The sequence below is a fragment of the Hylobates moloch genome, unplaced genomic scaffold (genome assembly GCF_009828535.3).
Source record: "Hylobates moloch isolate HMO894 unplaced genomic scaffold, HMol_V3 SCAFFOLD_13, whole genome shotgun sequence".
Lineage (NCBI taxonomy): Eukaryota > Metazoa > Chordata > Mammalia > Primates > Hylobatidae > Hylobates > Hylobates moloch.
Window position 1 is genome coordinate 51,791,225 of NW_026652288.1, and position 69,838 is coordinate 51,861,062.

The following is a 69,838-nucleotide window of genomic DNA, read 5'->3' on the forward strand; positions in this document are numbered from 1 at the left end:
ATTCATGGAATTCTCCTGCTTTAGCCTCCCGAGTAGCTGGGATTACAGGAACACCTGGCTAATTTTTTGTATTTTTAATAAAGATGGGGTTTCACTATGTTGGCCAGACTGGTCTTGAACTCCTGACCTCTTGATCTGCCCTCCTCGGCCTCCCAAAGTGCTAGGATTACAGGTGTGAGCCACCGCGCCAGGCCTAGAGATGGGGCTTCACCATGTTGGCCAGGCTGAACTCCTGACCTTAGGTAATCTGCCCACTTAGGCCTCCCAAAGTGCTGGAATTGCAGCCATAAGCCAACATCTCCCTTAATGTGTAACTCACATCATATCCAGGTGCTATTCCCTTGCCCATTCCCAGGGTCCTCGTCCCCCATGCCTCCTTGAAGACTCCTTGAGTTCCTGCCCTGCTGTCTTTTAGATCTGCTCCCAGGATGAAATCAGACTTGCTTGGTAAATTGGCAAATGCTCTGCAAACCCAAAGCTGTTCTTGAGGTTGAGTTTATGGACTTGTGGAGGGAGATGACTATGTGGCCCCCCACTCTGACTCTCTACCTAATTTACAAACCCCAGGCTGCTGCACTGGGTTGAGGAGGAGGTGGCCTTCTGAGTGCAGGAGAGCACCTCAGAAAGTCCTTCATCTCAGCAAGCCTGCCTCCTTTGGCTTCCACACTTCTGTCTGGTTGTACCCCTGGGAATCACAGAGAGCAGGTATAATTTATCTTCTCCTAAATGACAGACCTTCGATATCTGGCATCATGGAAGGGAGGCCAAGTTCTGTGGCTCATGCCTGCAATCCCAGCATTTTGAGAGGCCAAGGCAGGAGGATCGCTTGAGCTCAAGAGTTTGAGATCAGCCTGGGCAACACGGTAAGACCTAGTCTCCACTAAAAATAAAAAAAAATTAGCTGGGCGTGGTGGTGCGTGTCTGTAGTCCCAGCTATTTGGGAAGTTGAACCAGGAGATTGCGTGAGCATGGGAGGTCAAGGTTGCAGTGAGCTGTGATCAAGCAAGACTCTGTCTCAAAAAAAAAAAAAAAAAAAAAAAAAAAGTGCCGGGCACAGTGGCTCACCCCTGTAATCCCAGCACTTTGGGAGGCCAAGGCAGGTGGATCACCTGAGGTCAGGAGTTTGAGACTAACCTGACCAACATGGAGAAACCCCGTCTCTACTAAAAATACAAAAATTAGCTGGGCGTGGTGGTGTGCGCCTGTAATCCCAGCTACTCGGGAGGCTGAGGCAGGAGAATCACTTAAACCTGGGAGGCAGAGATTTCGGTGAGCCTAGATTGTGCCACTTCACTCCAGCCTGGGCAACAAGAGCGAAACTCTGTCTCAAAAAAAAAAAAAAAAAGAAAGAAAGAAAATGGAAGGAATCTTAAAGAAGATCTAAGGCTAAATCTATATTTTGCTGATGAGGAAAACTGAGCCCAGAGAAGAAGAACCTTGTGAAAGTCACCGAAATGAGTCAGCCTGACCTAACCCAGGGCTCCTGACGCTCCAGGCAGCATTCTTTCCTCCCAAGCTTCTTTTCTCCAGGCCAAACTCTCTTCTGAAATCTCACTTTAATCTGCTTTTAATTATTTGTGTACTTTCTGTCCGTCCTTGAGTTAACATGATAATTTATACATTGTCTTGCCCACAGGGGTCTACCATGGTACAAGGTGGTCAAGAAACACTGAATAAAGGAACAATCAAAGTAGCTGACCCCCGCTGAGTTCCTTAAGTGTGCTGCATGCCTTAATTCCTTTCGTCCCCACCCAGGGCTCCCAGGTGGGTTCCTTGCAATGATGAAGAAACCCAGGTGGGGAGATAAGTTGTTGCTCAAGCTCTGGGTGATGGAAGAGGTGGAGTCACCTCGGTGAGCAGCAGGCACACCCTGGGCTGCTGCGTGGTTGTGAAAGCCTAAAACACTGCGCTTGTGCCCCAGCTGGCGAAGAGGCACTGCCCTGAGCTATCCAAGCCCCCTACCCTGCCTTGTCTTCCTGGGAGCCCTCCCACCATCAGCTCTGAGGCCCTGTCTGTTCTGCCTGGCAGGGGCCTGTGCATCTATTGGGGGAGTAGGCATTTCAGCTTGGAATTCTTTCACTCCAAACTTGGGCTTATGCTGCAGGCCCACAGTCACTTAACCTAACCTGTAGGTCCAGATGACTCTCAGGATTCAGAATCTTTCTGATTTTACAAAGGAAATGTGGTACATAAAATGTATACTAAGGAAAACCACAGTGGGGAGGGGGGGATCTGTGGCACGTGTAATCATGGACTCAGTCTTATTAATATTGCTGCAGTGAAACGTATGAATATTCACACTAAATGGAATATATAAAAAGTATAAATAGGCTGAGTGCGGTGGCTCACGCCTCTAATCCCAGCACTTTGGGAGGCCCGGGTGGGCGGATCACCTAAGGTCGGGAGTTCAAGACCAGCCTGACCAACATGGAGAAACCCCATCTCTACTAAAAATACAAAATTAGCTAGGCACGGTGGTGCATGCCTGTAATCCCAGCTACTTGGGAGGCTGAGGCAGGAGAATTGCTTGAACCCAGGAGGCGGGGGTTGCGGTGAGCAGAGATCGTGCCATTGTGCTCCAGCCTGGGCAACAAGAGTGAAACTTCGTCTCAAAAAAAAAAAAAAAAAAGTAAAAAGTATAAATAACTTCATGTTAGGTTTTGCATGTAAGCGAGTTATGAAGAACTTTTGGTTTTCAGAGTTTTTTGGGGTTTGAAAGTATTAGATAAGGAATTGAACAATACTATAGGGCCTTTTAAGGGTGATTTTGTATTACTTGATAGGAGCTTGAAGAAGCCAGAGAACTTGTGTTGAAGGGCTGGGTTAGGGTGACAGAGGCCTGAAAGTTGTGGCAGATGAGTGACGCTCCGGGGAACCCCAAGAAGGCTTTGATTTGACCAGGGCTGTGACCATCCGGTCAACAGGATGCCATAGTCCTGAGGTGCTCCTTGTGGCTGGGTCTGGTGCTAGACAGGGCTAAAGACAGCACCAAAGTGGGCAGTAGGCCTTTGAGACCCTGGCTGGACAGAGCCACACTCTTCAGGCAGGATGCTATCTCCTTATCTAGGCTTGGGGTCTTGGGGCAGCTGGAGGGTTGGCATCCTTGATTATAGCCACAGGGATGAGACCTTTTTCTTTTTTTTTTTTTTTTTTTTGAGACGGAGTCTTTCTCTGTCCCCCAGGCTGGAGTGCAGTGGCGCGATCTCGGCTCACCGCAACCTCCACCTCCTGGGTTCACGCCATTCTCCTGCCTCAGCCTCCCGAGTAGCTGGGAATACAGGCGCCCGCCAACACGCCCGGCTAATTTTTTGTGTTTTTAGTAGAGACGGGGTTTCACCGTGTTAGCCAGGATGGTCTCGATCTCCTGACCTCGTGATCCGCCCGCCTCAGCCTCCCAAAGTGCTGGGATTACAGGCTTGAGCCACCGCGCCCGGCTTGGGATGAGACCTTTTTGTTTTGTGCTTTGGCTCAGCTCAGCCCCACTGCATGCCTGGCTGCTCCCACCAGCTCAAGGTTATCTCCCTGGTGATGTGCTGCCTGGGGCTTGGCATGTACCCACCCCTGCGATCTTGACCCTGCTGCAGCCGAGAGCAAAGGTTCAGTCTCTGGGACCCCAGCCAGACAACTCAAGGAAAGCCAATGAACTTGTATCTGTGCAGTACCTACTAGCTGCCAGGCATGCAGCCAAACCTTGGGGACTTTGTTCTCATTATTTTTTCACCTTTCCCACTGCACAAGTCTTAGCATCCCTCAGGTTTCACTTCTGCCACAAATCAGGGCCATCATCCTCCCTGTGAACACCTGCAGCATTTACTGCCATGACATTCCTTGGCTTTGAATTAACCTCGTGAACTTTCTTGTATCTTTATGTTTTGTTGCTTCAATTACTATTTGAATGCTCTATGTTTTGAATCACTTAGGGCTGAACCTGAGGGTTGGGACCTGGGTCTAAGCTGTCCCACTAGTGGGCACCTTCCCCTCCTTTCCTGAACATTTTTGGAATGTACGAGTGACCCCAGAGGAGGATTACAAAGCCCTTCTTCAAAGGAGAGGTTGAAAGTGGTGCCTGGGTTCTATAAACATTTGCACCGAGCATTCCTAAATGACAGGGAGATTTATAGTTTGAGTGCCTTCCCATTATGAAGACTGTTTAAGTGACTTGGGAAAGTTTCTTTAAAAAGAAAAAAAAATGGAGCAGATTAAGATGAGATTTTATTTTTCTTTTTTTCCTTAAAAAGAAAAAAAAGGCTAGGCGATGTGGCTCATGTCTGTAATCCCAGAACTTTGGGAGGCCAAGGTGGGTGGATCATTTGAGGTCAGGCGTTCGAGACGAGCCTGGCCAACGTGGTGAAATCCTTGTCTCTACTAATATGAAAATTACCTGGGTGTGGTGGCGCACGCCTGTAATCCCAGCTACTGGAGAGGCTGAGGCGGGAGAATCGCTTGAATCTGGGAGGTGGAGGTTGCGGTGAGCTGAGAAGCTGAGACCACGCCACTGCACGCCAGCCTGGGCGACAGAGCGAGACTCCGTCTCAAAAAAAAAAAAAAAAAAAAATTCTCCCTGGGCTTTCTTAAAGCTGGGTGTGTATGTGAAGCGAGGCTGAGGAAGTTCTCCCACTAGGTTCTCTTTCCTGGAACAAAGAGGACCTGCAAAGAGAGTGAGAGGACTGCTGGCATCTTGAAATATTCTTCTACTCTCCTTTGTCCTCTTTTCCTTGGGTGAGGCATGCGGAGACTCCGCTTGGTCGGTTATTTGCCCATTTATTTGTTCATTCATTTGCTTATTCGTTCAAAAGCTAGTAAGAGAAGATTGTTAAATTTGAAAATTTTGCTTCCCAGATTTAAACCATTTTAAATCAACCATGGCGGCTGTATTTACGCCTTGGATATTGGCAAATGCTATAGGTTATTAAATAAAATAAAATAACATTTTATTTACAATTTAATAAAAATTACAATTTCAAATTTTTGTGTTTAAAAAAGAAAATAACAACCTGCTGTTTATGTGTTGGAATTGTGTTATGTATCAGGGCATAAGAGTGAACAAGATAGTCCAGTCTGTGCCCAAAGGGAGCTTACAGTCTGGTGCTGCACTGTCCTGTCCAATCTGGTAGCCATTAGCTACTAGCTACTGCTGTGGTTATTAATTTATTTTTTAAAGTTTTTAATTTTGGCTGAGTCTGGTGGCTCACGCCTGTAATCCCAGCACTTTGGGAGGCCAAGACAGGTGGATCATCTGAGGTTAGGAGTTCGAGACCAGCCTGGCCAACATGGCGAAACCCTGTCTCTACTAAAAATACAAAAAAAAAAAAAAAAAAAATTAGCCAGGTGTGGTGGTGGGCGCCTGTAATCCCAACTACTCGGAAAGCTGAGGCAGGAGAATCACTTGAACCTGGGAGGCGGAGGTTGCAGTGAGCCGAGATCGAGCCAGTGCACTCCAGCCTGGGCAACAAGAGTGAAACTCCGTCTCAAAAAAAAAAAAAGTTTTTAATTTTTGTGGGTACATAGTATGTGTATCTATTTTAGGGTACATGAGATATTTTGATACAGGTATACAATGCATAATAATCTCATCAGGGCATCCATCACCTCAAGCATTTATCCTTTATGTTACAAACAATCCAATTATACTCTTTTAGTTATTTATTTATTTTTTTTGAGACAGAGTTTCACTCTTGTTGCCCAGGCTGCAGTGCAATGGCGCGATCTCAGCTCACCACAACCTCTGCCTCCCAGGTTGAAGCAATTCTCCTGCCTCAGCCTCCCAAGTAGCTGGGATTACAGGCATGCACCACCACGCCCGGCTTATTTTGTATTTTCAGCAGAGACAGAGTTTCTCCATGTTGAGGCTGGTCTTGAACTCCTGACCTCAGGTGATCCACCCACCTCGGCCTCCCAAAGTGCTGGGATTACAGGCGTGAGCCACTGCGCCTGGCCTCTTTTAGTTATTTTTAAATATACAATAATTTATTTTTTTTGAGATGGAGTCTTGCTCTGTTGCCCAGGCTGGAGTGCAATGGCATGATCTTGGCTCGCTGCAACCTCTGCCTCTTGGGTTCAAGCAATTCCCCTGCCTCAGCCTCCCGAGTAGCTGGGATTACAGGCATGCACCACCATGCCTGGCTAATTTTTGTATTTTTAGTAGAGACGGGGTTTTACCATGTTGGTCAGGCATGTCTTGAACTCCTGACCTTGTGATCTGCCCACCTCAGCCTCCCAAAGTGCTGGGATTACAGGCATGAGCCACTGCGCCCGGCCTTAGGCTGGTGCTTTTTAAACTTTTTTTGCTTCTGAGGAGTGGGTGATAGGGAAAGTTCTGCCAGCCTGGGAGGGGCCCACTAGAGCCTGCTGCTCCAGCATGGATCGTGGGGAGAGGAAAAGGAACTGTGTGCTTTGGGCCCAGATCATTGGAGTGCCCTGAGTCTCTGAGAAGTTTACCCTACATCCCTCCTGTGGCAGCACCATCCACTTCACCAGGATCTGACCAGGGCCTTCAGGGGGACACAGCCTCCCCAGATCTGAGCATCACTATCATTCTAATTCCTTGGGCTGTTTCTGTGTAGATAATTATTTTCCAGCTCATTCAGGCAGGTGAGGTTGAGGCCAGCAGTGCAGCTAAATCCTTACACCGTGACTGGGGCTGCTTTTATACAGGTTAGGGGAAGAATAATCACTTATGCCTGAAATCTAATGGAAGAAGGAGTTCTGTGTAACTCTAGTGGGCAGAGCTGAGTTTAGAAGGTTAGTAGGAGGCAGATTTCAGCCCAGTAGAAGGAACAATAATGTTCCAGTAACTATACAATTATTATCCAACAGGGGCTATACTGTCATAAATTCTTCATACAGAGGCCAGATGTTAGGAAGGCCACAAAGAGGATTCCTACTGGGAGAGGCCAAACTTGAGCCATCTGTTTATTTATTTTATTTTATTTATTTATTTTTTTGAGAACGGAGTTTCACTCTTGTCACCCAGGCTGGAGTGCAATGGCACAAACTCGGCTCACTGCAACCTCCACCTCCCGGGTTCAAGTGATTCTTTTGCCTCAGCCTCCCAAGTAGCTAGGATTACAGGCATGCACCACCACGCCTGGCTAATTTTGTATTTTTAGTAGAGATGGGGTTTCTCTATGTTGGTCAGGCTGGTCTCGAACTCTTGACCTCAGGTGATCCACCCACCTCGGCCTCCCAAAGTGCTGGGATCACAGGTGCGAGCCACCACACCAAGCTGGTAAGTGTATTTTTATTTTTATTACTATTTTTTTTTTTTTGAGACAGAGTCTTGCTCTGTTGCCCAAGGCTAGAGTGCAATGGCATGATTTCAGCTCACTGCAAACTCCGCCTCCCGGGTTCAAGCGATTCTTCTGCCTCAACCTCCCAAGTAGCTGGGAATACAGGCACATGCCACCACGCCTGGCTAATTTTTTTTTTTTTTGTATTTTTAGTAGAGACAGGGTTTCACCATATTGGCCAGGCTGGTCTTGAACTCGTGACCTCGTGATCCGCCTGCCTCAGCCTCCCAAAGTGTTGGGATTACAGGCGTGAGCCACTGCGCTGGGAGGTGTATTTTTAAACTTAGAAGAAACGGCCCAACTGTTTTCCAAAGTAGTTGTACACGTTTTGTATTCCTACCAGCAACATATGAGGGTTTCATTGCTCTGCATTCTACTTATTTATTTATCTTTGTGACAGGATCTCACTCTGTCACCCAGGCTGGAGTGCAGTGGTGCAAACATGGCTCACTGCAGCCTCAACCTCCGGGGCTCGGGCAATCCTCCCGTCTGGGCCTCTTGTGTAGCTGGGACCAAAGGCACGCGCGACCTTGCCAGGTGAATTTTAAAAAATTTTGTAGAGATGGAGTCTCACTTTGTTGCCCAGCCTGTTCTTCAACCCCTGGTCTCAAGCAGTCCTTCTGCCTCAGCCTCCCGAGTTGCTGGGATAACAGGTGCGCACCACCAAGGCAGGCTAATTTTAAAAAAAATTTTTAATTTAATTTAATTAATTAATTAATTAATTTTAAGACGCAGTCTCGCTCTGTCGCCCAGGCTGAAGTGCAGTGGCGCTATCTCGGCTCACTGCAAGCTCCGCCTCCCGGGTTCACGCCATTCTCCTGCCTCAGCCTCCTGAGTAGCTGGGACTACAGGCGCCCGCCACCACGCCCGGCTAAATTTTTGTATTTTTAGTAGAGACGGGGCTTCACCGTGTTAGCCAGGATGGTCTCGATCTCCTGACCTCGTGATCCGCCCACCTCAGCCTCTCAAAGTGCTGGGATTACAGGCGTGAGCCACTGCGCCCGGCCAAGGCAGGCTAATTTTTTACTATTCATTTATTTATTTTGGTAGGAAGGTTGTTTTTTAATACTCAAATATTACCCCAAACGTGCACGCATACACCCCTTGGTTTTTCCCCTCGAGGTTTACGATATTTAGAAAACAACTCCCCCACCCTCTTAGGAGACAAGGGAGGTTGCGGGTGCCCCAGAACTCTCGGTGGGCTCTCCCAGGAGTCCCAGGACAAGCCGAAAACCAGGAGACTCTTGCAGTCAGGGGGCGACTGGGAAAGCGGCGGCGGGGGACACAGGAGCGGTGCCCTGGGACCGGCGGGACGGCCCTGAGACCCCGGGGCTGGGAAGCAGCCGCAGCTGCCGAGCCGGGGACACCGAGGCACCACCCACTGGGAGCGCGCGGGAGCGAGGCACGGGCAGCAGCGGAGAGAAAGGAGGGTACGGGCAGGATAGCGGCTTCCCAGAGCCGGGGAGCAGCTCCCTAACCGCACTGCGAGTTCTTTAAGGAGGAGGGTCCCGCCTGCCCGCCCTCGTATCCTCCCTGGAGTAGAGTCCAGCTCCTCCCCGCTCCCCCTCGGTCCCGGGCTTTGGCGCCTTCCCCTAGTCCCTCTCTGCCCCCCATCCTGTTCCACCTTGGCAGTGGCTTTAAGGGGAATCCCACCCCGACATAAAGGGGCTTTCTCCCCCAGCTCTCCTCGCCCCTTAGCCCCGCCTAGCCGGGAGTCAGGCCTCAGAGGGTCTGGTGGCTGGGAGGAGGGCGCTCCAGGGGCCAGGGGCTCGCGGAGACCACTCGTGAGGGAGGACCCGCCTATGGACCCACGTGTGGCCGAGACCAGCGCGTCTGAGATGCGGACAGGGAGTGAGACTCTCCAGGCTCAAATCCCTGGCAAGCCACTGGAGAACTGGAATTCCTGGGCAAGTCCGTTAACCTCACAGCTCCTTCATTTCCTCGCTCTTAAAATAGGGCTAAAGAGAGTGCATTCTTGGAATTGTTGGGAGGATTAAATGAATTAGGATATGTCAAGCTTTTAGGACCCTATCTGGCCCAGGGTAAGTGCTACATAAGGTTTGATATTATTGTAAGCTGAGCACAGAATTCCAGTGTCCTCTTCCCAGGTGCCACGACTGCCCCTGCCCCTTCCTTCTCTGAAGGCCTGTCCCAATCTGGTTATGCTCACCAGAGATGAGAAGGGTCGTGCACAGACACTCACTCCTAGCTCCACCCAGTCCCTGGCCCTAGCCTGCGGCCTCTCTCCACTCCCAGCCCTTGAGGAAGCCCCAGCAACTCTTGATGAAGGAGGATGAAGTCAGGAACATTCCCATCGCACCTGGTCTGGGTCACCCACCAGAGTGAGAAAAGCTGAGAAGCTCTACAGTCTGAATCCTTATCCCAGCCCTGTCACTATCTCTGTGACCTTGAGTCAGTCACCCTCTGGGCCTCAGTTTTTTTATGAGTAAAATAAATATATTCCTTTAAAAATATTTTTATGGGTACATAATAGTTGTACATAAAAGATACTCTTGGCCGGGCGCAGTGGCTCACGCCTGTAATCCCAACACTAAAAAATTAGCCAGGCGTGATGGTGCATGCCTGTAATCCCAGCTACTCGGGAGGCTGAGGTGGGAGAATTGCCTGAACACGGGAGGCGGAGGTTGCAGTGAGCTGAGACCAAGCCACTGTACTCCAGCCTGGGTGACAGAGTGAGACTCCATCTCAAACAAACAAACAAACAAAAAACAACCACTTACCACATGACCCAGCAATCTCACTCATAGGACCCAAGAGAAATGAAAACGACTCAAGAAAAATGAAATGAAGCTGGGCGCGGTGGCTCACGCCTGTAATCCCAGCACTTTGGGAGGCCGAGGCAGACGGATCACGAGGTCAGGAGATCGAGACCATCCTGGCTAACACGGTGAAACCCCGTCTCTACTAAAAGTACAAAAAATTAGCCGGGCGTGGTGGCGGGCGCCTGTAATCCCAGCTACTTGGGAGGCTGAGGCAGGAGAATGGTGTGAACCCGGGAGACAGAGCTTGCAGTGAACCGAGATCGTGCCACTGCACTCCAGCCTGGGCAACTGAGCGAGACTCCGTCTCAAAAAAACAACAACAACAACAAAAAATGAAATGAAAACACAAAAATCCATACATTGAGTGTTTTTGCAACTTTATTCATAAATGCCTTAAATCGGAAACAGTCTAAACATTTTTCAGCTGGTGAATAGATAAACAGATGGCAGTACATGCACACAATGGAATATAACTCAACAAAAAAAGGAAGGAACTACTGTTACATGCAACAACACAGATGAATCTTTGTTTATTTATGTATTTACTTTTGGAGACAGGGTCTCACTGTCTCACCCAGGCTGGAGTGCAGTGGCACCATCTCCACTCACTGCAACCTCTGCCTCCCAGGTTCAAGCGATTCTTGTGCCTCAGCCTCCTGAGTATCTCCTCAGCACCTCCTGAGCACCACCTCCCCCGGCTCATTTATTGTATTCTTAGGAGAGACAGGGTTTTGCCATTTTGGCCAGGCTGGTCTTGAACTGCCCTCCAGTGATCTGCTTGCCTCGGCCACCCAAATTCCTGGGCCAACTTAAATGAATTTTTTATTTTTTATTTTTTTTGAGACGGAGTCTCTCTCTGTTGCTCAGGCTGGAGTGCAATGGCATGATCTCAACTCACTCTAACCTCCACCTCCTAAGTGCAAGCGATTCTCCTGCCTCAGCTTCTTAAGTAGCTGGGATTACAGGTGTGCACCACCACACCTGCCTAATTTTTGTATTTTTAGTAGAGATGGGGTTTCACTATGTTGGCCAGGCTGGTCTCGAACTCCTGACCTCGTGATCTGCCCACCTTGGTCTCCCAAAGTGCTGGGATTACAGGCGTGAGCCACCTCACCTGGCCATTTTTTTTTTTTTTTTTGAGACGGAGTCTTGCTATCACCCAGGTTGGAGTGCAATGGCGCGATCTCGGCTCACTGCAGGCTCTGCCCCCTGGGGTTCACGCCATTCTCCTGCCTCAGCCTCCCGAGTAGCTGGGACTACAGGCGCCCGCCACCTCGCCCGGCTAATTTTTTGTAATTTTAGTAAAGACGGGGTTTCACTGTGTTAGCCAGGATGGTCTCGATCTCCTGACCTCGTGATCCGCCTGCCTTGGCCTCCCAAAGTGCTGGGATTACAGGCGTGAGCCACCGTGCCCAGCCCCTGGCCATTTTTTTCTTCTTTTTTTTCTTGGTTTTTTTTTTTTTTTTGAGACCGAGTCTCACTGTGTTACCCAGGCTGGAGTGCAGTGGCATGATCTCACCTCACTGAAACCTCTGCCTCCCAGGTTCAAGTGATCCTCCTGCCTCAGCTTCCCGAGTAGCATGTGTCACCATACCCAGCTAATTTTTGTATTTTTAGTACAGACAGGGTTTCACCATGTTGGCCAGGCTGGTCTCAAACTCTTGACCTGGTGATCCGCCCACCTCAGCCTCCCAAAGTGCTGGGATTACAGATGTGAGCCACCATGCTCGGCCTTTTTTTTCTTCTTCTTTAAGCTCACCTGTGCAGTTAAGCAGCCAGACCACACCAGGGCCTTTGATTTCCTTTCCCCACCATAACGATTTAATCTCAACAGTGTGTAGCCTGCCAAAGCCTTACCTTCAATAGGCCAGTCATTCCTGGTGACCCCAGGTAGTAAATTAATTTTTCATTTTGTCATTACATGTGATAACTGGGACTTCAGATATCCACTCTCAGATCCCTGCCTTGAAGGTATCATCCTGAATTCTAGTTGCAGGAAATAAACTACTCTAGCTGGTGGGGATCCTAAAGCTGACTGAACCCATGAACACAAATTGCAGCTGTGATCCATGGATCAGGAAACCACTACTGCTCCTTGTGGTTCAACTGTCTCACAATACTCAATACCTACAAAGCAAATGACTGGACACTGGACACTGCTCCAGAAAAATCCCACAGCCTCATGACCAGATGTGCTAGCAGGAACAATCAAAGCAGCAGAGGAGGGTCTTCACCTCACTTCCACTTTCCAAATCGTATTCATCTGCATCTAATTAGTGCAATATAATTCACTTCCTAGCTGCAAGGACATCTGGGAAATGCACTTTTTAGCTCTTTGGTTTCTGAAGCAGAAAGGTACCAATTTGGAATGGAGCTGAATGCCAATCCATTCCAACTACTGCCTTTGGATTTTGCAGCCACACTGCCTGGGTTTGAATTCTGGCTTTGCCATTATTTAGCTGTGAGACCTTAAGGAAGGTAGTTTACCTTTCTGAGCCTCAGTTTCTTCCCCTGTAAAATGAGGATACTATCCGTCTCATAGAGTTGTTGTTAGGATTAAGTGAATTAATATATGTAATGTGCTTAGCACAGTGCCTGACACATAGAAAGTGCTCAGTAAATACTGGTTACTGGCTGGGCGTGGTGGCTCATGCCTGTAATCCCAGCAATTTGGGAGGCCAAGGCGGGTGGATCACCTGAGGTCAGGAGTTTGAGACTAGCTTGGCCAACATGGTGAAACCCCATCTCTACTAAAAATACAAAAATTAGCAAGGCGTGGTGGTGCATGCCTGTAATCCCACCTACTTGGGAGGCTGAAGCAGGAGAATCGCTTGAACCTGGGAGGCAGAGGTTGCAGTGAGCCGAGTTCCTGCCATTGCACTCCAGCCTGGGTGACAAGAGTGAAACTCTGTCTCAAAAAAAAAAAAAAAAAAAATACTGGTTATTATGATAATTGCCATTGTTATATGACCAATCCAGGATGACACCAGGATGAATAAAACAGGGTAGGCCGGGTGCAGTGGCTCACGCCTGGAATCCCAACACTTTCAGAGGCCAAGGTGGGTGGATCACCTGAGGTCAGGAGTTTGAGACCAGCCTGGCCAACATGGTGAAACCCCCATCTCTACTAAACATACAAAAATGGTTGGGCGTGGTGGCGCGTGCCTGTAGTCCCAGCTACTTGGGAGGCTGAGGCAGGGGAATCGCTTGAACCCAGTAGGTAGAGGTTGCAGTGAGCTGAGATCACGCCATTGCACTCCAGCCTTGGCAACAAGAGTGAAACTCTGTCTCAAAACAAAACAAAGCAAACAAACAAAAAACAATAACACAAACCAAACAAACAGAAAAATAGGGTACCTGTCTTCAAGGCATTTCCAGTCTCATGGGGAAGATGACATAAATAGCTAAGTATGCCACATGATGAAATGAAAGAAAGGCAGTTGGAAAATATGGCATGGTTCTGAAGCTCAAGAGAGACTAGGGCTGGAGATAAACATTGAGATACCAGCTCAGAGGTAGCAATAGAGTCAGGGAATAAAAATAAGATTGTCCGTGGCCAGCACGGTGGCTCACACTTGTAATCCCAGCACTTTGGGAGGCTGAGGTGGTTGGATCACTTGAGGTCAAGAATCCAAGACCAGCCTGGCCAACATGGTGAATCCCCATCTCTACTAAAAATACAAAAAATTAGCTGGGCCTGGTGGTGGGCGCCTGTAATGCCAGCTACTTTGGAGGCTGAGGTAGAAGAATCGCTTGAACCCTGAAGGTGGAGGTTGCAGTGCATGCCACTGCACTCTAGCCTGGGTGACAGAGTGAGACTCCATCTCCAAAAAAAAAAAAAAAAAAAAGCCCAGGAAGAGAAAAAGCTGAGGACAGCCTGCAAGCCCCGTGTTTAAAGGGCAAATGGATGAAGCGCAGCAGGCAGAGGTGAGAGGACTGCGGAGCGCAGTGGTGTGCAGGTCAAGAGCAGAAGGGCATCAGGGTCAAGTGCTGCAGAGGCTGAAAAAGATGAGGAGACAGGGGAGGCTGCTGGACTCAGACTGGTGGTCTGTGAGTGTCTTCAGTGGCAGGGTGCAGGGGGGATGAGGAGGAGCTTTGGGGTAAGGTACGTTGGCAGTCTACCCTTTCCCAATGCCCTGTGGGCCCCGAGGAGATCTAAGGGCACATACAACGGCAAACCTGAATGTGCAGGTGGGGGGCTGAGAGATGCTGCTCATACGCCCAGGACCAGTCCTCACTGCTGATCCCCAATATATGCCAGGCTAGGTCCCTCATCTCCTTCAGTCTTGGCCCAATGTCACTTCCTGCCCAGGCTGCCCTACTTAAAACTGCAATCTGCTGGCCAGGCGCAGTGGCTCACGCCTGTAATCCCAGCACTTTGGGAGGCTGAGGCAGGCAGATCACCTGAGGTCGGGATTTCGAGACCAGCCTGATCAACATGGAGAAACCCCATCTCTACTAAAAATACAAAATTAGCCAGGCATGGTGGCGCATGCCTGTAATCCCAGCTACTTGGGAGGCTGAGGCATGAGAATCGCTTGAACCCGGGAGGCGGAGGTTGCAGTGAGCCGAGATCGAGCCATTGCACTCCAGCCCGAGCAACAAGAGTGAAACTCCATCTCAAAAGAAAAAAACAAAAACAAAAAAACCTGCAATCTGCTTCCCCCTTCCTATGGTAGGCTAAATAATGGTCCCCTCCCATCCCAAGATGTCCGTATCCTAACTGCCCCTCTCTTTGCCTGTGAGTTTCCTTATACAGCAACAGAGACCTTGCCATGTAAGTCAAGGATCTTAAGTTGGGGAGATTATGCTCATTGTCTGGGTAAATCTAATGTCATCAAAGGATCCTTATAAGAAGGAGGCAGAAGGGTCAGAGAAAGGAGATGTGAGGATAATGGAAGCAGAAGTCGGGAGAGAGGGAAGTGGGGAGAGATTTGAAGATGCTGGCTTTAAAGATGGCAGATGGGACCAAGTCAAGGAATGTAGGTGACCTCTAGAAGCTGGAAAAGACGAGGAAACCAGTTCCACCTACAACCTGTAGAAGGAAAATAGCTCTGCAGACAACCTGATAGGGCTTCTAATATACCAAACTGTAAGATAACAAACTGTAAGATAACGTGTACGTTGTTTTTGTTGTTGTTGTTGTTTTTTGAGTCTCGCTCTGTCGCCCAGGCTGGAGTGCAGTGGTGCAATCTCCGCTCACTGCAAGCTCCGCCTCCCAGGTTCACTCCATTCTCCTGCCTCAGCCTCCTGAGTAGCTGGGACTACAGGCGCCCACCACCATGCCCGGCTAATTTTTTTGTATTTTTAGTAGAGATGGGGTTTCACCGTGTTAGCCAGGATGGTCTCGATCTCCTGACCTCGTGATCCGCCCGCCTCGGCCTCCCAAAGTGCTGGGATTACAGGCTTGAGCCACCGCGCCCGACCACATGTATATTGTTTTAAGTCACTAAGTTTATGGTAATTTGTTAGAGCAGTAATAGGAAACTAATATACTCCCACCCCACCAACTGCTGAGTCCTCATACCTTGCTCTATCTTTTCCCATAACACATACTCTTTCTAACATGCTCTATAATTTACTTGCTAAATTATCGTTTATTATGTCTCTATCTGCTAGAATGTAAACTCCACAAGAACAGGGATTTTTTTGGTCTGTTTTGTTCACCACTGTATTCTCTGGACTTAGAACACAGTAGGTGCTCAATAAATACTTATCGAATGACTGATTGAAAGAATATGGTGGAGCCAGGCATGGCACCTCTACTAAAAATACAAAAAATTAGCCAGGCGTAGCGTACACCTGCAATCCCAGCTACTTGGGAGGCTGAGGCATGAGAATTGGGAGGTGGAGGTTGCAGTGAGCTGAGATCGTGCTATTGTACTCCAGCCTGGGTGACAGAGCAAGACTTGTCTCAAAAAAAAAAAAAAAAAAGAAAAAAGAAAAAGAATGGAACAAAGACAGTAGCAACATTTCCTTCCCTGGAAGGCTGTAGATTCCTGTACCATTGAAAAGTTAACAATCCTTCCCTGCTTTCTTTGTAATTAGTAATAAGTAATTCAGAAGGTATAAAAGGACACACAATGTAAAGTAAGTCTCCCTTCCCCCCTACCAATTTCTCTCCCCGGAGGCAATCACGAATTCCAATTTCCTGTCTCCTTGTAGAGATCTTTGCATGCACAAGGGTATATACATATGAGTTGCTTTTTTCCCGCAAATGACACTATATGCCATTCTGTATCTTCCAGTACCATTTATTAATTTTCTCATCTGGGTTGGGTTGCACTTAGATAGGGAATGGATAAAATAGGACTGATATAATATGGAACAGATTACTCCATATTATAACCTTGGGATTGATAATTTTTCCCTTTGGTGCTTGGGGGACAAAATAGGCTGCCCCTCAGTCATCTTCCCATGCTGGGGAATGAGTAGGATTGTTCCAGAGGCCTCGGGATTTTCCAGCAGTGCGCTGTTTAAAACAGGCACAGCCAGCCTGGCACAGTGGCTCACACCTGTAATCTCAGCACTTTGGGAGGCTGGGGCGAGTGGATCATGAGGTCAGGAGTTCGAGACCAGCCTGACCAACATGGTGAAACCCTGTCTCTACTAAAAATACAAAAATTAGCCAGGCGTGGTGGCATGCACCTGTAATCCCAGCTACTTGGGAGGCTGAGGTTTGAGAATCACTTGAACCCAGGAGGCGGAGGTTGCAGTGAGCCAAGATCGCGCCACTGCATTCCAGCCTGGGTGACAGAGTGAGACTCTGTCTCATAAATAAATAAATAAATAAATAAATAAATAAATAAATAAATAAATAAATCAGACACAACCATAACCTGAATCAGGAAGGAATGTTATGCTGCAAACCCCAGGTACAGCTTGGGTCTGGCCCCCAACCTTGCCTGCTTATTGGAGTCACCTAGGGAGCTTTTCAAACATTTGCCCTGAGTCCTGCCCTCCAAACACCTGAATCAGAATCTCTGGTGCTGGGACCCGGGCCTCAGTATTGTTTGTAAAGCTTCCCAGGGAGTCTAATGTGCAGCCCGCGCCGTTAAGTTATAGCACACGCGGCCGGGCGCGGTGGCTCACGCTTGTAATCCCAGCCCTTTGGGAGGCCGAGGCAGGCGGATCACGAAGTCAGGAACTGCACGCCAGCCTGGGTGACAGAGCGAAACTCTGTCTCAAAAAAAAAAAAAACAAAAAAAATTATAGCACACAGAGGAATGACCTGTAGACTGGGAACATGGAGATACGGTTCCTGCTTTAAACTTCCAGCTCTGTGACCTCAGACAAGTCGCATGATGCCTGTGGACCTCCGTATCCAACTCTCAGAGCCAGAGCCAATAATACCCACTGCCTTGCATACCTCAGAGGATTGTAATGAGGATCAAACGCATAAGCACCCTGGGAACTGTGAGACATTGTCTAATGGGAGGGCTAATCGTATCAGGTGCGTCGTCTTGGATTACTCTGATCAGCTTGACTCAGCTGCAAGTACTGCTCAGGCTCCCCAGGGACTTCCTGTTTTACCTTCAGTCAGCTGCGCATCCTATAGCCTCACCTATAATCCAAGCACTTTGGGAGGCCGAGGCAGGTGGATCATGAGGTCAGGAGTTCAAGACCAGCCTAACCTACATGGTGAAACCCCGTCTCTATTAAAAGATACAAAAAATTAGCCAGACATGGTGGAAGGTGCCTGTAATCCCAAATACTCAGGAGGCCAAGGCAGGAGAATCGCTTGAACCCGGGAGGCAGAGGTTGCAGTGAGCCAAGATCATGCCATTGCACTCCAGCCTGAGCGACAGGGCAAGACTCTGTCAAAAAAAAAAAAAAAAGAAAAGAAAAGAAAAGAAAAAGCTTTTAGGCTGGGCGTGGTTGCTCATGCCTGTAATCCCAGCACTTTGGGAGCCAAGGCTGGTGGATTGCCTGAGCTCAGGAGTCCGAGGCCAGCCTTGGCAACACGATGAAACCCTGTCTCTACTAAAATACTAAAAATTAGCTGGGCATGGTGGCATGCACCTGTAGTCCCAGCTACTCGGGAGGCTGAGCTAGGAGAATTGCTTGAACCCAGGAGGGAGAGGTTGCAGTGAGCTGAGATGGTACCACTGTACTCCAGCCTGGGCGACAGAGTGAAATTCTGTCTCAAAAAAAAAAAAAAAAAAAAAGAAAGATCAAGAAAGACATCCATTACTTGAAGACCTAGGTTAGGTTAATTAATTTGTACTCCACGCAGTAGAGTACTAAGCAGCTACTCAAATGAATGGGGCAGGTCTATGTATACTGATTCAGAAAGGTGTCCAAGATGTATTTTTTTTTTTTTGAGACGGAGTCTTGCTCTGTTGCCCAGGCTGGAGTGCAGTGGCACGATCTCGGCTCACTGCAAGCTCCACCTCCTGGGTTCACTCCATTCTCCTGCCTCAGCCTCCAGAGTAGCTGGGACTACAGGCGCCCGCCACCACGCCCAGCTAATTTTTTTGCATTTTTAGTAGAGATGGGGTTCCACTGTGTTAGCCAGGATAGTCTTGATCTCCTGATCTTGTGATCCGTCTGCCTCGGCCTCCCAAAGTGCTGGTATTACAGGTGTGAGCCACCACGCCCAGCCCCAAGACGTATTGTTAAATGAAGAAAGTAGAATTTAAGAAATCAAAGCCAAGCATGGTGGCTCACGCCTATAATCCCAGCACTTTGGGAGGCTGAGGCGAGTGGATCATGAGGTCAGGAGTTCGAGACCAGCCTGATCAACATGGTGAAACCCTGTCTCTACTAAAAATACAAAAATTAACCAGGCATGGTGGTGGGTGCCTGTAATCCCAGCTACTCAGTAGGTTGAGGCAGGAGAATTGCTTGAACCCGGGAAGCAGAGGTTGCAGCGAGCCGTGATCCTGCCACTGCACTCCAGCCTGGGCGACAGAGTGAAACTCTGTCTCAATTAAAAAAAAAAAAAAAAGAAGAAATCAAGATACAGAGCTGGATAATTTTACATATATAAAACATAATGAAATATGCTTGTATATGTCTAATTTTAAAAGGTATTTAACAGTGGTTACCTCTAGGGAGTGGAGAGGGGAGATTTTATTTTATTTATTTATCTATTTGAGATGGAGTCTTGTTCTGTCACCCAGTCTGGAGTACAGTGGCGCGATCTTGACTCACTGCAACCTCTGCCTGCTGGGTTCAAGCAAATCTCCTGCCTCAGCCTCCCAAGTAGCTGGGACTACAGGTGTATGCCACTACGCCTGGCTCTTTTTTTTTTTGAGACAGAGTCTTGCTCTGTTGCCAGGCTGGAGTGCAGTGGCGCGATCTCGTCTCACTGCAACCTCCAACTCCCTGGTTCAAGAGATTCTCCTGCCTCCGGCTCCCAAGTAGATGGGATTACAATCATACGCCACCACGCCTGGCTAATTTTGTATTTTTAGTAGAGACAGGGTTTCTCCACTCCCGACCTCAGGTTATCTGCCCAGCTTGGCCTCCCAAAGTGCTGGGATTACAGGGGTGAGCCACCGTGCCCAGCAAGATTTTAAATTTTATTTCATATATATACACACACACACACACACATATATATACACATATATACACACATATATAATATATATGCACATATATACATATATACACATGTATACATATATACACACACACACATATATATTATATATATATATATTTTTGAGACAGAGTTTCGCTCTTGTTGCCCAGGCTGGAGTGCAATGGCGTGATCTCGGCTTATTGCAACCTCCACCTCCTGGGTTCAAGTGATTCTCCTGCCTCAGCTTCCCAAGTAGCTGAGATTATAGGCATGTGCCACCACACCCAGCTAATTTTGTATTTTTAGTAGAGACAGGGTTTCACCATGTTGGCCAGGATGGTCTTGAACTCCCGACCTCAAGTGATCTGCCCACCTTGGCCTCCCAAAGTGCTGGGGTCACAGGCATGAGACACTGCACCCAGACGCCTGGCTAATTTTTTGTACTTTTAATAGCGACAGAGTTTCACCGTGTTAGCCAGGATGGCCTCAATCTCCTGACATTGTGATCTGCCCGCGTTGGCCTCCCAAAGTGCTGGGATTACAGGCGTGAGCCACCGTGCCCGGCCAGTTTTTTTTTTTTGAAACAGAGTCATACTCTGTTACCTAGGCTGAAATGCAGTGGCCTGATCACAGCTCACTGCAACCTTGACTTCCTGGACTCAAGCAATCCTTCCACCTCAGCCTCCTGAGTAATTGGGACTACAGGTACATGCCACCATGCCTGGCTAATTTTTAAATTAAAAAAAGTTTTTTGCCTTAATCCAATATTTTAAAAATTAACCTAGGCTGGGTGCGGTGACTCACGCCTGTAATCCAGCATTTTGGGAGGCCGAGGAAGGCGGATCACGATGTCAGGAGTTCGAGACCAGCCTGGCCAACAAGGTGACACCCCATCTCTACTAAAAATACAAAAATTAGCCAGGCATGGTGGCGGGTCCCTGAAATCCCAGCTACTCGGGAGGCTGAGGCAGGAGAATCCCTTGAACCCAGGAGGCAGTTGCAGTGAGCCCAGATCATGCCACTGCACTCCAGCCTGGGTGACAGAGCAAGACTCTGTCTCAAAGAAAAAAAAAAAAAATTGGCCGGGCGCGGTGGCTCACGCTTGTAATCCCAGCACTTTGGGAGGCCGAGGCGGGCGGATCACGAGGTCAGGAGATCGAGACCACGGTGAAACCCTGTCTCTACTAAAAATACAAAAAATTAGCCGGGCGTGGTGGCGGGCGCCTGTAGTCCCAGCTACTCGGAGAGGCTGAGGCAGGAGAATGGCGTGAAACCGGGAGGCGGAGGTTGCAGTGAGCCGAGATCGCGCCACTGCACTCCAGCCTGGGTGACAGAGCAAGACTCCGTCTCAAAAAAAAAAAAAAAAAAAAAAAAAAAAAAAAAAAATTACCCTAACCTAGGTCTTTGAGTGATGGATGCCTTGATCTTTAGTAGTTTTGTTTTGGCAAAACTGCTGCAATGATTATCTACATGTAATCACGTTGGGTTAGGGCATTTGCACACAAGTAAGAAAACAGCCAAGGAAGACACAAAGTGACATCCAATCACTCCAAAGGGTACAAGCGGGAGGATCACTTGAGGCCAGGAGTTCCAGAGCAGACTGGGCAACATAGTGAAATCCCAAGACTATGAAAAATTCAAAAATTAGCCGGGTGTGGTGGCGCTGCTGGGATTATGGGTGTGAGCCACCATGCCCAACCTCGGTTAGCTTTAAGATGCCTATCCTTACCTATATGGATGCTTACTCAGGGGCACCTCTTTCCTAGATGGGAACTTCGGTGATCATTTACTCAACTTCTAACCAGACTTCTAGCACCCTAAAAATCATATCTCTGTTGAGTGAATGAACAGAGTTTAGGGCACCATAGGTTTGGAGCATGAGTATGGCCTGGGATTTGAAGAAAAAACTGTGGGTGGGAAGCCCTGGGCAGTGGGCCAAGGGCGTAAAGCAGCAGGGTAGGGGAGGGCCAGATGTGTCTCCCTGTCTCCTCTGTCCTCAGCCTAATTTCCTCCTCTGGTTCAGATTTCTGCTAATGATCAGTCAGGGACCTTTTGAACACCAGATCGCTTCAAGGCAAAGATTCCACAATTCCCTTGTAGGGATCCCTACTGCCTGTGACCCATCACATCTACTGCTCCCTCCTCTGTCTCTGAGAAGTGTTTCCAAGAATACAGATCCCTCTTCCTTCTATACCCCAATCTATATGAAACCCTCAGGAGTCAGAGGTGGTTTCTGCTGGATCAGGGATGGGACTGTTGGGTTAGGACATTTGTGCACAATGAAAACAGCCAAAAGAAGACAAAGTGACATCCAAAGAACTCTGAACTTTTTATTGGCCTCCTGCTCCCCAAAGGGTACCCTGCTTCTGCTGGCTTAATGCCTCAGAACTTTGGTGTCATTGGTCTCAGACACCACTTTGCCATCCACTATCCGGCGGGTGGTGGTCTTTTGGATGGTTTGCATGGAGTTGCTGCTGTCCAAGGCATCACCAAGACTGTAACAGAAGACCAAGCCCAAGTTATAAACAGCCCCGTGGAGTAGAAGGGAGACAAGAAAGGTAGAGGGAAAAAGCCTCCTGACCTCTACCTTTATCTCCAAATCCCCCTCAGCCTCTTCCTCCAGAAAAGGGAAACCCAAGGCCAAACTTCATTTGCATACTAAGTACAGCTAGGGACAATATTTAATTTGCTTTCTTCAAGGGGGAAACCTCTGTAACTGTTACTCCCTTGAAGACACAGGAGCACCCACGGAGCAATGGCCCAGTGCTCAGTGGATACCAATGAACAGACACATGGGGTGCTTCCAAAATCTCAGGCTTTGGGGAGAAGTGATCTCCTGATCCCAGCACATGTGGGTAGGAAATCTCCACTCACTTAAAGTCCTCGCCATCTTCCAGCAGGCGGCGGTAGGTGGCGATCTCAGCCTCCAGCTTGACCTTGATGTTCAGCAGGGCCTCATACTCCTGGGCCTGGCGCTGTCCCTCTGCCCGGGTCTGTGCCAGCTCTGACTCAAGGTGCAGGAGGATCCCGTTGAGCTGCTCCATCTGTAGGGCGTAGCGGGCCTCCACCTCCCTCAGGCTGTTCTCCAAGCTGGCCTTCTGCAGGGGCACAGAGAGGAGGGGCAGGGTGAGCCCAGAGTCCCAGGACTGCTCATCCCTTCAATTTTGGAAACTTTTTTGGGCACCTGCTGTGTGCCAAGTATTGGAGTAAGGGATACGAGTGGTGGGAAATGCAAAGAGGAACTGACTCTTTCTGAGCTAAAGGAACTCATGATTCGAGGGATAGGATTTGGGTTGAGACAGGATTGGGCCTGAGGCCAAGTGAAGGAGGAGCTGAGCAGGTGATGTGAAGGCACTCACCAGATTTCTCATGGAGTCCAGGTCAATCTCCAAGGACTGGACTGTACGTCTCAGCTCTGTGAGCGTCGTCTCAGCAGCTCCAACCTCGGCGGACTGTGTGGTGACCACTGTGGTGCTCTCCTCAATCTGCAGGGTGGGGACAGTCCATCAGGCCCCTCATTCCCTGTCTGCCTCCCTCCCACACCTTGGCAGCCATCCCCTCCCCTCACGCACCTGCTGAGACCAGTACTTGTCTAGCTCCTCTCGGTTCTTCCGAGCCAGCTCGTCATATTGGGCCCGGATGTCTGCCATGATCTTGGCGAGGTCCTGAGATTTGGGGGCATCTACCTCCACGGTCAACCCAGAGCTGGCAATCTGGGCTTGTAGGCCTTTTACTTCCTAAAGGTGACAGGGGCAGAAGTGAGGAGGGTTCAGGGTCAGAGCTCCAACAAGGCCTTTCTTCTGTGATTGCCTCTTCTAGGAGGCCTACAGTTGGAGAAGAGACAGGAAGAATCCTTTGGCTTGCACTCAGGGCAATGCCAGTTCTGGCCTTTCTACTCCAGTGGGTAGAAATGCCACCCACTCACTGGTTTCTCTCTCCTAACTTCACCCTGTTCCTTCATCCACCCTCCCCTTCACAAACCTGCTCCTTCTACCATCTTTTAGGAAGCCCTGCCAACTCTACCTGCTGTCATTCCTCTATCACCCCCAGCTCCTAGTGTTAGCTGCTTCTACTTCTGTTCTCATCTCATTTTCTAACCCATATCATTTTGACCTGTAATTCAGGTGAGCCAGGGTGTACTTGACCCCCCTGAGAATGCTCTTCATCAGAACGGTCTTATTTAAGAAGAGCCCAGGCTGCTATTTCTAAACTTTCTTAGCAAGGCTACTTGCAGGTGGCTTGTCTTGTCTATTCTCCCACCCAGACTTGTCTTGGCCCCTCAATCCCTGGCCTGGCCAGTGGCCCCTGCTTGCCTCTTCGTGGTTCTTCTTCATGAAGAGCAGCTCCTCCTTGAGAGCCTCGATCTCTGTCTCCAGCTGCAGTCGAGTGACATTGGTGTCATCAATGACCTTGCGGAGCCCATGGATGTCGTTCTCCACAGACTGGCGCATGGCCAGCTCTGTCTCATACCTGTAGGAGTGGAGGTGATCAGAGGGGCCCCTATCTCTGATCCAGAACCTTCTCACCTCATGCCACCTACTAAGAGAAGTTCTGTGCCCATTGCAAACCAGCACCTTGAGTCAGCAATTAGGTGGTAATCCCCTGAGCACCATTCTTGGCACTTGGAGGACAGTATTCTTAAACAGGGTTATACAAATGAACAGTTAAATGAATACACTGATGGACCCGGACTCTCATCCACCCACACCTAACAGGATCCCACTGTGAGCCCGTAACTGACCCAGCCTGGGGAGCAGATCCTTCTTAGCTCCACCTCTGGACCCCCAGCTCTCTAGCCCCCAAACTTACTTGACTCTAAAGTCATCAGCAGCAAGACGGGCATTGTCAATCTGCAGAACGATGCGGGCATTGTCCACAGTATTTGCGAAGATCTGGGGGGATTGGAGAGAGGTTGCTCCATGAATAGAAAGTCAGGGATGGGTGGGGTGAGTGTGTAAAAAGTACCCTAGTGAAAACTTCCTGGTCCCAGGAATAGCCAGAGGCTCTTCCTGGACACCTATCCCTTTTCATCTAGCCCCACCCCATTCCCTCCTTTCCTGGATTCCCAGATCCCAGCACTCTGCCCCTCTTGGGAAGCCTCAGCAGGCTGGCTAGCTGGCTGGCCTGCCTGCCCAGAAGTGAGTCGCTACTAACAAGTCCTCTTCCTGGCCCTCTCCTGGGATTTTTTCCCTAGTGCACCTGGTCACTCTAGACCCCCTACACCCTGGATTGGCTCCTCCCAAAGGAAGGCCTCTTGTTTACTCCTAGATGACTCAGCGTTAGCCACATCCGCTTAACCCTCCAATAGTCCCCACTCCGCCAGGGCCAGTGTCTCCTCCTCTTTACAGGCCTTTCCTCACCTCCCTCCATGCTGTCCACTTCCTCCGTAAAGCTCTCAACCCTGTCCCCTTCCCCCTCTCTCCTGGGAAAGGGCCCTCCCATGCCTAGCTGCTGCTCTTAGGGACCCTGTGGCTAGGAGCGCGCGGATGGAAATCCAGGTATGCCCAACCCCTCCCGGTGGAGTAGGGGTTGGGGTGGATATGGACTGAGGGAAAGAGGCAAAGGAGTGTATAATTGGAGGGTCAGACAAGGCTGGGAGTTGAGGTCCCTCCCACCCCTTACCTGAGCCCTCAGGTCCTCGATGATCTTGAAGTAATGGCTCCAGTCTCTGACCTGGGGTCCCTTCTTCTCCAAGTGCTCCCGGATTTTGCTCTCCAGCCTCCGGTTCTCGGTCTCCAGGCTCCTCACTCTGTCCAGGTAAGAGGCCAGGCGGTCGTTCAGGCTTTGCATGGTCTCCTTCTCGTTCTGGATGCCTCCCATTCCTGCCAGACCCCCGGCTATCCCCGCGGCCAGGCCCCCGGACCCCATGCCGCCCCGGAAGCTGGTGGAGCGGGACACGGAGATCCGGGAACCAGAGCCCCCGGCGCCTGCATAGACGCTGGCCGCGCTGCTGACCGGCCGGGCGCCGTAGCTGGGCGCCTGGACAGAGCCCAGGGACCGGTAGTTGGTGGAGAAGGTGGAGCGAGTGGTGAAGCTCATGCTGTCCGGGTAGGAGAGAGAGAGGACAGGACTCAGGCTTTGCCGACGACGGTGGCGGCCCGCGCGACCCGCGCGACCCGAATTATATCGCAGAGTGAGGCCCCGCCCCCGCCCCGGAGCTGCTTCGGAAGCCGGAGCCACAGGTGGACGGCTCGGAGCCCGCGCCCTCGGCCCCGGGCCGCCCCGCCCCGGGCCCCACCCCCGCGCCCTCCGCGTAGCCCTGCCAAGCCCCGCTCACCCCCGAGAAACGGGGTGGCCAACTGGGCATGGACACGGGCAGCAGGTGTTGTTGGCCCTCGAGGCTGCTTTCGGGGCAGGAAATGACGTTATTATGCCCTTCTCCCCCAGGTGGAGGAGGTGCTGGCGAGTTTGAAATTTGGGAGTCTTGGCCGGGCGCGGTGGCTCACGCCTGTAATCCCAGCACTTTGGGAGGCCGAGGCGGGCGGATCACGAGGTCAGGAGATCCAGACCATCCTAGCCAACATGGTGAAACCCTCTCTCTACTAAAATACAAAAAATTAGCCGGACGTGATGGTGCACGCCTGTAGTCTCAGCTACTTGGGAGACTGAGGAAGGGGAATCGCTGGAACCCGGGAGGCGGAGGTTGCAGTGAGCCGAGATCGCGCCACTGCAGCCTGGCGACAGAGTGAAACTCCGTCTCAAAAAAAAAAAGAAAAAAGAAATTTGGGGGTCTGGTGATGTGCGGGTGGAATGGCCTGTGAGTCCCTCTAGCTGTCCTCAACCTGCAGCCCAAATTATCCACTTGCGGAGGGGATCCTGGGGGCATCCTGGAGCCCCGGGAGTCCCGGGGAAGAAAGGCTGGGAGCTGGAGAAGAGGAGGAGAAGCAATGCCGAGCCTTACAGCTGCTGGTTTACACACTCACACCCCAGCTACACCTGGCTCCCAAACACTGCCCACCTGCCCGCGTTTCGTCACACACACTCGCACCCGAATCATACAGAGGTGTGCTCTCAAATGCACGCACACATACATTCACTCAGCAAATAGGTGCAGACTCCCCAAAACAAACCCAGTCTCTGAGCCCCCTCCACCACTCTCCCCTCTCCCGATCTCACTCCCAAGCGCCTTGCCTCAGTGGAACACTGTGATTTGGACAGGGAAAGCGTCCTGACTTCTGCACACCAGTATGTCACCTTTCCTGCATCCTTAGTTAAACAAATCCTGAGCATTTACAATTCAACCAGTATGCATTCAGCACCTACTGTGAGCCAGGCCCAGTTCTAGGAGCTGGCAGAGGAGAAGGGCGGTCGGTGACAAAAGAGACCAAAAATCTCTCACGGAGATGATAATGTGTCCCACATCGCCGGGCACGGTGGCTCATGCGTGTAATCCAAGCACTTTGGGAGGCCGAGGCGGGTGGATCACTTGAGGTCAAGAGTTCGATGCCACTGCACTCCAGCCTAGACAACAGAGCGAGACTCTGTCTCAAAAACAAAACAACAAAAAAAGTTTGAGACCAGCCTGGCCAACATGGTGACACCCCTTCTCTACTAAAAATACAAAAATTAGCCAGGCACAGTGGCGCGTGCCTGTAATCCCAGCTACTCAGGAGGCTGAGGCAGGAGAATCGCTTGAACCCAGGAGGCAGAGGTTGCAGTGAGCCAAGATCGTGCTATTGCGCTCCAGCCTGGGCAACCAGAGCGAAACTCTGACTCAAAATAAACAAACAAACAAACAAACAAATAAATAAATAAAAGTAATGTGTCCTACATCGCACGGGGCCTGAGAGGACAGGCAGGCACTCCTAGGACCATCATAGCAGCGACCCAGCCCTGGTGGCCAGTGCCCCTCCCCTCTTTACTAGGACTTTTCTCCCGGCCGGTCCTTTCCCTGTCCCCCCTTGTAAGGCTGTCTGGATTAGAAGCCTGTCCCCAGGGGACTGCATCCTCCAGGACGCTCTCCCCAGCCTCTGTGTGAGAAGGATGGAGGTAGGGAGGCTTTCATGCTGCCTGCCCCCTGAAGCTGAATGCCCATCCCTGCTGAATGAAGTGTTGGGGGGAACCCCTAGGGGTTGGGCCTTCAAGTTTGTCAGCTCCAGCAGCTCGTTTTTCTGGCAGGGCCTGGTATGACACATTTGGCTGTGTTCTTTGCTCTGGAGTGGAACTATTGATTCTTATCGAGCTGCCAGCTGAGGGGGAAGGGGAGGACAAACAGTAGGGTAGGCCTGGGAGAGAAGGGACCCTGGCAGAGCCTGGCCAGTGGACCTGCCAGGTGGGAGGCGCAGCACAGATAAAGAGCCTGACCCTGGATTGTTCCCTATCTGTCACCTAATGGTGGGGAGAGCCCCACAGTGCTCAATGGGAGCCAGCCAGGGGGCGGTCAGGGTGGAAGCTGGCCAGGGGAGGGTTGGGGCCTGCTGAAGGCTGGGAGGCAAACAGGATGCAAAATAACATACAAATGAATGCCCACTGGTTTTGCATGCAAGGCTTCTGGGAGGTAAGAGGTTCCAGTCAGAGGGGTCCCTCCTGCTTTCACCTTTATATTCCCCCACTGGATTCCAGAACTGTCCAGTTGGGCAGAATTTTATAATAAAGTATGTGGATTCAACAAGCAACGTACTGCCTTTTACTGTTATTGCTAAGTTTTAAGTCAGCCAGCCTGGGTACTTTGCTAGCTGTGTAACCTTGGGGAAGTCACCTAACTCTGAACTTCAGTTTTTTCACGTGTACAGGGAAAACAGTAAGACCTGTCCAGTCTATTTCCTCGGGTGGCAGTGAATGTGAGTGTAAATTATCACTCATTCATCAAACAAATACTAATTATTTGTATTGGAGTCTTCCTTCAAAGTAAGGAAGGCTTCAATACATCCAGGAGGGCAGATAGAGAGGGTCAATTTAATTCGAAAGACAGGCTCAAGGGGTTTGAAGTCTGTCTCTCTGAGTCACTTAAAAACCCTGGGGCACTTTGAAATCTACCAGCAATCAAACCAGATTCTGGAATTTTTCTCCAAGCTCATTCCCAGGTCCTTGTCTGATTCCTGCCCTACCCCAACTGCTAGGAACCTTCTGGGACCTGTGGAGGTGCAGCGTGGGGGCTGGAGAGGGAGAGCTGCCAGCTAGACCTTATCTCTCCTACTGATGTCGATGGCCACATTCCTGACTTCTTGCAGCATGGGGCAAATACCAACCTCGGGCTTCCAGCACCAGCCTGCCCCTTCCCACCACTTCCAGATTCCTCTGTGGCTCAGGGCTTTTTCACTTTGTCAGAGAGCCTCTCGGAGAGCTGGGGTGAAGGTCTCGGCCCCCAGATTCCCAGCAGTAGGGTTCTGGGGTGGGGGTGGGAAGCAAGGTGGAAAGGGGGATGGGGTGATTGTGAGGACAGTTCTGGGAGAAGGTGGAGCAGGAGGAGCCCTGGTAAGAAGCTCCCAGAACAGACACGAAGAGTAATGCGCCTCGGCAGGGGGGAGTCCGGAAGGAGGGGAAATCGTTCTCCACCCACCATCAGTCCTGCATTCCAGCATCCAGCAGAAGGGGAGTGGGAACCTGTGAGGCAGGTTTAACTTCAGAGTAAACTCAGAGATGACCCGATAGGGGTGGGTTAGCTCTTCCCGCCCCCTCCACATTCTCCCACGAAGGGCTAGAGCTGATGGCTCTGGGGAAACTAGGTGGTGGAGAGATGAGAGGATTAGGGAGGATTGGAAGGCCTGCAGTCCTTCCGCCTTTGCTTTAATGTTTAGGCTGGAAATTCCTTGCTCAGCCTGGAGGAGGGAGGTGTTTGGAACACCAACTGAGGTGTAAGGATGGGGTCCATACACAAAACAGGGAGAGACTGATTCCCATCCTCTTCTTCAAAGACTGAGGGTGACTCCAGTGTGTTGGAGACAGTGAGAAGGCCCTGTAGTGGGGTGGGTTGGAGGGAGGGAGGGATCGCCTGGGAGGCTCCCCTGGGTTCCCCTCAGCTACTGTCAGTGGAGGGTGTACCCATGCAGGGGGGCCTCCCACAGGAGAAATCTCAGGGCTGCTGAGTTAGGGGCAGAGCTGTTGAGACAGAGGGAGATCTGGGGTGGAACTCAAAGGAAAAGGAATCTGGGGCGGAATGGGAATCCTCGTGCCCAGCCCTGCATCTGGCACATAGGTGGCGCTCTGTAAATACTTTAGGTTTAAGTAATTAATAAACATGGGGTACTAGAAGAGGTCGGTGGGGGGTCATCAGAAAGTGCAGTCAGGTAGACTGCAGAGACACAGGAGGTGGGGGCAAGCGTACAGGCTTCAGAGGCAGCTGTGGAGCAGGGGGAGGATGCGGGTGGCAGCTGGGTGCAGGACCCAGTCTGATATCAAGACTTCTGGAATTTCAGCACCCTATTTGGAGCCCCTGGCACTGCCTGTGGAGGTGGGGACGGGTTCTCAGGGCTTGGGCCAGGCCCTCTCCCCCAGGGGTGGGAGAGTCGAAGAATGCTCTGACACTTAGTATCATTGCTTCGGTTGGGTTTGTGCCCTAGGGGTTATTTTCCAAGGATAAAAGGAAGAGGAAGGGTCAGTGCTGAGAAGCGTGTGGCTGCCCAGGAACCTCCAGGCGCTGAAGCTCAGAGAAGTCGGGGAACCTAGCCCTTCTAGGAGCCCCTCAGCTCCCTGGCCCAGCCCCACCAGGAATGGCCTTGCCTGTGCTTATGTCCTTTGCCCCTTCTGATCCTGGTGCTGTTGGCTTCTCCTCAGGTGCAGCCCTGGTATCCCAATGCCATATCCCCCAGCCTATCGCCTCACTCAAATCTGCCCAGAGATTAGGGGAGGGCAAAGGGATGAATAGGGCACTTGGTGTCAAAAGACCCGGATTCGGCCAGGTGGCTCATGCCTGTAATCCCAGCACTTTGGGAGGTTGAGGTGGGAGAATCACTTATGGCCAGGAATTTGAGACCAGCCTGGGCAGTATAACAAGACCCTGTCTCTATGAAATAATAAAATATTTCAATATTTCACAATATTCCCCACTGCTGGCTTGGTGATCTTGAGCAGCCTTTACTAGCTTGGTCTCTCCTCAGCTGTAGAATGAGAATAGTAGTAACATCCACTTAGAGAGTTTTCACGAGGACCAAATGAGATGACGTGCCTGGAAAAGCTTTGGCAGCTGAGAAGCCAGCTGACCTCCCCTCCTGTCTGCTTTGCCCCATTTGCTCCTTTTCTTCCCAGCCCCCTTGTTCTTTTGCCCTCACTACTCTCCAGCCTTCTGCTCCCTGCTCACCACTATTTTTTTCCATCTGACCTGGGCTCAGGGCAGGGTGGCTAAGACTGAGTCTTTGAAAAGGGGGGTGAAATGGAAGAGCAGAGTGGCCAAGAACCTATCTCCAGATCATCCAGTCAACCGGCTCTGTCTCTGTCAGCCTCTTTCCTGGCCTAGGCTGGGTAGGTTCTGCCAGCAGTGTTTAGGGAACTATCCTGTGAGCAGCTAGGAGAGCAGGGCTGGAGCTTGGGAGAGGCATGGGGCAGGAGGTATGGATGCCAGGGTCACAGCTAACCTGTGGGGCCTTTACACAAATTGCAGAGAGGGAGCCTTCTCCTTGTCTCCTGGTAGAGTGTGCCTGTGCACTGAACACCCTGCATGGCCACGTGCAGCGGGCCCACCTGGAGCATCCCCCTCAAGGATTTGGGTGAAACCCAGTTGTGGGTGAGGTGGCCTAAGGAAAAGGATCAGGGAAAAGAAGGAGCAGAGTCAGCACAGAGGGACTTGAGGCAAGAAGAAGAGGAAGAGACAGAGGGAGAAGAGGAGGAAGAGGAGAAGGCCTAGATCTCTAAGCTCCCAGGAAAAGACCAGGAGAGAGGAGGTCATGAAAGCCAAGAAGAATGAGGTTCAAGGAAGGGCGGTCCACAGGGCCAGGTGCACAAAGGGATCAAGGAGGCTGAGGACAAAAAGAGCACTTTTCAATAGAGCGATGGAGCCTGGAGCCGGGGGTGTGGACTGAGAGGGAGGAGTGAGAGGACTAAGTGGAGGCAAAATGTAGACTTTTCTTTCAAGCAGTTTATCAGCGAAGGACAAGAGAAATCGGGAGGCCAAGCGGTTGTTAGGTTGCAGAGTTGATGGACAGTTGCCTTAGGATGAGACAGTTTAGTAAGGCTGATCAACAATTAAACAAGCAATAGCACTAAAATGTGGTTGGTGCTATGCCTGGGTGAGTCCAGGGAACAATGGAAGCCCAAATCAGTAAACACTAATCCTGCTTGAGATTCTGGGGGAGTGGAGTGACATTTAAGCTGCAACCTGAAAAGTGATATCCTAGTAGGTGGCAGAGCTGGGATGTGTTGCGTGTAACCTCTCTAGGCTCCTGCCTCTCCAATCAGAAGCGTGTGGCAGAGGCAGGAGGACACCGTGGCACATTAGGTGAACTCTGTCTTCTAACCATGAGGCATAAGAGGGTGAGTCAGTGGTCTTGAGATCCCAACAGCAGTTACACAACATGGCTTCATGATGAGACCAGCCACACAAGAAACACTGTGTATCCTGGGGGTGGGAGAGAAAAAATGGTGGGCTTCACTGAGGGATGAGAAGGCAGGAGTGGTGGAAGCTCAGGGACAAAGAAGTCTAGCTTAAAACATGGCTGAAAGGGCTGGGCCTTGGGTGGGGAAGCAAAGGCAAACAGAAGAGTTTAGTGGAAAAGGAGGAAGCCCGGAACTGAGGTGGCACGGCAGTTGGAAGCTGCAGAGAAAGCACAGGAGCGTGAGATGGGGAAGGTGAGAGAGGGTATCAGAATCTGGGGTCAGAGCAGCTGGTGATGTCATTTCAGGGTGCTGAAGGCACTGAAAATCATGGGGTTAAGAATCTTTGGGAAAAGAGAGGATGGAGAAACAAGATTTTGGAGTTGGACAGATCTCAGTTTGAATCCCAGCTCTGCTTGTTTCCTTGCTAGGTGACCTTGGTCAAGTTGGGTGCTCAAGGTGGGTGCCCAAGTCGGCGAGCTTCTCTGATCTCCAGCTTCCTTATCAGTTTGTTGTAGAGATTAAGCGTGTATGATAGGGCCTGGGGCGGAGCAGGTGCTTGTTAAGTGTGCCTCCTCCTCCTGGAAGAATCATCAACATGGAGCTTTAAGGCTGTCGGTTTAGTTCACTTCCACCAATAGTGACCTGGGAATACAAAGATAAATAAAACTAGACAATAATAATCAAGGAGATTATTATTAGAGGGAACAGATCATTGGGCAAACAAAATACAATGTGATTGGTGCTATGAAAAGCTCCAGAGGACTGTCAGAGAAAGGAAGAATTCATTAATTCATTAACACTTTGTAAGGCACCTAATGCCAGCATGGTCTAGGATCTGAGAATACAGCACAGAAAAGCCACAAGGTTGCTGCTTTCATGGAGCTTGCATTTTACATGCTGAAGGACTGGGGTCATGGAGAACTTCATGGAGGTCAAATGAATGCTCAGACAGGCCTTCAAAAAGTGAGTAAAAGGCCGGGCACGGTGGCTCGCACCTGTAATCCCAGCATTTTGGGAGGCTGAGGCGGGCAGATTACCTGAGGTTGGGAGTTTGAGACCAGCCTGACCAACATGGAGAAACCCTGTCTCTACTAAAAATACAAAATTAGCTGGGCGTGGTGGCGCATGCCTGTAATTCCAGCTACTTGAGAGGCTGAGGCAGGAGAATCGCTTGAACCTGGGAGGTGGAGGTTGCGGTGAGCTGAGATCACGCCATTGCACTCCAGCCTGGGCAACAAGAGCAACACACTGTCTCAAAAAAAAACCAAAAACCAAAAAAAAAAAAAAAAAACGAGCAAAAACTTGCTAGGGGAGCCTTGGGGCTAAGGGTAGGGTTTTCCAAATAGAACACTTGGCACCATGGCTTTTTATAGCATCCACCAGAATCCCCTCCTCTGAGACTCAGAACCATATCTCCTGCTGGTCACTGGATATTATCCCTAATTGGAGGTTTCCAGGAAACCTTAAGCTTTTCACGTATAAGGCTGAGTCTATGATCTTCCTGCATCTATGGGTTTTCTTGTTTTAAAATATTTAGATTTATAGATGGGCGTGGTGGCACATTCCTGTAATCCCAGCTACTCCGGAGGCTGAGGCAGGAGAATTGCTTGAACCCAAGAGGCGGAGGTTGTGGTGAGCCAAGATCACGCCATTGCACTCCAGCCTGGGCAACAAGAGTGAAACTCCATCTCAAAAAAAAAAAAAGAAAAAAAATTAGATTTATTGATGCACAATTTGCCTACAGTAACATTCACCCATTTTAGGTATACAGTTTGATGGGTTTTGACAAATGGATGCAGCTGTGGAACTGCCACCATAATCAAAATACATAATTTTTATCCCTTCAAAAAGCTCCAGGCTGGGCGTGGTGGCTCACGCCTGTAATCCCAGCACTTTGGGAGGGTGAGGCGGGTGGATCACGAGTTCAGAAGTTCAAGACCAACCTGGCCAAGGTGGTGAAACCCCGTCTCTACTAAAAATACAAAAAAATTAGTGGGGCATGGGGGTGGGCTCCTGTAGTCCCAGCTACTCAGGAGGCTGAGGCAAGAGAATTGCTTGAACCTGGGAGGAGGAGGTTGCAGTGAGCTGAGATGGTGCAACTGCACTCCAGCCTGGGCCACAGAGGGAGACTTCGTAATCAAAAAAAAAAAAAAAAAAAAAAGTTCCACTGTGTTCTTTTATAGTCAAGTTCATTGCTCACCCCCACACCTCCTCCCCGACACCCCCAGCTATGGTAACCACTGATCTGTTCTCTGTCCTCATAGCTTTTCCTTTTCCATAATGTTGTATAAAATAAACTATACAGTGTGTAGCTTTTCTATGTAGCTTTTTTCTTTTCTTTTTTTCTTGAAACTTGCTCTGTTGCCCAGGCTGGAGTGCAGTGGCATGATCTCGGTTCACTGCAACCTCCACCTCCCAGGTTCAAGCGATTCTCCTGCCTCAGCCTCCTGAGTAGCTGGGACTACAAGCATGAGCTACCACGTCCGGCTAATTTTTTGTATTTTTAGTAGAGACAGAGTTTCACCACGTTGGCCAGGCTGGTGTCAAATACCTGAGCTTGGCAATCCATCCACCTTGGCCTCCCAAAGTGCTGGGTTTACAGGCATGAGCCACCACGCCTGGCCCAGTGTGTAGCTTTTTGTCTCTGGCATCTTTCACTTAACATGATGCTTTTGTGATTCATCTATGTTGTTGCAGTGTATCAGTATTTATCCTTCCTTTTAACTGCAGCATAATATTCCATTGCATAGAGTTACCATAATTTGTTTATCCATTCACCAATAGATGAATATTTATTTTGTTCTTAGTTTTTTTTCTTTTCTTTTTCTAACTTTTTTTTTTTTTTGGTAGAGATGAGGGTCTCAATATGTTGCCCAGGCTGGTCTTAAATTCCTGGCCTGAGCTCCTGACCCCAGGTGATCCTCCCACCTTGGTCTTCCAAAGTGCTGGGATTACAGGCATGAGCCACAGTGCTCAGCTCCAGTTTTTAGCAATTATGAATAAAGCTGTTTATCTTTGTGTGGATATATGTTTTCTTCCTTTTTTTCTTTTTTTTCGAGAGGGAGTCTCCCTCTGTCACTCAGGCTGGAGTTCTATGGCCTGATTTTGGCTCACTGCAACCTCTGCTTCCAGGGTTCAAGTGATTCTCATGCTTCAACCTCCCAAGTAGCTGGAATTGCGGGTATACGCCATCATGCCTGGCTAATTTTTGTATTTTTTAGTAGAGACGGGGTTTTGCTGTGTTGGCCAGGCCGGTCTCAAACTCCTGGGCTCAAGCCATCTGCCTGCCTCAGCCTCCCAAAGTGCTGGGATTATAGGGGTGATCTCGGCTCACTGCACCCTCCACCTCCCAGGTTCAAGTGATTCTCCTGTCTCAGCCTCCCAAGTAGCTGGGACTCCAGGCATGTGCCACCACACCCGGCTAATTTTTCTATTTTTAGTAGAGACAATTTCACCGTGTTGGCCAGGCTGGTCTCAAACTCCTGACCTCAAGTGATCTGCCCGCCTCAGTCTCCCAAAGTGCTGGGAGTACAGGTGTGAACCACCATGCCTGGCCAAGTTTATTCTTCTAAGAAACTGCCAAAGTAGCTGTACCATTTTGCACCCCCTCAGTAACATGATGCTCTGTATCCTCACCAACACTCTGTATTCTCTGTCCTTTTTTTTATTTTTACTTTTTATTTTACTTTGTTTTAGATACAGGGTCTTGCTCTGTCACCCAGGTTGGAATATAGTGGTTCTGTCATAGCTTACTATAGCCTGGAACTCCTGCACCCAAGTGATACTCCTGCCTCATCCTCCTCAGGAGCTAGGACTACAGGCCCATACCACTACACCTGGCTGGTTTTAAAAATTCATTTGTAGGCCGGGCGCGGTGGCTCATGCCTGTAATCCCAGCACTTTGGGAGGTCAATGCAGGAGGATCATGAGGTCAAGAGATCAAGACCATCCTGGTTAACATGGTGAAACCCCATCTCTACTAAAAACACAAAAAATTAACCGGGAGTGGTGGCAGGCACCTGTAGTCCCAGGTCCTCGGGAGGCTGACATAAGAGAACAGTGTGAACCTGGGAGGCGGAGCTTGCAGTGAGCTGAGATCGCACCACTGCACTCCAGCCTGGGTGACAGAGCAAGACTCCGTCTCAAAAAAAAAAAAAAAAAAAAATCTAGGGAGACACTGAAGCTAAAAGTGGGGAAGCATCATGAATCATGATCAGAACTGCATTTTGACAAGATCATTCTAGCCAGATGTCTTGGAAACATTTGAAAAGACAAGAGTGGAGATTACTGCAATCATCTAGTTAAGTAGTAATGACAGCTCAAACTAAGAGAGAATCAGTGGAAATATACGGAAGAAAGTAGATTCAAAGGAAATTTAGGGGCTGGGTACAGAGGTTCATGCCTGTAATGCCAGCACTTTGGGAGGCCAAGGTGGGAGGACTGCTTGAGCCCAGGAGCTCAAGACCAGCCTAGCAACAGAGCAAGACCCTGTCTCTACAAAAAATAAAAATATTAGCCAGGTGTGGTTGTGTATGCCTGTAGTCTCAGCTACTCAGGAGGCTGTGGCAGGAGAATCGCTTGAACCTGGGAAGCAGAGGTTGCGGTGAGCCTAGATTGTGCTATTGCACTCCAGCCTGGGCAACGAGAACGAAACTCTGTCTCAAGAAAAAAAAAAAGATGATAGAATTGGCAGGACTTGGTGTCTAATTGGATGTAAAGGGAAAGAAGCAGCAATAATAGTAACAACAGTAACACTTACTGAGCATGATGTATCAGGCACCGTTCTATGTGCTTTACATGTATCACATTATTTAACATAGCAATCCTGTGAGAGAGGTTCTAGTGCCATCCTCAGCACTTTTGCTGACTCCAGGCTTCTTGCTTTGGAGGCAGTGATGTCCACCAGAGAGGAATTATGAGAGGAAGTGAGGCCTGGAGGATGGCGTTGGATAATGACTTGAGTTTGGAAGCTGTGAGTTTGAGGCTTGGGTGGGACATCCAGGCAGCAATTAGAAACATGGGTCTGTAGGGCCGGGCGCGGTGGCTCACGCTTGTAATCCCAGCACTTTGGGAGGCCGAGGCGGGCGGATCACGAGGTCAGGAGATCGAGACCACGGTGAAACCCCGTCTCTACTAAAAATACAAAAAATTAGCCGGGCGTGGTGGTGGGCGCCTGTAGTCCCAGCTACTCGGAGAGGCTGAGGCAGGAGAATGGCGTGAACCCAGGAGGCGGAGCTTGCAGTGAGCCGAGATCGCGCCACTGCACTCCAGCCTGGGTGACAGAGCGAGACTCCGTCTCAAAAAAAAAAAAAAAAGAAAAAGAAAGAAACACGGGTCTGTAGCTCCGAGGAGAGTCTGGAGATGTTGATCTGGGAGTCATCGTCCCTGAGAGTGGATGGGAATTGGCCTGAAGAGGTGGAGGCAGGGAGGTGGGAATCCTAACACTCAAGAGCAAGGCTCTTAGTCTGGCCTCTGTGGGTGGCTTTCACAAGTGCATGCGCCCCTTCAGCTGTACCGGAGAGGCTAGCAATCTGTGATCGTGCATTAGAGTCTCAAAGGGGCGCGTGACCCAACAAGAAGATTAAGGATTACAGGTGTTAAGTGGTGAGTAGATAAAAAGGATTCAAGGAAGAAGACTGGAAAGGAGTGGCCAGAGAGATAGCAAGAAATGCAGAAGGCAATGTCAGGAGGCCAAAGGAATTGTCTTTTAAGAAAGGGGGTCTGGCCGGGCGCGGTGGCTCAAGCCTGTAATCCCAGCACTTTGGGAGGCCGAGGCGGGCGGATCACGAGGTCAGGAGATCGAGACCATCCTGGCTAACACGGTGAAATCCCGTCTCTACTAAAAAATACAAAAAAATTAGCTGGGCGTGGTGGCGGGCGCCTGTAGTCCCAGCTACTCGGGAGGCTGAGGCAGGAGAATGGCGTGAACCCGGGAGGCGGAGCTTGCAGTGAGCCGAGATCGCGCCACTGCACTCCAGCCTGGGGGACAGAGAAAGACTCCGTCTCAAAAAAAAAAAAAAAAAAGGGGGTCGGACGCGGTGGCTCATGCCTATAATCCCAGCACTTTGGGAGGCTGAGGTGGGCGGATCACCTGAGGTCAGGAGTTCAAGACCAGCCTGGCCAACATGGTGAAACCCTGTCTCTACTAAAAAGACAAAAAAATCAGCCGGGTGTGGTGGTGGGCACCTGTAATCCTAGCTACTCGGGAGGTTGAGGCAAGAGAATGGCTTCAGCCTGGGAGGTGGAGATTGCAGTGAGCTGAGATCGAGATTGTACCGCTGCACTCCAGCCTGGGCGAATGAGTGAGAATCTGGAAAAAAAAAAAAAAAAAGGAAAGGAAGGGAGGAGGAGTGGTCAGTGGTATCCACTATTCCAGGGAGGCAGGGAAGAAAAGATTTGAAAAGAGTCCATCAAATTTGGCTAGGAGTTGATCATTGGTTTAGCCATTTCCATGGATGTAGCCTGGCTGGGGTTGGGGATGTAGGAGGAGGTGAAAAATTGAGAACAAGTATGGTCTCCCCTGTTGGGAAGCTCGGCTGTAGAGGCAAGGAGAGAGGGCTGTAGTGGGTGTGGGACACGGGTCAAGGATGATTCCCTTTCTATTTTTGTTTTTTGAGATGGAGTTTCACTTTTGTTGCCCAGACTGGAGTGCAATGGCATGATCTTGTCTCACTGCAACCTCCACCTCCTGGGGTCAAGCGATTCTCTCGCTTCAGCCTCCCAAGTAGCTAGGATTACAGGCACCTGCCACCACGCCCAGCTAATTTTTTGTATTTTTAGTAGAGATGGGGTTTCACTATGTTAGCCAGGCTGGTCTCGAACTCCTGACGTCAGGTGATCCACACACCTCGGACACCCAAAGTGCTGGGATTACAGGCATGAGCCACTGCGCCCAGCCCCTTTCTTTCTTTTTTTAAAGGAGGAAGTGACATGAGCATGGCTACAAGTAGAGGGGAATAAAATTCAGCCTGGGATGTGGGTGGGAGGGGTATGGCAAGGGAGAGATACTATTTGATGAGACAAGGTTCTGTGTGTGAAGGGAGGGGTGTGTGAATCAGAGCACAGGTGGAGGCCTGGCCCTGGGCAGAGGAAGTGCCATCTCCACCTCCAAGGGGAGGTAAGAGTGGGAATGGACATGCATAATGGTAGGGGGCATTGTTAAGGATGGTGGTGGCAGCACTGGGGGCTCCTTGGGACACCAAGGTTCTAGTGACTAGCAGAAGAGGAGCGATGGTGTCATCTGTGACTCCAGCCACATTGCTTTGGTCTCTCAGAGGAGACACTCTTCTGCTCGGAAGCCTTTGCTGTCTTTTCCTTAGCCTGAGACATCCTCCTTCAGGAAGCCCTCCCAGACTGACACCTCCAATCTACCCACTTCCCAGCAGACTCAGTTCACTATGCCTTCTTTTCCCTAGCACAGAGGCCAAGAGTGCTCCCTGTTTTTGTTTTTGTTTTTGAGACAGAGTCTCGCTTTTGTTGCCCAGGCTGGAGTGCAATGGCACAATCTTGGCTCACTGCAACCTGCGCCTCCCGCCTCTCAAGCGATTCTCCTTGATTACAGGTGCCTGCCACCAAGCCTGGCTAATTTTTGTATTTTTAGTAGAGACAGGGTTTCACCATGTTGGCCAGGCTGATTTCGAACTCCTGACCTCAGGTGATACACCCGTTTTGGCCTCTCAAAGTGCTGGGATTACGGAAGTGAGCCATCGTGCCTGTCTGAGCACTCCCTGTTCTAGAGTCTGTCTGTCTCTGGTCGCAGTTGAGAAGACACATGGAGGGCCTGGGAGAGGACAAGAATATGTGTGTCTGTAAAGCGGGTGGCTTCCCCTTCAGGACTGCCCCTCCCCAGATTTCAGGCTTGGCTCTGCCCACAAGGGGGTGCTCAGTCAGAGAAGGCCTGGCTGGCATGGTGTGGACAGTGGCCCAGTTGGCAGGCAGGCAGGCAGCAGGGTCCTTGCGACTCCACCCCTGGCCAGGACCTTTGCTCCCAGCCCTGATGGCTCTGGCCTTGTTGCCATGGCCACCCCTTAGTTTGGGACAAACAGAGCTTTTCCTCCTCCTGTTCAGCCTCCTAGCACCCAAGTGTCTCCCTAGGGACAGGCAGGAATTCCAAGTGTCCAGGCTCCCCACCCTTTCCCCCAGGGAGGCCCAAGGGTGGTGAGTCACTGAATCTGGGCCCCTCTTCACCCTCTCACTGTTCTCTGGCTTGTCCTGCTGCTCCCTTGGGCCCATGTATTTCCTGCTGGAGTTGGGGAGGGGTGGAGAGAAGGACTGGAACTCTCCTGGGTCTCTCAAACTGAGTGGTGGTGAAGGTGAAGGGGTCTTCCGGTCCTGAATCTCCTCCCTGGGCTGTGTCCAGGCTGTGGACACCCTTCTGAGGCTTAGCTCCCATCTCTGGCATCCATGAAACAATCACAGCTTCTTTCCTCCCTTGGGGGGAATCCTTGGGGTCCAAGGTAAGGGACAGAAGATAGGAAAAAAGCAATGTGAGAGAGAGGAGATAGGGTCAGAGTAGAGAAGAGCACTCATGGGATAGAATTGAATCATTCATTCATTCATTCATTCATTCAGTGAATCAAACAAGTTCCTGTGCTGGGTGTGGAGGGAAGCAGAAACATGTATAAGACATGCCCCTACTTTTGAGGAAGATGCCTTGGTGCTGACATGTGGGCCCTGGACTTAGGGTACAGGACTCCGGTTTGAGCTCTGATTACTACTTGCTGGGCGCATTACTTCTTGGAGCCTTGGATTCCTCATCTGTAAATAAGGATAAGAAGACTGAACTCCCAAGGTCCTTGTGAGGGTCAAATGAGACAAATATGGAAAATGCCTCATTAATAGTGGATGTTCAATGCATGCTAAATGACTGTGGATCAGGTTTACGATCAAGGAGGGGAGCTCAGACATGCCCACAGCAAGTGTAATCCAGCCCAGGGGTGTAACAAAGCCCTATTCTTGGGGTCTCTAAAGGAGTGGCCACTTCCGGCACAGGTGACTGGGGCAGGCTTTGTGGGGAGGTGCCTGATGCATGATTTTCATTCAGCAAATGTTTGTGGAATGAATGGGGTGAGCTGGAGCCAGGGCCTGCAGGAAGGGTAAGGTTTCAACAGGTGCAGGTGACAAGGAGGTGCTTCAGGAGAGGAGGGCACAGTCCTGGGGGTGGGGTGGGGAGGGCAGCTAGTGCCAGGTGGAGAAGGCTAAGCCTCAGCCACCAAATGAGGAATTTGACCTTTATTCTGAAGGCAACGGGAAGCTCTGAGCTGGGGAGTGACAGGATCAAAGCAGTGTTTGTAGAAGATCAGTCTGGCTGGGCACTGGAAAGAATACCTGAGCTAGCAGGAGAGGTGGTGGGGGGCAGGGACACACTGGGCAAAGGGAGAGTGTGTACATGTCTAGGAGGCTCAGGACAGGCAATGATGTCACCCCCTTCCACTCTGCAGAGGGGGCCTCTCGCACCAGCCTGTCTCCAGGGCAGGTCTCACTGGCCTGCTAGGAGGGAGCTTGGCAGGGAGGTGGGGAATTTCTCAGGGACACAGAGAGCATGAGAACACTGCCACCTTTCTCCTCCTTCCTCCCCTGCCTGGGGCCCAGCTCAGAGTAATGGGCCCGGAGGGGGAGAGAAATGCAGCCCTGGAACTGGAACCTGGGTCCCTTTGTTGGTAGGCTCCACCTCCTGTCCTCTAAGATAGAGGGCTGGAAGAGACAAAGAGACTATTAGGCCCCATTAAGAACTGTGCATAAACCCTAGAACTCAGGAACAGAGGGTTAATTGAGGTGATAGTATTGCCCAGCCCTGGAGCCCAACTTTCCTGGAAGGGGAAATTTTTGGCCTGGGGCTGGCTGGTAGGAATCTAAGGCCTTAGCCTTTGTGGAGATGAATCATCCTAATCTATCTCTTTGACCCCACCTCCGCCAAAGAGATCCCTTTTGCTCCAATCTCATTCCTGAATGAATCACACTTCAGGTATCAATGGGGCAAGCTGAGGATGATGGAGGGGGATACCTGCAGGGGAAGAGGTGTTGAGCAGGTTGCTGAAAATGGTGACCATTTCAGACCCTAAATGGCGCCATTCATACCTAAGTGCTGAGTGGTCCCACAGTTTTGGGTATGCTTCGGAGCCCACAATCTCTCCCAGCCTCCTGCCCTGACTCAGCCTGAGCCACTGGGAGCCAGAGATAGCTATCCCAGCTCTTCAGAGGAAGGAGATAAGGTTTATGGCTCTGGACAGTCTCACTCTGGGGAGACTGTGCATACACACCTCCTCCAGCTGCATTCCTCCCAGGCCTGACCTTGTCTTACTCAGTCTTTTCCAGGAATTACTACAGGAAATAGTGAGCTGTCTGAACGCACCATTTTCAGAAACCTGCCTAGCACCTCCTCCCCTGAAGGTATCCCCTCCATCATCCTGGCCTTGCCCCATTGAGGTCTATACGATATCTTTTTCTTGGCTTCTGGGCAGGCCTGATCTGGTCTAGGACCAGTGAGAAGGGGGCCCAGCCCTGTTCCTTTTCCATAGAAGCATCCTCCCCATTCCTGGTCACTCATTTCTGCTCCAATGACTCCTTGAATTAGTAAGTCCTTCCTTCAGTCTACCCTTTCACTTCCTTTTGGTGCTTAGTTAAGGAGAGGATGCTCCTCCGTGCGTTGGCTGTTGCCGCAGACCACAGAGTACAGCTGCGGGTGCGCTTCACTCCAGGAGCCCTTTAGCTGAAGGGAGGAAGGCAAAAGACAGAAGGAAGGGTGAATTCTTAGAGAAGAGTGCATGGTCTTTTCCCATCACAGTAGTGTTCTATACAAGCAATTATCTTTACAAATATTATCGTCGCCGGGCGCGGTAGCTCACGCTTGTAATCCCAGCACTTTGGGAGGCCGAGGCGGGCGGATCACGAGGTCAGGAGATCGAGACCACGGTGAAACCCCGTCTCTACTAAAAATACAAAAAATTAGCCGGGCGTGGTGGCGGGCGCCTGTAGTCCCAGCTACTCGGAGAGGCTGAGGCAGGAGAATGGCGTGAACCCGGGAGGCGGAGCTTGCAGTGAGCCGAGATCGCGCCACTGCACTCCAGCCTGGGCGACAGAGCGAGACTCCGTCTCAAAAAACAAACAAACAAACAAACAAATATTATCGTCATATAATTTATTTTATTTTTAAATTTTTATTTATTTTTTTGAGACAGGGTCTGGCTCTGTCGCCCAAGCTAGAATGCAGTGGCCTGTCATAGTTCACTGCAGCCTCAATCTAATTTATTTTACATATGAGAGAACAAAAGCTGAGAGCCCAAATCAAGTATGATTTTTTTTTTTGAGACGGAGTCTCGCTCTGTCGCCCAGGCTGGAGTGCAGTGGCGCGATCTCGGCTCACTGCAAGCTCCGCCTCCCGGGTTCATGCCATTCGCCTGCCTCAGCCTCCCTAGTAGCTGGGACTACAGGCGCCCGCCACCGCGCCCACCACCAAGCCCGGCTAATTTTTTTGTATTTTTAGTAGCGATGGGATTTCACCATGTTAGCCAGGATGGTCTGGATTTCCTGACCTTGTGATCTGTCCACCTCGGCCTCCCAAAGTGCTAGGATTACAAGCATGAGCCACCGCGCCCGGCCTAAAGTACGATTTTAAGTGTAATGCTTTTGGCCGGGTGTGGTGGGTGGCTCACAACTCGGCTCATGCTGAGGCAGGCGGATCACCTGAGGTCAGGAGTTTGAGGCCAGCCTGGCCAACATGGTAAAACCCCGTCTCTACTGAAAAAATACAAAAATTAGCCAGGCGTGGTGGCGGGCGCCTGTAATCCCAGCTACTCGGGAGGCTGAGGCAGGAGAATCACTTGAACCCAGGAGGCGGAGGGTGCAGCGAGCAGTGATCATGCCACTGCACTCCAGCCTGGGCGAGAGCGAGGCTCTGTCTCAAAAAAAAATAAATAAATAAAATAAAATAATGCTTTTCTCACTACACTGCAAGCACTTTAGGCAATTCAAAGCTCTAAAATCCATATTAATTTAAATGTAATAATACAGGTAATTTTAATAATTTCAAAAATTAATAATTAATAATAAAAATAACTTAGAGTCAGGCGTGGTTGCTCACGCCTGTAATCCCAGCACTTTGGGAGGCTGAGGCGGGCAGATCACGAGGTCAGGAGATTGAGACCATCCTGGCTAACAAAGTGAAATCCCGTCTCCACTAAAAATACAAAAATTAGCCGGGCATGGTGGCAGGCGCCTGTAGTCCCAGCTACTCGGGAGGCTGAGGCAGGAGAATGGCGTGAACCCAGGAGGCAGAGCTTGCAGTGAGCCGAGATTACGCCACTGCACTCCAGCCTGGGCAACAGAGCGAGACTCCATCTCAAAAACAAAACAAAACAAAACAAAACAAAACAAAACAAAACAAAACAAAACAATTTAGAAATAAATGGTCCTGCCGGGCGCGGTGGCTCACGTTTGTAATCCCAGCACTTTGGGAGGCCGAGGCGGGCGGATCACAAGGTCAGGACATCGAGACCACGGTGAAACCCCGTCTCTACTAAAAATACAAAAAAAAAAAAATTAGCCGGGCGTGGTGGCGGGTGCCTGTAGTCCCAGCTACTCGGAGAGGAACCGGAGGCGGACTTGCATGAGCGAGATTGCCCACCGACCCTCGGGACAAGACTCCCAAAGAAATAAATGGTCCTGCCTCTTCATTATATAGATGAGGCAACTGTAGCTCAGAGACGAGCAGTAACTTGTCCAATGTCACAAAGCAATTTAGAGACCGAGTTGAGACTAGAACACAGGCTATTTAATTTCCAAACTTATGTTTTCCTGCTACTGCACATTGTTCTAGGAATACTCTAAAACAATTCTCAAAACAAAAATTTAACTTAATTTCATTTAATTTTCATCATAAACCTGAGAACACTTTGATTTTAATCACACATCCTAGAGCACTTTGGAGGTAGTGGTAGGAATTTGCAGAAGTGCAGTGATGTGAGGGAGGGTCAGTTCACAGGACCAGTGGGAGGGCAGAGAGCTGGGAGCCTGGCTACTGAACCCTCACTCAGCTGTCCTGGGCTTCCTGAGCCTCCCCAGATCAGCGGGGAAGCTCCTGGAGGTCTTCTGGAAGGCACCTTCCTTTATCGGAGGTGCTGGCCAGTCATTTCAAGCTCTCATGCTGGCTGCAGAATCTGCCTTCCTGCCTCCTGCATCTCCCAGACTGTCTGCCTAGATCCAGGGGACTGGGAAACTAAATTTTGGGTTTTGGAGCCAGAAGAGCTGGGTTGAATTCTGACCCTAGCACTTAGACGCTACATGACTTAGGAAGTGGATGGAAAGTTTCTGAACTTTCATCTCCTCATCTGTAAAATGAGGCTATTTGTACTTTCCTTATAGGTTTGTTTATTTATTTATTTTGAGACAGAGTCTTGCTCTGTCGCCCAGGCTGGAGTGCAGTGACACAAATTTGGCTCACTGCAACATCTGCCTCCTGGGTTCAAGCGATTCTCCTGCCTCAGCCTCCTGAGTAGCTGGAATTACAGGCATGTGCCACCACGCCTGTCTAATTTTTGTATTTTTAGTAGAGACGGGGTTTTGCCATGTTGGCCAGGCTGGCCTTGAACTTCTGAGCTCAAGTGATCCACCCACTTCAGCCTCCTAAAGTGTTAGGATTACAGGCGTGAGCCACCGTGCCCGGCCTCCTCATAGATTTAATTGTGAGGAATAAATGCGGTTATAAAAACCTATGGTAGAGGGAGTGCCTGGCATATGGTACTGTCTTCAGGGAGAGAGGGAGGTATAAGGTGGGGAGGAGAGACATGGCTTTGGAGGCAGACAGGGTCCAGTTCTGGCTCTCCCATTTGCTACATTTTTTAAAAAATTTTTTTTAGAGACAGGGTCTCTGTCACCCAGTGTCATTGTTACTCACAGGTGCAATTATGGTACACTACAGCCTCAAACTCTTAGGCTTCAGTTATCCTCCCACTTAGCCTCCCAAGTAGCTGGAAATACAGGTGTGCACCGTTCTGCTGGATAATTAGAACAATTTTTTGGGGGGGAAGGGGGGTATAGACAGGGTCTTGCTGTGTTGTCCAGGCTAGTCTTGAACTCCTAGCCTCAAGCCATCCTCCCACTTCGGCCTTCCAAAGTGCTGGGATTACAGGTGTGAGCCACTGTGCCAAGCAGCGCACATTGCTTTTAATCCCGAGGCTCAGTGTTCTCCACTCTAAAATGCAGATAATGCTTATTTTATAGTTTCTGTAAGAATTAAAAGCTTTACCACCTTAAGGAAACTCCTAGGCCATGGGGGAATAGCTGAACCCATGCCCAGCTCCGGGAGATCAGGCCAGAGCTGGGGATACACAATCAGAGGCTCCAGGCTGGAGGGAGAAGCCTGAGAGGAATAGTCTATCTGGGAGGGCTTCCTGAAGGAAGTCCTTGGGGGTAGAGCCAGGCTAGAGAGACACAAAGAGAGAGGAAGGAGGGGCCCTGGGCCTGTGCACTGCATAAGTGAAGAGGGAGTTTGTGCAGGAGCTGGCAGTCAAGTAGGATAGGGTCAGGCCACGGGGGCCTGGGAGTGGAGGGTTAGTGTGGTGACATGTGGGAGCCATCGAAGCCATAGAACTGTGGGTCCAGGAGGAGGACTAGGGATTTTGACTTTTGCAGCTGGACAATTGTGAGCAAGAAGTACTGATCCTCTCCCTCAGAGAGGCTTTCCCTCCTCTGCCTTCCATGTTCTGGAGGCTGCTTTTGCTACTTAAGCTTCTCTTAATGTTCCCTGGATGGTCGCCCAGGAAACTTGCGGAGGCAAGGAAGGAGAGTGAAGGTAGAATGTGGCCTTGGGGAATAGATGGCCTCTGCCTGGAGTTCTGTAGGGAATGCATAAACACACAATTAGTTGTGTTGCCATGGGAGCTTGACTAACAGGTCCCTGAGGCTAAACTGGCCTGGGTTGGCCCGGGCTTAGCCCATTCCCACTATCCAGGTCAACAGATTTTCCTTAAGGCCTATGAATGGGTCATTGTATCTGGGTTGGGGTTATCTTAGTCCTTAGAGACCAGGGAATGGGGTGGGGGCAGGTTGGTTATAGAGTGGTGGGTAGCAGGTCTTTCCTTTAGCTGAGCTGCGTGCTCTCTAGAGTCTCTCTGTCTCATTTTCTCTCTTACAGACATATATGCACACATGCAGGGTCTTGCTATGTCGCTGGTTGTCCAGGCTGGTCTTGAACTCCTGGCCTCAAGTGATCCTCCCTTGGCCTTCCAAAGTACTGGGATTACAGGTGTGAGCCATTGTGCCTGGCTGGGCACAGGCTGACCTGGCAGGCTGGTTCAGCCATTTGTGAATTCGTTCATCATATATTGATGGAGTGCCCATTAGATGTCTTTCTAATGCTGTGGATGTGACGGTCAACAACATAGTCAAGGTCTCTGCCCTCACGGGGCTGTCCATTTTTAATTTTTGCAACCTCTGCCCCCTGGGTTCAAGGGATTAGCCTGCCTCAGCCTCTTAAGTAGATGGGATTATAAGCACGCACCGCCACGCCCGGCTAATTTTGTATTTTTAGTAGAGACGGGGTTTCTCCATGTTGGTCAGGCTGGTCTCGAACTCTCGACCTCAGGTGATCTGCCCGCCTTGGCCTCCCAAAGTGCTGGGATTACAGGGGTGAGCCACCGTGCCTGGGCTGGGGCTGTCCATTTTGATGGGGAGAGGTCCCCCAAGTCTGCCAGAATCCCTACTGTAGCAGAGGTAGTACAGATGCTCAATAAATAAATGTAATATAGCTCTTTTGGATTGCTAAATAAAATAATAAACATGTTTTGAATCCTCCCTTTTGAGTTATTGACATTATTGCATCTCTTTTTTTATTTATTTTTATTTTTTTATTTTAATTTTATTATTATACTTTAGGTTTTAGGGTACACGTGCACATTGTGCAGGTTTGTTACATATGTATCCATGTGCCATGTTGGTTTGCTGCACCCGTTAACTCGTCATTTAGCATTAGGTATATCTCCTAATGCTGTCCTTCCCCCCCATTATTGCATCTCTTAATGGAGATAATTGGATCCTGACTATAATACAGCATGATTGAAAAGAGAATGTTCAAGCTCTAAAATTACTCCAGACTTGGGTTCAATTCCTGTCTCTGTCACACTAACCAAAGGACCTTGGGCTTTAGTTTCCTTGTCTGTAAAATGGGAACAATGTTACCTTCCTCATGGATTAGTTTAGGATTATAAATAATAGGCACAGTGGCTCACGCCTGTAATCCCAGCACCTTGGGAGGCCAAGGCAGGCAGATCCCCTGAGGTCAGGAGTTCGAGACTAGCCTGGCCAACATGGTGAAACCCTGTCTCTACCAAAAATACTAAAATTAGCTGGGCGTGGTGGTGCAGGTCTGTAGTCCCAGCTACTTGGGAGGCTGAGGCAGGAGAATAGCTTGAGAACCCAGGAGGTGGAGGTTGCAGTGAGCCAAGATCGTGCCACTGCACTCCAGCCTGGGCAACAGAGCAAGACTCTGTCTCAAAATAAAATAAAATAAAATAAAGTAAAATAAAATAATATATAATATATGTAGGAGATCTGACACTTTGACACTTGGTAGGAACCCTGAAAATGAAAGCCATGGCTAGACGCGGTGGCTCACGCCTGTAATCCCAGCACTTTGGGAGGCTGAGGCAGGCAGATCACTTGAGGCCAGCAGTTTGAGACCAGCCTGGTCAACATGGTGAAACCCTGTCTGTACTAAAAATACAAAAACTTAGCAGAGAGTGGTGGTACATGCCTGTAGTCCCAGCTACTTGGGAGGCTGAGGCAGGAGAATTGCTTGAACCCGGGAGGCGAAGGTTGCAGTGGGCTGAGGTAGTGCCACTACATGCACTACTACAGACTGGGTGACAGAGTGAGACTCTGTCTCCAAAAAAAAAAACAAACAAAAAAGAAAGCCATCATGATCACCATGGTTCCCAACCCTAATCACTACCACTGCCACCATCATTGGCAGGGAAAGGAGCCCTGGGTTGAGAGTTGGGGAAAGCAAGTGGGCATCAGTAGGCAGGGCTCTGTTTGCATGGCTAGCTCCCTAGGAATTGGATTTGCAAGCTTCTGTTTTGCATAATGGCGGATTTTTACATGCCATTTGTTTATTACTATCCTATAAGCTCGTCTTTATAGACCTAATTGCCACCTCCTAGTTACCCCCCACCCTGCTGAGCTAGCACTTTCTCCCACTTGACCACCTACCCTGGGAAGAGGCATCAGACACTGTTCTGTTCTGCAAGGAGGTTATTTCATGCAGGGAAACACAAGGCTTAAACTCTCACAAGGCAAATGCATCAAAGTGATGTGAACAAAAGTTCCATGGGGGAGGGTGGTCTGAAGGTGGTGAGGGAATGGGGGAAATTGTGTGGAGAAAGGCTTTGGGAAAGGCTGGGGGACAAGCAGGGAGGGTTGGTGAGAGTCAAACTAACATGTCTTGAAAACCTGCTATTTTAGGCACTGTTCCTTACCTGATGATCACATCAGTCTTCTGAGGTAGTTGTTACTGTCTGCATTTTCAGCTGGTGAAGTAACTCTTTACACCATTAGGAAGTGGCTGTGAAATTCTTTTGGTTGCACCCTCTGTCCTTTGGGTTTTGGTCACACATGGCTGTGGGGCAGCAGAACGTGCATGGACAGGCTCGGGGCAGCTCCACCTGCACGGCGTCTGGCGGGGCTCAGATGCCAGTTCTTCCCTTCACAGCTGTGTGAATGTAGGCACTTTTCCATCTCGGCCTGGCGGGGTCTTTATGAATTTAAATGAGGCAATGCATGCAGCGCATACAGTAGGCCCGCATGTTTCTGAGGCTCCACCAACCCAGCTGATACAGTAGAGGCCCCCTGACCTTCTGCCTGAACCCTCCTCATGAACTTCCCAGTTGACGCAGACTCTATTTTCTTCTTCTTCTTCTCCTTCTCCTCCTCCTCCTCTTCCTCCCCCCCCCTCCCCCTCCCCTTCCCCCTCCCCTTCCCCTTCCCCTTCCCCTTCCTCCTCCTCCTCCTCTCCTTCTCCTTCTCCTCCTTCTTCTCCTTCTCCTTCTTCTCCTTCTCCTCCTTCTCCTCCTTCTCCTCCTTCTCCTTCTTCTTCTTTTGAGATGAAGTCTTGCTTTGTCATCCAGGCTGAGTACAGTGGCGCGATCTCAGCTCACTGCAACCTATGCCTCCCAGGTTCAAGCAATTCTCCCTGCCTCAGCCTCCTGAGTAGCTGGGACTACAGGCGCCTGCCACAACGCCCAGCTAATTTTTTATATTTTTAGTAGAGACAGGGTTTCGCCATATTGGCCAGGCTGGTCTTGAACTCCTGACCTCAGGTGATCCGCCCCGCCTCGGCCTCCCAGAGTGCTAGGATTACAGGTGTGAGCCACCACACTAGGTCTTTTCTTTTTTTTTTTTTTTTTTTTTTTTTTGAGACGGAGTCTTGCTCTGTCGCCCAGGCTGGAGTGCAGTGGCGCGATCTTGGCTCACTGCAAGCTCCTCCTCCCGGGTTCATGCCATTCTCCTGCCTCAGCCTCTCCGAGTAGCTGGGACTACAGGCGCCCGCCACCACGCCCGGCTAATTTTTTGTATTTTTAGTAGAGACGGGGTTTCACCGTGGTCTCGATCTCCTGACCTCGTGATCCGCCCGCCTCAGCCTCCCAAAGTGCTGGGATTACAAGCGTGAGCCACCGCGCCCGGCGGGTCTTTTCTTTTCTTTCTTTCTTTCTTTTTTTTTTTTTGAGATGGAGTTTCACTCTTGTTGCCCAGGTTGGAGTGCAATGGTGTGATCTCGGCTCACTGCAACCTCCACCTCCTGGGTTCAAGCAATTCTCCTACCGCAGCCTCCCAAGTAGCTGGGATTACAGATGTGTACCACCACCACACCCAGCTAATTTTGTATTTTTTTTTTTTTTAACTAGAGACTGGGTTTCACCATGTTGGTCAGGCTGTTCCTGAAAGCCTGACCTAAAGTGATCCACCCACCTCAGACTCCCAAAGTGCTGGGATTACAGGCGTGAGCCACTGTGCCTGTCCGCAGACTCCCTTTTCACAAAGCTCCAACTTTTGGGAAGTCCTTGATTACAGGGAGCAGAAGTCTCTCTCTGGGGGAATCCTTCCTATTGGTGCTGGTTATATCCCTTGGGCCACACCGATGAATGTCCCCTCTTCCTCCAGGCAGTCTTGAGGTTCTATACACGTTGGGAACCTCTTCTCCAGGGCTGGCACTGCCAGCTCCTGCGCTATGTCTCACTGGAATATGGTGCCCATTCTCCTCTCTATCCCAGGCACCTCCTTGCATCGGTCAGCCCTAAGAGTCAGACAAGAGCCAAACCCTGCTCCAGCGTGGTCAGCATGCGAGAAGGTGGGCTTGTCCACACTTGCTTCTGCTGCTGAGGACTGTGGTGGGTTTTGAGACAGTCTCATCATGCTGTTACCAGAGTGAAGGGGTGTGTGTGGGATGAACCAAGCTAAGGAGGCAAGTATAAACTGCATGTTCAGGGGAGGGTCTACGCATTTACTCTGGAGCATCTACTCTGGGCCAGTGCCCTGTCGGGCAGATGCTGGCACTGAGACAGGAACCAGACACAGATGCTGGAGGAGCCTTCTCTGTCTCCAAGGAGCTGTGTCTCAAACTGATTGGGTGACACGATGGTAAGCCCAGTGGCTCATAGCAAGTGCATGGAACAGTCTAGCTGGAACAGAAGCTGCTAGGGTTCAGCAGGGAGCTGCTGGAAGTGCAGCTGAGTGACCTTGGACTCATGCCCATGCAATCAACTGCCACATCCTGTTGGTTCTAGCTTGAGTCCATCCCTATCTTCCTGCCCCTACCACACTGCAGGCCTCCAGAACTGCTTTCTGCAGTAGCCCCCTTTCTAGTCTCCTGCCCCTAGTTTTTGCCCCTACCATCTACCCTGAACACCCCAGCCAGCTTAATTTTCCTAAAGCACTGCTTTAAGCTCATCATCCTGCTCCCTTCCTGCAGCCTGCAGAAAAAGCTCTGTCTGGCCTCTGAAACCCCTAGTCCCACCCTCCTCCCCAATACCTAGCCTTTCTACTCTTCCATAGGAATCCTGTTCCTGTCCAATGGCTTATCACATTTCCAGATCTTTCCATCCATATCTTACCTTTCTAAGGGCCATCTCCTTCCCCTGAAGTCCTATAGCATATATCTGAATCATTTATTTATCTGAAATCAGTATTCCGTTGATAAGGTACAGAAGGTAGACTTTGGCCAGGTAGTATTTGTATTTATACAAGGGCTCGGTGTGTACATGGATATCTTTATACCTGGCTTCTCTGGTTCCACGTCTTTATTGGTGTACATTTTGGTTAGCGTATGTAGTGAACATCTGTTGTTTCTGCCTGTCCAGCATTTGTTTTTCTTTTCCTTTTCTTTTTTTTTTTGAGATGGAGTCTTGCTCTGTTAACCAGGCTGGGCTGGAGTTCAGTGGTGGGATCTTGGCTCACTGCAGCCTCCGCCTCCTGGGTTCAAGCGATTCTCCTGTCTCAGCCTCCCGAGTAGCTGGGACTACAGGCATGCACCACCATGCCTGGCTGATTTTTTTGTATTTTTAGTAAAGACGGGGTTTCACCATGTTGACTGGGCTGGTCTCGACCTCCTGACCTCAGGTGATCCACCCGCCTCAGCCTCCTGAAGTGCTAGGATTACAGGCGTGAGGCATGGTGCCCGGCCCTGTCCAGCATTTCTTCCTGGTCTTTTGGCGAATCACATTTTTTTGCCCCCTTTCTCTATAGGTTGGATGGGGCTGATCACCTCTCCGCAGGGACTTGTTATGTGATCTCATCTAGTCAACATGATAGTATTCTATTCCCCTGGCCACAGGGATTGGTTCAGAGATGAGCATGTGACCTACATCAGCCTAGGAGAGTCAGCCCTGGAACTTCAGCAGGAAGCATCGGGAAAGAGGTGCTCCCTTAGTGGTCGCCCTTCCTGCAGCAGGGAGATGGCCTATCCGAGGACGAAGCTAACATGGAGGAAAATAGCCAAGAGATGGGGAGAGAGTCTTGGTCCTGATGATATCACTGAGCCCCTTATCTGGCTAGGCTGAAAGCCAAATGTACTCTTGAACTTCTCAATTATAAGAGCAAATAAATGATCTTTTTATGCTTTTTTTTTTTTTTTTTTTTTGAGACAGAGTCTTGCTCTGTCGCCCAGGCTGGAGTGCAGTGGCGCGATCTCGGCTCACTGCAACCTCCGCCTCCCGGGTTCACGCCATTCTCCTGCCTCAGCCTCTCCGAGTAGCTGGGACTACAGGCGCCCGCCACCATGCCCGGCTAATTTTTTGTATTTTTTTTAGTAGAGACGGGGTTTCACCGTGGTCTCGATCTCCTGACCTCGTGATCCGCCCGCCTCGGCCTCCCAAAGTGCTGGGATTACAAGCGTGAGCCACCGCGCCCGGCCGATCTTTTTATGCTTAAGTCTGTTTGAGTTGGGTTTCAGTCACTTGCAATCAAGAATGTGTATCCTTCGGCTGGGAGCTGGGGCTCACACCTGTAACTCTGGGAGTTACAGCAATTTGGGAGGCCAAGGTGGGAGGATCGCTTGAGGCAAGGATTTTTTGTTTGTTTTTGAGATGGAGTTTCACTCTTGTTGCCCAGGCTGGAGTGCAATGGTATGATCGCAGCTCACTGCAACCTCCACCTCCCGGCTTCAAGCAATTCTCCTGCCTCAGCCTCCTGAGTAGCTGGGGTTACAGGCATGCGCCACCATACTCGGCTAATTTTTTGGTATTTTAGTAAAGACAGTTTCTCCATGTTGGTCAGGCTGATCTCAAACTCCCGACCTCAGGTGATCCACCTGCCTCGGCCTCCCAAAGTGCTGGGATTACAGGCGTGAGCCACTGCGCCCGGTGGATTTTCTTTTGTTTTGTTTGTTTTATTTTTGAGACAGAGTCTCGCTCTGTTGCCCAGGCTGGAGTGCAAGGGGGCAATCTTGGCTCACTGCAATCTTTGCCTCCCGGTTTCAAGCGATTCTCCTGCCTCAGCCTCCCGAGTAGCTGGGATTACAGATGCCCGCCACCATGCGCAGCTAATTTTTATATTATTAGTAGAGACGGGGTTTCACCATGTTGGTTAGGCTGGTCTTGAACTCCTGACTTCAGGTAATCAGCTGGCCTTGGCCTCCTAAAGTGCTAGTATTACAGGCGTGAGCCACCTCTCTCAGCCTGAGGCCAGGATTTTGAGACCAGCCTGGGCAATGTACTGAAACCTCTGTCTGTATAAAAGAAAAAACAAACAAACGTGTAACCGTGTGTTTGGGTTTGGATGCGTGTTATATACGGCTGTGTGTGCACAGGTATGTGTGTGACATTCGTAGGAAGGTGGTGTGCGTGGGACTCTGACGGGTGGTACACACACATGCTTGTGCCTGAGATGAGGATGTGAGGTGGTACTGCACCTTGGCGTGTGTGTCAGGCCATGCAAGTGAGAGGGCAGGTGGGGTGTGTGTGAACCTGAGAGAGTGTGTGAGGGACAAGAGGGCGTGTGTGCTATAGGCTGAGGTTGTGTGCCCACAGGGTGGGGGTGGGCCTGTGAGGCTGTTTGTTCTGGGAGATAACCCATCCAACATGTGTGCTTTGTATTTATATGGATACGTGCATATAAAGACATGTGCTCAAAAACACCTGCTTATCATCGTGCACCTCTGCCCTCCTGAAAATTCTCATTGTTTTCAGACTGAAGCCAAATTCTTTAGAGTCCTTGAAAGGTACATAGAATCATAAAACTTTTGTTGATGGTGGTGGTGAAGCGGGGAATACCAGAATCGGGTTAGGGCCACCCTGCAATATCAGAGGAGGAAACTGACAGGTGTGTTGGGGCATGGCCAGATTTCACCAAGGTTGGAGTCATTGCTTCCTTCCACTCCAGCAGGTGGGGATGGGGTGGGCAGGGCTGGCCTTGGGGCGGCTCACTTTTGAGGAGCCCTGCCACCTGACTGTGCTCTCCGTGGGCTGTGGTTGCTTTTATGGTGGGTGATTAACCTCAGCTGAGCCTCCTCTGATACCTGGGTATTTATGGCTTCCAGCTCTGATGACTGCCCTTGATCCCAAGCCTCAATCCAAGGCAGGCAGGTCTTTAGCTATCTTTTGGCTCCCCATTCCTTCCTGCTCCTCCCTTAGCTCCTCATTTCACAAAACCAGGTTGCTTTCTACAAGCAAGCGCTTCCCAGCCAGGGTGCCTGGTCACGCTGCCTGTGCTAAGTGGCTGTGACTGAGACATATTAGGCCATCAGCTCTCTGAGTGTCCACAGCCCCTGGCCTGACCACATCTGGTCTTCAGAAGACCCTTTCATTTACCCCAGCCTGCCACACACAAATTATCATTTCATGGAGGCCATGACCACGGAAAAGGCTGGGAATAGCCTAAACTGTGGCTGCCTCTCCGTGTCAGGTGGGATGAGACGTGGAAGCCAGGGGACCGCAGAGGACCATACCCTGCCCACGTCTTTTCACCAGTGCTATGCAACTTTCTCTTCTGTATCAGGCATGGAAGTGTCACTGGTCCCGTGGATTGGGAAAGCAAGAAAGGGGCCAGGCCTGGGGTGCGCATCTGTGCTAGGGCACGCCATTGTGGCTTCTACCTGGGATGCTTTGTCAAGTTCCAGGGTGTCAGGACATTCAACAGTTCTGTCTAACCCCAAGAGTTGTGGGTTTTTAAAGGGATGACTGAGGGCTGGGGCTGGGAGGAGTGGGTTGCAAAACGGAGACTCAGAAATTTTCATCAGAGATAAGACTGATTTCAAGCAACGCTACAGTAAGGAATCTCCCTTCTGCTGCCTTCCCCACTGCAGGAGTCCTCCTGCCTTCTTGGGGGACCTTTGGGCCCAATGCTGTGACTCTGCTCCTCTTTCCATCAAAATGTGCCAGCCCTCAGTCCCTTTCCCTCAGACGCTGCCCTGTGCTAGGTGCCTGGTTGCTGCTCTGAGGACAGTCTCTTGGTTGTTAAACTGCCAGACCACTTTTTAAAAAACAAATACTTTTCTTTTCTTTCCTTTTTTTTTTTTTTTTTTGAGACAGTGTCTCACTCTGTCACCCAGACTGGAGTGCAGTGGCACGATCTCAGCTCACTGCAACCTCCACCTCCCAGATTCAAGCAATTCTCCTACCTCAGCCTCCCGAGTACCTGGGACTACAGGCATGTGCCACCATACTTGGCTAATTTTTTTGTTTGTTTTTTGGTAGAGATGGGGTTTCACCATGTTGGCCAGGCTGGCCTCAAACTCCTGACCTCAAGTGATCCACCCACCCAAAGTGCTGGGATTACAGGCATGAGCCACCACACCCGGCCCATAACACTTTTCTTGTTCTCCATTGTTATACTGGAAGTGTGGTATAGTGGTTAGGAGCATGGAAAAAGAGCCACACTGCTGCGTGAACTTGGGTATGTTTCTTAACATCTCTGTGCCTCATCTGGCAAAAATAGAGATTATGGCACCTACTTTATAGTGTTCTTACGAAGATTAAATGAATTAATATTTGTAAGGCATTTTTTTTTGCACTATATGTGTTATTGTTATAGTATTGGAATAAGTGACTATATGTCTGCCTGTCTCCTCCTGATGTACAGTAAAGGCCATTAGGGACTTGATTCCCTCAGTGTCTTCCCAGCATGTGCCCAGTATATAGTCAGCCATCAATATGCTGATTTAATGATGAAGGATTACTGATGGCCACTTTTCTTTTTTTTTTTTTTTTTGAGACAAGAGTCTCACTCCGTCACCCAGGCTGGAGTGCAATGGCGCAATCTCAGCTCACTGCAACCTCCGCCTCCTGGGTTCAAGCAATTCTTCTGCCTCAGTCTCTCAAGTAGCTGGGATTACAGGTGCCCACCACCATGCCTGGCTAATTTCTGTATTTTTAGTAGAAATGGGGTTTCACCATGTTGGCCAGGCTGGTCTTGAACTGCTGACCTCAGGTGATCAGCCCGCCTCGGCCTCCCAAAGTGCTGGGATTACAGGTGTGAGCCACCACGTCTGGCCTGATGGTCACTTCTCAACAGGGACATTCAGGAAATACCTTGCCTTGGCCAAAGGAGGCTCCTACCTCCTTTGGTTTGAGAGGACCCAAATAGCTCATCTCCCGAAATTTTTTAGACTAGTGCCTGATAAGCAAATATGTGGATAAATGAATGGGTGAATACAGGAAGGAATAAAGGCCTCTAGTCCCTGTCCCCAACTCCCACCTTTGTCCTCAGGTTGCCCAGCAGGAAAATCAGAACAGCGGGCCTCTGGATATCAGCTCCAGTGCTAAGCAGCTCAGGCCAGGGGAATCCTCAGGGCTGGGGTGGGGGTGGGCAGGATGCCTATAGCGGAGCCCCAGGTCCTTCCTGTTTGTTCCTCTCCTGCACTCCTGTCTGGTTGCCTGAACACCATGAGGGCTTCCCCTATCTCAATGTCAGCTTCTGAAGTTTCCTTGAAATCCCTGAAATCCTCTCAATAACTTCCACTTCCCATCACTCAAGTCCCCGGCACCGCTGTCTTCACTGTCAGGAGTGGGACCCATTTGTGTCTGTCCTCTCGCAGTCTCTGTCTCTGTGGCCCTGAACAACGGTGGTGGAGTGTCAGGTTCTGGGGACTGAACCACTCTGTTTTCCTTCCTGAGGGACAGAGTATATCACCTTTTCTAAGCAGGAACCCTGCAGTGCTCTGGATTTGAGCTCTGACCTATTTCCTGTGGGAAGAGGAAGAAAGCGTGTTCCCAAGGGTCTTGGTGTTGGGACCAGAGCTAAAGCATGGTGCCTGACTCTGGCTGCACCGAGGAAGCTTTGAAAATGCAGACGGGGTGCGACCTGAGCATGTATACTTTTATAATCTCCCACGGGCGATCTTCATGTGATGGAGAACCAGAGTTAAGGGGAAGGACTCTGTGGACTGAGCCATGGCTGGGACCTTCTGCCTAGGCTTCATGCTCACCAGTGGGATGACCTTCTTGGTTTGGCGTCAGTGGAGAGGAGGGTGAGAGAATGAAGAAAATGTGAGACAGGCTGTGTGCAGTGGCTCACGCTGTAACCCCAGCACTTTGGGAGGCTGAGGCAGAAGGACTGCTTGCATCCAGGAGTTCGAGTCAGGCTGGGCAACGGAGCGAGATCCTGTCTCCAAAAAAAAGAAAAAAAAGTGTGGGAGACCTCATCATCTCCAGGCTGCTGGGCTTGTGTCTCCTTCCTCCACAACAAGGCTGTGCTGTCCTCCCTCACTCTTGTTCTAATAATTTCTAATCATATCTCTTATCATAACCAAAATTTCAAAGCAGAGAACATTCACAGATTTTCATCTTCAGTGTGTAAAGCTCTATGATGGTGGATGTGGATCAAAGGCTTTCAGAGTTGGCAGGACTTGGACATTCTAATTCAAACCGTAGCAGATGTGAGAAGCCCCTCCCACCGAGCCAGTGGACAGCTGGTGAGCAAGGTTCCCCTCCACGTCTCCAGGGACAGGAGCTTGCTCCCTCTCTAGGCAGTCCATTTCCATCCTGGCTGGCTTTAATCATCAGATCCACCCCTGATCAAGAGCAAAAAAGTCAGCATTTGCTAAGCTTTGACATTGAAAAATTTAAGCCTTGAGGCACATAACACAAAATTAGCAATAGAATTGACTCTATTATTCATGATGCTGCTTCCTGAGGGGTGTGCCCACCACCTGTGGCTTCCTATTTAAACAAATTGTTCTGCTGTCTCTATGCTAAATGCAGCTATTTCTATACCAATAATAACATTTTAAAATGCTCCAACATTTAAAGGGATTTCGGGTACTTTTCGGGCATTTCCTTAACCCAGAGGCAGGAAGCCTCTTTACCTGGGGGATCTAAACAAACTCTTTCCTTCTTTCCCCTGATCCCTTACGCTGGGCACAAAGCCCCTGCTTTTTTTTTTTTTTTTTTTTTGAGATGGAGTCTCGCAGTCGCCCAGGTTGGAGTGCAGTGGCCCGATCTCAGCTTACTGCAGGCTCCGTCCCCCGGGGTTCACGCCATTCTCCTGCCTCAGCCTCCCGAGTAGCTGGGACTACAGACGCCCACCACCTCACCCGGCTAATTTTTTTGTATTTTTAGTAGAGACGGGGTTTCACCGTGTTAGCCAGGATGGTCTCTATCTCCTGACCTCGTGATCCGCCCGCCTCGGCCTCCCAAAGTGCTGGGATTACAGGCGTGAGCCACCACGCCCGGCCAGCCCCTGCTTTTTATATGTAGCTCATTTATGCTTTTGTGGTTATCTTTTGTTACAACTTTGTTGAGCTATAATTCACATACAATGTAATTCAACAATCTGAAGCTTGCAGTTCAGTGGTTTTTAGTATGTTCACAGACTTGTGCAGCTTCACTATCATCAAATTTGTTTATTTATTTATTTATTTTTGAGACAGAGTTTCACTCTGTCTCCCAGGCAGGCTAGAGTGCAGTGGCGCAATCTTGGCTCAATGCATGCGGCCTCAACTTTCGGGGCTCAGGTGATCCTCACAACTCAGCCTCCAGAGCAGCTGGGACTACAGGCATGTGCCGCCATACCGGGCTAATTTTTGTATTTTTTGTAGAGACGGGGGCCTCATTATGTTGCTCAGCTGGTCTCAAACTCCTGGGCTAAAGTAATCCTCCTGCCTCGGCCTCCCAAAGTGCTGAGATTATAGGTAGAGCCATTGTGCCTGCCCACCACTATCAAATTTAGAACATTCTCATCACCCCAGAAAGAAACCCTGTGCTCTTTAGCATTCACCTCCATTCCTCCCCACCCTAGGCAACCACTAATCTACTTCCTGTCTCTATGCTTTGGCTATTGTGCACATGTCATATAAATGGAATCATAGGGTACCTGATCTTCTATGACTGTCTCCTTTCACTGAGCATACGGGTCTCAAGGCTCATCTGCATCCAACATGCATCGGTAGTTCATTGCTTTTAATTGTAACATTAGATTGTATGGATATGCCACATTAAAAAAATCCATTCATCATTTGGTGGACATTTGTTTTGTTCCCACTCTTTGGCTATTATGAACAAGGTTGCAGCGAATGAGATAATCAGTCCTGATCACTAAGCAAAACTTGTTCAGATCCCGGGAGGCGGAGCTTTCAGTGAGCCGAGATGGCGCCACTGAACTCCAGTCTGGGCGACAGAGCGAGACTCCGTCTCAAAAAAGAAAAAAAAAAAACTTGTTCAGACCATCTCTTCCCATGATCATGAGTGATGAAAACAGTTATCTCCCCACCCCACTGGCCCCAAGACTTAATGCCACTGCCCAGGGTCTCAGGGCCTTCTCTGAATTATCCTGCACCATCAGAAGTAGGGGGCCTGGCCCTCACTCCTGGCCCACAGGGAGTGATGTCTCCCCCTTCCCTGGTTCACTCTCCAGGAAAGGCGGTTTGAGGCAGAGTTGTCTGGGTAGGGCAGGCACCGCAAACACGTTGTTCCCTTTTGTCCGGCAGGCAGCTGTGTGTAGACCACAATGCCTTACAAGGAGTTGTACCTGTGGGCCTGCCCCAGTCTGGTTCTCTCTTCCCTCACCACTTGGCCCTAGTCCCAGAGGCCTTCCCCTTCTGCCTTTAACTCTGAAGTCTCAGGCAGGGTCCGTTAGAGAGGCCAACTCTGGCCTCTTCTCCTGCATTGAGGCTGGGCTTGGGGCATCTCGGGGAGGGTTTGGCTGGGGTCTCTGGGCAATAGAGAGCTGACAAATGGGACACAAACACTTCTGGCCCTGGATGGTTCTGGGCTGCCCCAGAAAAAAAGGGCTTCCCCTAGCTGGGTAAGGTCTGGGTCAGCCCTCCAGCCTGCATACTGCAGGGTCCCTGGCAACCCCCTTTGTCCTCACCTTAAACAAGGGACACTCCTAGAACCAGGGAACCAGAAAGGTGGGGTGGAGGGGACTGAAATTTCAGGAAGGGCTTTGGGGTGCTGTTTTTTTGCTCCTTGTGCTGCCTAGATCAGGACCTGAGTGCCCCCTGCTCCCTCTAACAGCAGCGTGGGGGAGGGAAGATAGGGAGAGCACCTGTCCTCCCTTTCTAGGGCTGCCATACCCGTCTGACCAGCCCTCCCTCCCTCCTTCCGCCTTCCCTGTCCCAGGTTTGGCACTGGGCCCAGCCCTTCTCCCTTTGGTCTTCTGGAAAAAGCTTCTCAGCCCTGGTGGGTGCGGGTGTTTGTTGGGGAGGGGGTAGCATGCATTCCAATCACTCTTGGGAAAATTAGGCATTGTTTAAAGGAGCTGGGAGAAGGCCTGATGTAAACAGGTGCTAACTGAATTTCCCTTGCTCCATTCAGCATAGCAGGAGGCAGGGCCTGGGGAGGGGAGGAGAAGGAGCCACTCACTGTGCCCGCTCTGGGGATCTGTGCATTTTTCTGGAAGGGACTTCAATGTGTGGTGTGTGTCTGTGTGTGTGTATGCACGCGTGCACTGTGAAGAGAGCTTGTCTGTGTGTCTGCCTTTTTAGGTTTATGTCTGTCCTCCAAGGAGGGGGCTTCTGGGTCTCTCTGTCCTTCTGGGTCTCTCTGTCCTTCTGGGTAGGGGTCCTATGTGCCTGTCTTTCTGTGAGCCTGGGTGTCTCTCCTAGAGAAGGATGGGGAAGAAACTGTACATCTGTCCTCCCAGTAGGTGGTCACCCCCTTCCCTGGGTCAGGGCTGTGTCACCTGTCCCTCTCCTCAAGGGGATCTGGCTGATATCTGTTGGTCCTCCCAGTTCAGTTTCATCCAGTCCCCACATCACACCCTGCAGTATCTTCCAGAGAACCCAGCCCCAGCCATCAGGTAATTGCAGGTGGAATCTCTGCCTTGGGGACCTAAACCTCCTGCCTTCCACCCACAGCATGCCCCGCCTGGCCCCACCCAGGCCTGGGGTGCCTTGCTCAGCTCCCCAATCTCCAACCTCCCACAGGTGCATGCTACGTCCCAACCTGCCCTCTTGACTCACTTTGATAATTGGAGACAGGTGCAGGGACTCTTCCTCTATTTCCTCTGGCCTATTGGGAGCCTGGGAAAAGCAGGAGGGTCCAGGTAGCACCACCAGTGCCATGCCACTCTACTGTACCCCCTGCTGTCCTGTCTCACTTCCCATGATTCACTCACCGGGAGCAATGGGAGTGACTCCTGCAAAGAGCAAGAACTATGAAGTCCCTGACATAGCTCCCATCTCCTCTCGCACCCCCACCCCTGCGTTCTCTGCCTTCTAGCCCTGTTCGTCATTCTCTAGGCCCTTCAGTGAGGCCTACAGTGTTCACCTGGCCCAGGGGATCCTAGGATCTTGGAAGGAGAGGAAGCCCCTGGGTTATGTTCAGGAAAAGTGCTGTGTTGGAGCTCTCTTTTTCTTTGAGATGGAATCTCGCTGTGTCGCCCAGGCTGGAGTGCAGTGGCACGATCTCAGCTCACTGCAACCTCTGCCTCCCGGGTTCAGGTGATTCTCCTGCCTCAGCCTCCTGAGTAGCTGGGATTACACCACGCTCAGCTAATTTTTGTATTTTTAGTAGAGATGGGGTTTCACCATGTTGGTCAGGCTTGTCTTGAACTCCTGACCTCCTGATCCGCCCACCTCAGCCTCCCAAAATGCTGGGATTATGGGCATGAGCCACCATGCCTGGCCTTGGATCTCTTTTTATCTTGCACCTTCAGACGTAGAGGGACGACAGCCACTGTGTGTGTGTGTGTGTGTGTGTGTGTGTGTGTGTGTGTGTGATGTTCATTCATTCATTCATTCATTCATTCCACAAATATCTACCCAGACCCTCTTGGCACTGTACCAGGTGCTAGGGGTGGAACAATAACCTGGAGAGATGAGGCAAATGGTTGATTTCAGATTCAAGGCTTTGGACTCCAGCTGTTCTGTCATCCAGCCCAGGCAGGCCCTCATAATCGCTTCAATCAGGGAGAACACAGGAGAGTTTCTTTGGGGTGTCAGCAGCTCAGAGGAGACCCAAATGCTAGGAGACCCCTTTTTCCCATGCTTCCCAGTCCTCCAGTTTATTTCCCCCAGGAGGGAGGGAGACAAGACCCAGGAGTCAGGGTTGTAGTGGCTGGGCAGCCCAGGCAAGTCTGCTTGTTACAGGCGCTTGTGCCAAGACAGGATTTCTTCCAGTTTCATATTCACTGAATTGCCTTTTCCTGGGTTTCTGGGGGTGGTGCTGGAGTGGGCTCCAGGGTTGGAACGGGCCCTTGGGTGGCGGCAGCTCTCTGCTGCCCCCACCTGAGTCCTGCCCGGAGGTGGCAGGTGACGGGTTAGGCCCAGCCCCCTCTGGGCCTAGCCACTCAGGTATGAGGCCTTTCCCCCCCATCCCTCGGGGCTGGGCTCTCTTTTATAAAAGGCCATTCCTGAGAGCTCTCCTCACCAAGAAGCAGCTTCTCCGCTCCTTCTAGGATCTCCGCCTGGTTCGGCCCGCCTGCCTCCACTCCTGCCTCCACCCCTGCCTCCACCATGTCCATCAGGGTGACCCAGAAGTCCTACAAGGTGTCCACCTCTGGCCCCCGGGCCTTCAGCAGCCGCTCCTACACGAGTGGGCCCGGTGCCCGCATCAGCTCCTCCAGCTTCTCCCGAGTGGGCAGCAGCAGCTTTCGGGGTGGCCTGGGCGGCGGCTATGGTGGGGCCAGCGGCATGGGAGGCATCACCGCAGTCACGGTCAACCAGAGCCTGCTGAGCCCCCTTGTCCTGGAGGTGGACCCCAACATCCAGGCCGTGCGCACCCAGGAGAAGGAGCAGATCAAGACCCTCAACAACAAGTTTGCCTCCTTCATAGACAAGGTGAGGGTCCCCCCTGCGTGGCTGACTGTGCCCGCAGCCCCTTTCTCCTGGTAGTCCCGGTCCCTATGCACATCTCCAGCCCCCAACTGGCGTCCTGCTGGGCCTCACCCGCCCTGGCGACACTTTCCCTTCCAACCTCCGACTCACCCCTCCCGTGCACCTTGGTTTGGGCTGGGTGAGGGTGGGGAGAGGGTCTGGACGGCCGGGATGAATCCTGGGGCTTCCTCCTTCCCTTTTAAACTGGAGGGTCTTGGAAGAGAGAGACAACTTAAGGGTACAGCCTAGTTCCCACCACCCCTCTCTACAAATCCCGTTCTTCCCCAGGTCATTCTGTCCCCAAATTATAAAAAATAATAGCGGTTATTGTTCTCACCCCAGCCCGAGTTCTGACCGTCTTTTAAGCTATCACCCTGCGGCAGTCCCAGCTGTTCGGGGACTACCCTCCTCCAGGTTCGCCTCTTTCCCGGCACTACCCCAAGGGCTCCCCAGTGGTGCCTTGTGATTTTTTTTCTTTCTTTTTTTTTTTTTTTTCATAGGGGTTTGGTGTGATTCTAGCATTCAGGAAGTGGGTGTCTCGGTTCAAACGAGCAAATATTGATTGAGGCCTTTGGCGCCCGGAGGCCCGAGTGCGGGGGTCACAGAATGAGTCATACCCCGGCCCCTGCGCCGGCAGCGTGGGCGGGGCCGAGGGCGGGGTGAGGGGCTGCGGGCAGCCGTCTCGGGACGCGCTCCTCCACCTGGCGGAGCTCGGCGTCGGGGGTGGGGTGGGGTGGGGTGGAGGAGGCGCCAGGGCCTGGCCTCCGAAAGCCCATCCAGGATTCAAAGTCTGTGGGCGTGGGATGCCCCGCCCGGGGCTTAGGTCCTGTTAAGTTTATGGCTTCAGATAACGCGGTCGCCCACCAACGCCCCTCGCCCATTCAGCCCGTGTCCCTTTCTCGCGTCCCGTGCCTGCTCCGCCCCAGCGGCCTGGCTCCACGTTCACACAGCAGGAGCCAGACCGGGTTTTGCAACCCTGGGACTCCGATGCCTGAGGGGCCCCGGGCCCCTGGCGGCCCCAAGGATTGGGCCCTTCACGCTGACTGGCTCCTGGAAGGCATTGTGGGAACGGGAGGAGGGAAATCCTGGGGCAGAGTGAGCCGGGAGGAACCGGAGCCCCAGGAACCCTATGGTCGGGGGCCCTTGGCGCTCCAAGCGCCTGGACTTGACTTGTTGGCTGCGTTTTGCTAGCCCTAGGGTCCTTATAGAGAGCAGCTAAGCAAAGGCTTTGGAATCTGAATTCTTGGTTGGCACTGCTCTGCCGGTTCCTGGTTATGGACTCCCTTGCCAAGTCTTATTTTCTCATCTATAAAGTGAATATGAGAGCCCCTAAATCCAAGAGTTTTTGCCTATTCAAATTTACATATGTAAAGAGTTCAGCAGTGCTTGGCCCACATTCCATTAGGGTAAGATGTTATAATCACTTTTTTTTTTTTTTTAAATAATTTTGGGACAGAATGACCTGGGGAAGAAAGCGATTTGCAGAGAGTGGTGGAGGGAACTAGCCTGTACCCTTAAAAGATTTCTGTCTTCCAAGAAGACCCTCCAGTTTAGAAGGAGTTACAAGTTTTTTTGTTTGTTTAAGACAGAGTCTCACTCTGTCGCCCAGGCTGGAGTGCAGTGGCGTGATCTCAGCTCACTGCAACCTCCGCTTCCTGGGTTCAGGCGATTCTCCTGCCTCAGCCTCTGGAGTAGCTGGGACTACAGGTGCATGCCACCACGCCCGGTTAATTTTTGTATTATTAGTAGGGACAGGGTTTCAATATATTGGCCGGGCTGGTCTCGAACTCTTAACTTCAAGAAATCCGCCTGCCTTGGCCACCCAAAGTGCTGGGATTACAAGCGTGAGCCTCCGTGTCCGGCCTCTTTTTCAATCTTAACATCTTCAGAAAAGTTGGCTATTTTTGGCAGGCGCGGTGGCTTACGCCTATAATCCCAGCACTTTTGGAGGCCAAGGCGGGCCAATCGCAAGGTGAAGAGTTGAAGACCATCCTGCCTAAGACAGTGAAACCCTGTCTCTACTAAAAATACAAAAAATTTAGTCGGGTGTGGTGGCAGGTGCCTGTAGCCCCAGCTACTCGGGAGGCTGAGGCAGGGGCAGGAGAATGGCGTGAACCCGGGAGGCGGAGCTTGCAGTGAGCTGAGATCTCGCCACTGCACTCCAGCCTGGGCGACAGAGCGAGACTCCCAAAGAAAGCTTGGCTATTTTTATTGATCTGTAATATACAATCTATGTAAATGAAATTAGGCCTATTGGTTTGCAAATGCAGCTTTAACATAACTCCCTTACCTGTCTCCTTCCCCCACCCAATGCTGGAGGGGCATTGCTCCCCACCTCACCATCATGCCATACTTTCTCCCCCTGGTCATAGGTGATCCTTCCAGAACAGCTAACCAGGTGCCTGGGGTCTGGAGACCTTACTGCTTGGGGAGTGAATTAAGAGAAAAGACTGCTTGCTTCCCTCCAGACTTTGAACCCTGGCCTGATGTAGACCTTTTTGCTCTCTCCTCCTTCGTATAGGTACGGTTCCTGGAGCAGCAGAACAAGATGCTGGAGACCAAGTGGAGCCTCCTGCAGCAGCAGAAGACGGCTCGGAGCAACATGGACAACATGTTTGAGAGCTACATCAACAACCTTAGGCGGCAGCTGGAGACTCTGGGCCAGGAGAAGCTGAAGCTGGAGGCGGAGCTTGGCAACATGCAGGGGCTGGTGGAGGACTTCAAGAACAAGTGAGCAACTCCCACCCTCCACCCAACTGAAGTCACCGTGCTCTCCTCCACCCCTTGGGACCTTGGGACTAAGTCCCCATGGCCCTCTGTTGTGGGCAGTGCAGTCCTATCTAATTAGGGTGACCACACGATGAGGTTTGCTCGGAACAGTCTGTGTTTATGCCCAGGGTCCTAGCACAATCGTTGTTAGTACCCACCCCCTTTCAATCTCAACTGTCTGGATTTGGAGAACAAATTATGTGTCAATGTTTATGTGGTAAACCTGAGATGGGAGAGATAGGCAGCCTACGGGCCTCACTTTTGTACTTAACATTCTGGCCCCTCTTTAGTCTTGACCCTTGACCTCTAGCAAACTCTAGAAAGTTCTGTTTGAGGTCTCATGTCAGGCCCTGGTGTTAACACTCTCAAGGTGTCCAATCCGATGTGTATTCATGGATTCGGAGAGAGATTTCCTGCTTCCCACGGGCTGAGGGAGGGGTGAGAGTGGGAGAGGGTAGCTGGGGAAGGCAGAAGGACCAGCCTTCTCATATCCTGCATCTCCGTGAACTGAATTTTCCTGATTTTCACAACGCCCCCATCTCCCAAAAGACCAAGGGCAACCTCCCTTTTGCCTTCATCCTCTAATTCTAAGTCTTTTCCTCACAGGTATGAGGATGAGATCAATAAGCGTACAGAGATGGAGAATGAATTTGTCCTCATCAAGAAGGTGAGGGAGTCTCCCTTCTCCTATCTGGACACTGGAGGCTGGGGCTCAGAGACTCAGACCAAGAGGCTTTCTGGGTTGTGTCCCTAAATATTCCTAAGTAGTGGGACAAACTCATTTATGTCAACATTTGGGTGCACAGAAAGGTAGACAAGGATGGAGTGGTAGGTGCATTTGGACAGAACTCTTGACATCGATGTTGGGACATGGTTCGGAAAACAGAGCAGTAGAACTGGAGATCTGGCTCTAGAAGGCTCCCTAGAGAAGGAGGTGGAAGAGGGTGTGTTGCAGGAAGCAGAGGTGAAGGTGTGTGGGCTGAGAATGCACATGTGATGGGCAGAGGCTGGGCTGGAAGATCAAACCACAAAGTGGGCACTAGAAAGTCCTGTGACCAGGCCATTGGGTGGACCTTGGGAGCCCCTTGGTTGGGGTAGGGTGTGGAAACCCAGCTCAGGCTCCCCTCTCCTCATCCCCCAGGATGTGGATGAAGCTTACATGAACAAGGTAGAGCTGGAGTCTCGCCTGGAAGGGCTGACTGACGAGATCAACTTCCTCAGGCAGCTGTATGAAGAGGTATGTTCTTGGTCGCAGGAGAGTGAGGGTCCCCCAGCCTTGTCAGCGCCTCCACCCTGAGACTCAACCAGAGGCTCCTCCCAGCCCCCAGCACACTAATAAGACAAAGGCCCACTGCTGACTAATTACAGCCACCAATATTTGCTCAGCTAGTATTGGGTCTATACGTTCTGTCCCCCGCATGAGGGATGAGTCATTACCCCATTTCACAGAGGAGAAAGTGGGCTCAGAGAAGTGAAATAACATATCCAAGGTCATCATAGGGTGTGGTGATTCAGCAGCAACTCTGTCCCCAAAGCCCTTGTTCCTAATCTTTGAGCTGCATTGGATCCCTCTGTGCACCTAGTATTGGTGCACCTAGTTCCTTTTTCGGGAACTTTGCCCTCTCCCTAACCCTGACTCCCACCTGCTCCTCTCCTCTGCTGCCCCTGTCTTATCCCCTAAGAAAGGCTGTTGTGGAAAAGGGGGCTCCCTGTGTGCTGAGACAGGGCCTCACCACTTGCCCTCTTCCCCCACAGGAGATCCGGGAGCTGCAGTCCCAGATCTCGGACACATCTGTGGTGCTGTCCATGGACAACAGCCGCTCCCTGGACATGGACAGCATCATTGCGGAGGTCAAGGCACAGTACGAGGATATTGCCAACCGCAGCCGGGCTGAGGCTGAGAGCATGTACCAGATCAAGTATGAGGAGCTGCAGAGCCTGGCTGGGAAGCACGGGGATGACCTGCGGCGCACAAAGACTGAGATCTCCGAGATGAACCGGAACATCAGCCGGCTCCAGGCTGAGATTGAGGGCCTCAAAGGCCAGGTATGGGCCGGGCTGGGGGTGGGAGGGGATCCTTGGACACATCCTGGTGAGAGGAGATAATGTAGGAAAAGTGAGAGTTCTGGGAGTCGGGGAAGGAATCCTAGACCAGGGTTCAGGAGTTGGAGGGGTAGCCACAGTTCAGCTTCCTAGTCTGTTTCTGACAAGCTAAGGGATGCAGGGAAGGTCCCTTGGGCCAGGACAGAGGTGAAAGGGGGCTGGGGCAGGTATGTTGGGGCTCGTGATACATGCTCCCAAGCCTGCTTTAATCAGTCATATGCATCAGGGTAAGGTTGAGCTCTGCTGCTTTAAGGAAAGTCTAGAACCCAGGGATCTAGTCCAGTTAGGGTGGGGGGACCTTACAGTGTTGCAGGTGAGAAGGGTGTGGAGGGGAAGCACCTGGAAGCTGCTCATGTCTCTCTGATCTGCTTCCTTTGTCTCATTTATTTATTTATTTATTTTTGAGACGGAGTCTCGCTCTGTTGCCCAGGCTGGAGTGCAGTGGCACGATCTCGGCTCACTGCAAGCTCCGCCTCCCGGGTTCACGCCATTCTCCTGCCTCAGCCTTCGGAGTAGCAGGGACTACAGGCGCCCGCCACCAGGCCGGCTAATTTTTTTTGTATTTTTACTAGAGACGGAGTTTCACCGTGTTAGCCAGGATGGTCTCGATATCCTGACCTCATGATCTGCCCGTCTCGGCCTCCCAGCGTGCTGGGATTACAGGCATGAGCCACCGTGCCTGGCCCTTAGTCTCATTTAATTTGAGCTGGGGGGAGTCAGCCTAGGTGGTGGTGGGGAGGACCCTAAGGGGGGGTGGGAGCAGGGGAGAAGAGAAGGCATACCCAGCCTGACCTACTTACCTGTCCCCTACCCCACAGAGGGCTTCCCTGGAGGCTGCCATTGCAGATGCCGAGCAGCGTGGAGAGCTGGCCATTAAGGATGCCAATGCCAAGTTGTCCGAGCTGGAGGCCGCCCTGCAGCGGGCCAAGCAGGACATGGCGCGGCAGCTGCGTGAGTACCAGGAGCTGATGAACGTCAAGCTGGCCCTGGACATCGAGATCGCCACCTACAGGAAGCTGCTGGAGGGCGAGGAGAGCAGGTGGGTGTGGGGACCTCTGACCGGACCCGCTTCCCTATCCCTGGGACCTGGGGTGGGGATGGTGGGAGCCCCCTGAAGCCCCTTGGGACTTGGGGTCCTGTTGTTCTGGGCCAAGAA

The 69,838-nt window shown here is 50.8% G+C and overlaps 2 protein-coding genes across 2 annotated transcripts in view; one reads left to right on the top strand and one right to left on the bottom strand.

The window, feature by feature from the left end:
• Positions 1-21,914: 21,914 nt before the first annotated feature.
• Positions 21,915-26,014, bottom strand: KRT18 (keratin 18). Its single transcript, XM_032173649.2, has 8 exons — positions 25,882-26,014; positions 25,227-25,644; positions 24,414-24,496; positions 23,918-24,074; positions 23,177-23,341; positions 22,964-23,089; positions 22,479-22,702; positions 21,915-22,099 (listed from the first exon to the last, which is right to left on the bottom strand). The coding sequence occupies exons 2-8, from the start codon at positions 25,641-25,643 to the stop codon at positions 21,979-21,981; spliced, it is 1,293 nt and encodes a 430-aa protein (XP_032029540.1). The 5' UTR covers position 25,644; positions 25,882-26,014; the 3' UTR covers positions 21,915-21,978.
• A 37,329-nt stretch (positions 26,015-63,343) lies between these two features.
• Positions 63,344-69,838, top strand: part of KRT8 (keratin 8) — an 8,144-nt gene continuing 1,649 nt past the window's right edge. Inside the window, exons 1-6 of the mRNA XM_032173650.3 lie at positions 63,344-63,774; positions 66,332-66,540; positions 67,186-67,246; positions 67,721-67,816; positions 68,335-68,625; positions 69,501-69,721. Coding sequence (XP_032029541.1) covers positions 63,451-63,774; positions 66,332-66,540; positions 67,186-67,246; positions 67,721-67,816; positions 68,335-68,625; positions 69,501-69,721 — 1,202 coding nt within the window. The 5' untranslated portion in view covers positions 63,344-63,450. The remainder of the gene's footprint in view (positions 63,775-66,331; positions 66,541-67,185; positions 67,247-67,720; positions 67,817-68,334; positions 68,626-69,500; positions 69,722-69,838) is intronic.

Excerpts from the sequence above, each read along its gene's own strand:
- KRT18 (XM_032173649.2), bottom strand. The coding sequence starts at position 25,643 with ATGAGCTTCACCACTCGCTCCACCTTCTCCACCAACTACCGGTCCCTG. Across the intron at positions 23,090-23,176 it reads ACAAGTACTGGTCTCAGCAG|ATTGAGGAGAGCACCACAGT; the intron begins GTGCGTGAGGGG and ends CCCACCCTGCAG. Across the intron at positions 22,100-22,478 it reads GAAGATGGCGAGGACTTTAA|TCTTGGTGATGCCTTGGACA; the intron begins GTGAGTGGAGAT and ends CTTCTGTTACAG.